A 61,591-nucleotide genomic window follows, 5' to 3' on the forward strand; every position below is an offset into this window, starting at 1 on the left:
GGGCCATGTCGTGTAGATGATGGCCTAACAGGAGGCTTTAAAATTTTCTTTCTAGTGTCCTTCGTTTGGGAGAAAAATGCAAAGGTACAAGACAGCTTTTCCTTGCCAATATCTCTCTTTTGCAAAGAGCTACGCATTGGAAAATTCAGGGCTATGTCGTGTAGATGATGGCCTAACAGGAGGCTTTAAAATTTTCTTTCTAGTGACCTTCGTTTGGGAGAAAAATGCAAAGGTACAAGACAGCTTTTCCTTGCCAATATCTCTCTTTTGCAAAGAGCTGCGCATTGGAAAATTCAGGGCTATGTCGTGTAGATGATGGCCTAACAGGAGGCTTTAACATTTTCTTTCTAGCGTCCTTCGTTTGGGAGAAAAATGCAAAGGTACAGGACAGCTTTTCCTTGCCAATATCTCTCTTTTGCAAAGAGCTACGCATTGGAAAATTCAGGGCTATGTCGTGTAGATGATGGCCTAACAGGAGGCTTTAAAATTTTCTTTCTAGTGTCCTTCGTTTGGGAGAAAAATGCAATGGTACAAGACAGCTTTTCCTTGCCAATATCTCTCTTTTGCAAAGAGCTGCGCATTGGAAAATTCAGGGCTATGTCGTGTAGATGATGGCCTAACAGGAGGCTTTAAAATTTTCTTTCTAGTTTCCTTCGTTTGGGAGAAAAATGCAAAGGTACAAGACAGCTTTTCCTTGCCAATATCTCTCTTTTGCAAAGAGCTGCGCATTGGAAAATTCAGGGCTATGTCGTGTAGATGATGGCCTAACAGGAGGCTTTAAAATTTTCTTTCTAGCGTCCTTCGTTTGGGAGAAAAATGCAAAGGTACAAGACAGCTTTTCCTTGCCAATATCTCTCTTTTGCAAAGAGCTACGCATTGGAAAATTCAGGGCTATGTCGTGTAGATGATGGCCTAACAGGAGGCTTTAAAATTTTCTTTCTAGTGTCCTTCGTTTGGGAGAAAAATGCAATGGTACAAGACAGCTTTTCCTTGCCAATATCTCTCTTTTGCAAAGAGCTGCGCATTGGAAAATTCAGGGATATGTCGTGTAGATGATGGCCTAACAGGAGGCTTTAAAATTTTCTTTCTAGTTTCCTTCGTTTGGGAGAAAAATGCAAAGGTACAAGACAGCTTTTCCTTGCCAATATCTCTCTTTTGCAAAGAGCTGCGCTTTGGAAAATTCAGGGCTATGTCGTGTAGATGATGGCCTAACAGGAGGCTTTAAAATTTTCTTTCTAGTGTCCTTCGTTTGGGAGAAAAATGCAATGGTACAAGACAGCTTTTCCTTGCCAATATCTCTCTATTGCAAAGAGCTGCGCATTGGAAAATTCAGGGCTATGTCGTGTAGATGATGGCCTAACAGGAGGCTTTAAAATGTTCTTTCTAGTGTCCTTCGTTTGGGAGAAAAATGCAATGGTACAAGACAGCTTTTCCTTGCCAATATCTCTCTTTTGCAAAGAGCTGCGCATTGGAAAATTCAGGGCTATGTCGTGTAGATGATGGCCTAACAGGAGGCTTTAAAATGTTCTTTCTAGTGTCCTTCGTTTGGGAGAAAAATGCAATGGTACAAGACAGCTTTTCCTTGCCAATATCTCTCTTTTGCAAAGAGCTGCGCATTGGAAAATTCAGGGCTATGTCGTGTAGATGATGGCCTAACAGGAGGCTTTAAAATTTTCTTTCTAGTGTCCTTCGTTTGGGAGAAAAATGCAATGGTACAAGACAGCTTTTCCTTGCCAATATCTCTCTTTTGCAAAGAGCTGCGCATTGGAAAATTCAGGGCTATGTCGTGTAGATGATGGCCTAACAGGAGGCTTTAAAATTTTCTTTCTAGTTTCCTTCGTTTGGGAGAAAAATGCAAAGGTACAAGACAGCTTTTCCTTGCCAATATCTCTCTTTTGCAAAGAGCTGCGCATTGGAAAATTCAGGGCTATGTCGTGTAGATGATGGCCTAACAGGAGGCTTTAAAATTTTCTTTCTAGTGTCCTTCGTTTGGGAGAAAAATGCAATGGTACAAGACAGCTTTTCCTTGCCAATATCTCTCTATTGCAAAGAGCTGCGCATTGGAAAATTCAGGGCTATGTCGTGTAGATGATGGCCTAACAGGAGGCTTTAAAATGTTCTTTCTAGTGTCCTTCGTTTGGGAGAAAAATGCAATGGTACAAGACAGCTTTTCCTTGCCAATATATCTCTTTTGCAAAGAGCTGCGCATTGGAAAATTCAGGGCTATGTCGTGTAGATGATGGCCTAACAGGAGGCTTTAAAATGTTCTTTCTAGTGTCCTTCGTTTGGGAGAAAAATGCAATGGTACAAGACAGCTTTTCCTTGCCAATATCTCTCTTTTGCAAAGAGCTGCGCATTGGAAAATTCAGGGCTATGTCGTGTAGATGATGGCCTAACAGGAGGCTTTAAAATTTTCTTTCTAGTGTCCTTCGTTTGGGAGAAAAATGCAATGGTACAAGACAGCTTTTCCTTGCCAATATCTCTCTTTTGCAAAAAGCTGCGCATTGGAAAATTCAGGGCTATGTCGTGTAGATGATGGCCTAACAGGAGGCTTTAAAATTTTCTTTCTAGTGACCTTCGTTTGGGAGAAAAATGCAAAGGTACAAGACAGCTTTTCCTTGCCAATATCTCTCTTTTGCAAAGAGCTGCGCATTGGAAAATTCAGGGCTATGTCGTGTAGATGATGGCCTAACAGGAGGCTTTAAAATGTTCTTTCTAGTGTCCTTCGTTTGGGAGAAAAATGCAATGGTACAAGACAGCTTTTCCTTGCCAATATCTCTCTTTTGCAAAGAGCTGCGCATTGGAAAATTCAGGGCTATGTCGTGTAGATGATGGCCTAACAGGAGGCTTTAAAATTTTCTTTCTAGTGTCCTTCGTTTGGGAGAAAAATGCAAAGGTACAAGACAGCTTTTCCTTGCCAATATCTCTCTTTTGCAAAGAGCTACGCATTGGAAAATTCAGGGCTATGTCGTGTAGATGATGGCCTAACAGGAGGCTTTAAAATTTTCTTTCTAGTGACCTTCGTTTGGGAGAAAAATGCAAAGGTACAAGACAGCTTTTCCTTGCCAATATCTCTCTTTTGCAAAGAGCTGCGCATTGGAAAATTCAGGGCTATGTCGTGTAGATGATGGCCTAACAGGTGGCTTTAAAATTTTCTTTCTAGTGTCCTTCGTTTGGGAGAAAAATGCAAAGGTACAAGACAGCTTTTCCTTGCCAATATCTCTCTTTTGCAAAGAGCTACGCATTGGAAAATTCAGGGCTATGTCGTGTAGATGATGGCCTAACAGGAGGCTTTAAAATTTTCTTTCTAGTGTCCTTCGTTTGGGAGAAAAATGCAATGGTACAAGACAGCTTTTCCTTGCCAATATCTCTCTTTTGCAAAGAGCTGCGCATTGGAAAATTCAGGGCTATGTCGTGTAGATGATGGCCTAACAGGAGGCTTTAAAATTTTCTTTCTAGTGTCCTTCGTTTGGGAGAAAAATGCAAAGGTACAAGACAGCTTTTCCTTGCCAATATCTCTCTTTTGCAAAGAGCTACGCATTGGAAAATTCAGGGCTATGTCGTGTAGATGATGGCCTAACAGGAGGCTTTAAAATTTTCTTTCTAGTGACCTTCGTTTGGGAGAAAAATGCAAAGGTACAAGACAGCTTTTCCTTGCCAATATCTCTCTTTTGCAAAGAGCTGCGCATTGGAAAATTCAGGGCTATGTCGTGTAGATGATGGCCTAACAGGAGGCTTTAACATTTTCTTTCTAGTGTCCTTCGTTTGGGAGAAAAATGCAATGGTACAAGACAGCTTTTCCTTGCCAATATCTCTCTTTTGCAAAGAGCTGCGCATTGGAAAATTCAGGGCTATGTCGTGTAGATGATGGCCTAACAGGAGGCTTTAAAATGTTCTTTCTAGTGTCTTTCGTTTGGGAGAAAAATGCAATGGTACAAGACAGCTTTTCCTTGCCAATATCTCTCTTTTGCAAAGAGCTGCGCATTGGAAAATTCAGGGCTATGTCGTGTAGATGATGGCCTAACAGGAGGCTTTAAAATGTTCTTTCTAGTGTCCTTCGTTTGGGAGAAAAATGCAATGGTACAAGACAGCTTTTCCTTGCCAATATCTCTCTTTTGCAAAGAGCTGCGCATTGGAAAATTCAGGGCTATGTCGTGTAGATGATGGCCTAACAGGAGGCTTTAAAATTTTCTTTCTAGTGTCCTTCGTTTGGGAGAAAAATGCAATGGTACAAGACAGCTTTTCCTTGCCAATATCTCTCTTTTGCAAAGAGCTGCGCATTGGAAAATTCAGGGCTATGTCGTGTAGATGATGGCCTAACAGGAGGCTTTAAATTTTCTTTCTAGTGACCTTCGTTTGGGAGAAAAATGCAAAGGTACAAGACAGCTTTTCCTTGCCAATATCTCTCTTTTGCAAAGAGCTGCGCATTGGAAAATTCAGGGCTATGTCGTGTAGATGATGGCCTAACAGGAGGCTTTAAAATGTTCTTTCTAGTGTCCTTCGTTTGGGAGAAAAATGCAATGGTACAAGACAGCTTTTCCTTGCCAATATCTCTCTTTTGCAAAGAGCTGCGCATTGGAAAATTCAGGGCTATGTCGTGTAGATGATGGCCTAACAGGAGGCTTTAAAATTTTCTTTCTAGTGTCCTTCGTTTGGGAGAAAAATGCAAAGGTACAAGACAGCTTTTCCTTGCCAATATCTCTCTTTTGCAAAGAGCTACGCATTGGAAAATTCAGGGCTATGTCGTGTAGATGATGGCCTAACAGGAGGCTTTAAAATTTTCTTTCTAGTGTCCTTCGTTTGGGAGAAAAATGCAATGGTACAAGACAGCTTTTCCTTGCCAATATCTCTCTTTTGCAAAGAGCTGCGCATTGGAAAATTCAGGGCTATGTCGTGTAGATGATGGCCTAACAGGAGGCTTTAAAATTTTCTTTCTAGTGTCCTTCGTTTGGGAGAAAAATGCAAAGGTACAAGACAGCTTTTCCTTGCCAATATCTCTCTTTTGCAAAGAGCTACGCATTGGAAAATTCAGGGCTATGTCGTGTAGATGATGGCCTAACAGGAGGCTTTAAAATTTTCTTTCTAGTGTCCTTCGTTTGGGAGAAAAATGCAAAGGTACAAGACAGCTTTTCCTTGCCAATATCTCTCTTTTGCAAAGAGCTACGCATTGGAAAATTCAGGGCTATGTCGTGTAGATGATGGCCTAACAGGAGGCTTTAAAATTTTCTTTCTAGTGTCCTTCGTTTGGGAGAAAAATGCAATGGTACAAGACAGCTTTTCCTTGCCAATATCTCTCTTTTGCAAAGAGCTGCGCATTGGAAAATTCAGGGCTATGTCGTGTAGATGATGGCCTAACAGGAGGCTTTAAAATTTTCTTTCTAGTGTCCTTCGTTTGGGAGAAAAATGCAAAGGTACAAGACAGCTTTTCCTTGCCAATATCTTTCTTTTGCAAAGAGCTGCGCATTGGAAAATTCAGGGCTATGTCGTGTAGATGATGGCCTAACAGGAGGCTTTAAAATTTTCTTTCTAGTGACCTTCGTTTGGGAGAAAAATGCAAAGGTACAAGACAGCTTTTCCTTGCCAATATCTCTCTTTTGCAAAGAGCTACGCATTGGAAAATAAGGGTGAAGATGTTTCTCACAAAATTGTTGACCCAATGCATCATTGAAATTCAAGCTGGAAAGATGATTTTAATATATCACTTGTACATTTTGTATTGCTCTTCTGGTGACAATGTAGTTTGTTTTTGTCAATTACCATTTTAATAATAGGGTAAAGAAAATTAAGTGGATTTTTGAAAGAAAACAATACTGTCAATATACTATTAAAACAAATTAAAATGGTAAAAGTTATTGTACTTTAAGTAAAAATAAAAGAGCCAAAATATCAATCCCAGTTTTGGATTACTTTAATTAACAAAAAAAAAAAAAAAAGCATACAGCAGAGGATAGTTTCAATCTGCCTACCTCTGGGTTATGGGTCCAGCATGCTTCCATTGCAGTACTCTGCTGCACATGTAAGTGCAAGAGATCCTGAAGCACTCACTCATCATGGGAAAGTACCAATGTGTTTCTTCGTTGGTTGATGGAAGAAACATCTTACAAAAACTCTCCAGATTATTGACTTTTTAAAGTTTTGCTAGGAAACGTTTTAGATGAATGCTTATTAGCCTTTGTCAGTATGGACTTTTGCAAAGTGTCTCTGTGGCGCAATCAGTTAGTATGTACGGCTATTAACCAAAAGGTTGGTGGTTCCATCCCACCCAGGGACCTAATTGACCTTGTTATCAGATTTTGGTGATCTTTAAGTAGACAAGTCAAAATTTCAAACCCACTGTTATGGTGTAGGGTACTTGGCCTTCTCTGATGTAATCAGATTTGATTCAGTGATTTTATAAAAACAGCTAGGAAGCACAATTTAGCAGTGGGTTGCAGAGAAAAAAAATATGCTGGCAGAAAAATCCAATTGAGTGATTAAACAGCTCTTTATTTTCTGGCTTTATTTTTATGCAAACAAATTTGTTCTCTGAAAAGTGTCCACAAAGCCAAGTCTCTGATTAACACCTTTGTAAGGATGGTTTTTCACCTATTACTAAATTAAACTTGCTTCATTGGAAAGGCAGCAAGATGCATCCTCATTTCAATGTCTACTGAAATAATACAGGTTGACACCAGGAAACATTAACGCCACTGCATCCTTGCTGCTTTCTCATGTGGAAGTCTGTTTAATATGAAAACAAGGTGATATCTAATTAGCACACAGGTAAGGAATTAAGAAAATATTTATTTAAGGGTGAAGATGTTTCTCACAAAATCGTTGCCCCAATGCATCATTGAAATTCAAGCTGGAAAGATGATTTTAATATATCACTTGTACATTTTGTATTGCTCTTCTGGTGACAATGCAGTTTGTTTTTGTCAATTACCATTTTAATAATAGGGTAAAGAAAATGAAGTGGATTTTTGAAAGAAAACAATACTGTCAATATACTATTAAAACAAATTAAAATGGTAAAAGTTATTGTACTTTAAGTAAAAATAAAAGAGACAAAATATCAATCCCAGTTTTGGATTACTTTAATTAACAAAAAAAAATGCATATAGCAGAGGATAGTTTCAATCTGCCTACCTCTGGGTTATGGGCCCAGCATGCTTCCATTGCAGTACTCTGCTGCACATGTAAGTGCAAGAGATCCTGAAGCACTCACTCATCATGGGAAAGTACCAATGTGTTTCTTCGTTGGTTGATGGAAGAAACATCTTACAAAAACTCTCCAGATTATTGACTTTTTAAAGTTTTTCTAGGAAACGTTTTAGATGAATGCTTATTAGCCTTTGTCAGTATGAACTTTTGCAAAGTGTCTCTGTGGCGCAATCAGTTAGTATGTACGGCTATTAACCAAAAGGTTGGTGGTTCAATCCCACCCAGGGACCTAATTGACCTTGTTATCAGATTTTGGTGATCTTTAAGTAGACAAGTCAAATTTCATACACCCTGTTATGGTGTAGGGTACCTGGCCTTCTCTGATGTAATCAGAGTTAGATTTGATTCAGTGATTTTATAAAAACATCTAGGAAGCACAATTTAGCAGTGGGTTGCAGAGAAAAAGAAATATGCTGGCAAAAAAATCAAATTGCGTGATTAAACAGCTCTTCATTTTCTGGCTTTATTTTTATGCTAACAAATTTGTTCTCTGAAAAGTGTCCACAAAGCCAAGTCTCTGGTTAACACCTTTGTAGGGATGGTTTTTCACCTATTACTAAATTAAACTTGCTTCATTGGAAAGGCAGCAAGATGCATCCTCATTTCAATGTCTACTGAAATAATACAGGTTGACACCAGGAAACATTAACGCCACTGCATCCTTGCTGCTTTCTCATGTGGAAGTCTGTTTAATGTGAAAACAAGGTGATATCTAATTAGCACACAGGTAAGGAATTAAGAAAATCTTTATTTAAGGGTGAAGATGTTTCTCACAAAATCGTTGCCCCAATGCATCATTGAAATTCAAGCTGGAAAGATGATTTTAATATATCACTTGTACATTTTGTATTGCTCTTCTGGTGACAATGTAGTTTGTTTTTGTCAATTACCATTTTAATAATAGGGTAAAGAAAATTAAGTGGATTTTTGAAAGAAAACAATACTGTCAATATACTATTAAAACAAATTAAAATGGTAAAAGTTATTGTACTTTAAGTAAAAATAAAAGAGCCAAAATATCAATCCCAGTTTTGGATTACTTTAATTAACAAAAAAAAAAAAAAAGCATACAGCAGAGGATAGTTTCAATCTGCCTACCTCTGGGTTATGGGTCCAGCATGCTTCCATTGCAGTACTCTGCTGCACATGTAAGTGCAAGAGATCCTGAAGCACTCACTCATCATGGGAAAGTACCAATGTGTTTCTTCGTTGGTTGATGGAAGAAACATCTTACAAAAACTCTCCAGATTATTGACTTTTTAAAGTTTTGCTAGGAAACGTTTTAGATGAATGCTTATTAGCCTTTGTCAGTATGGACTTTTGCAAAGTGTCTCTGTGGCGCAATCAGTTAGTATGTATGGCTATTAACCAAAAGGTTGGTGGTTCAATCCCACCCAGGGACCTAATTGACCTTGTTATCAGATTTTGGTGATCTTTAAGTAGACAAGTCAAAATTTCAAACCCACTGTTATGGTGTAGGGTACTTGGCCTTCTCTGATGTAATCAGATTTAGATTTGATTCAGTGATTTTATAAAAACAGCTAGGAAGCACAATTTAGCAGTGGGTTGCAGAGAAAAAAAATATGCTGGCAGAAAAATCCAATTGAGTGATTAAACAGCTCTTTATTTTCTGGCTTTATTTTTATGCTAACAAATTTGTTCTCTGAAAAGTGTCCACAAAGCCAAGTCTCTGATTAACACCTTTGTAAGGATGGTTTTTCACCTATTACTAAATTAAACTTGCTTCATTGGAAAGGCAGCAAGATGCATCCTCATTTCAATGTCTACTGAAATAATACAGGTTGACACCAGGAAACATTAACGCCACTGCATCCTTGCTGCTTTCTCATGTGGAAGTCTGTTTAATGTGAAAACAAGGTGATATCTAATTAGCACACAGGTAAGGAATTAAGAAAATCTTTATTTAAGGGTGAAGATGTTTCTCACAAAATCGTTGCCCCAATGCATCATTGAAATTCAAGCTGGAAAGATGATTTTAATATATCACTTGTACATTTTGTATTGCTCTTCTGGTGACAATGTAGTTTGTTTTTGTCAATTACCATTTTAATAATAGGGTAAAGAAAATGAAGTGGATTTTTGAAAGAAAACAATACTGTCAATATACTATTAAAACAAATTAAAATGGTAAAAGTTATTGTACTTTAAGTAAAAATAAAAGAGACAAAATATCAATCCCAGTTTTAGATTACTTTAATTAACAAAAAAAAATGCATATAGCAGAGGATAGTTTCAATCTGCCTACCTCTGGGTTATGGGCCCAGCATGCTTCCATTGCAGTACTCTGCTGCACATGTAAGTGCAAGAGATCCTGAAGCACTCACTCATCATGGGAAAGTACCAATGTGTTTCTTCGTTGGTTGATGGAAGAAACATCTTACAAAAACTCTCCAGATTATTGACTTTTTAAAGTTTTTCTAGGAAACGTTTTAGATGAATGCTTATTAGCCTTTGTCAGTATGAACTTTTGCAAAGTGTCTCTGTGGCGCAATCAGTTAGTATGTACGGCTATTAACCAAAAGGTTGGTGGTTCAATCCCACCCAGGGACCTAATTGACCTTGTTATCAGATTTTGGTGATCTTTAAGTAGACAAGTCAAATTTCATACCCCCTGTTATGGTGTAGGGTACCTGGCCTTCTCTGATGTAATCAGAGTTAGATTTGATTCAGTGATTTTATAAAAACATCTAGGAAGCACAATTTAGCAGTGGGTTGCAGAGAAAAAGAAATATGCTGGCAAAAAAATCAAATTGCGTGATTAAACAGCTCTTCATTTTCTGGCTTTATTTTTATGCTAACAAATTTGTTCTCTGAAAAGTGTCCACAAAGCCAAGTCTCTGATTAACACCTTTGTAGGGATGGTTTTTCACCTATTACTAAATTAAACTTGCTTCATTGGAAAGGCAGCAAGATGCATCCTCATTTCAATGTCTACTGAAATAATACAGGTTGACACCAGGAAACATTAACGCCACTGCATCCTTGCTGCTTTCTCATGTGGAAGTCTGTTTAATGTGAAAACAAGGTGATATCTAATTAGCACACAGGTAAGGAATTAAGAAAATCTTTATTTAAGGGTGAAGATGTTTCTCACAAAATCGCTGCCCCAATGCATCATTGAAATTCAAGCTGGAAAGATGATTTTAATATATCACTTGTACATTTTGTATTGCTCTTCTGGTGACAATGTAGTTTGTTTTTGTCAATTACCATTTTAATAATAGGGTAAAGAAAATGAAGTGGATTTTTGAAAGAAAACAATACTGTCAATATACTATTAAAACAAATTAAAATGGTAAAAGTTATTGTACTTTAAGTAAAAATAAAAGAGACAAAATATCAATCCCAGTTTTAGATTACTTTAATTAACAAAAAAAAATGCATATAGCAGAGGATAGTTTCAATCTGCCTACCTCTGGGTTATGGGCCCAGCATGCTTCCATTGCAGTACTCTGCTGCACATGTAAGTGCAAGAGATCCTGAAGCACTCACTCATCATGGGAAAGTACCAATGTGTTTCTTCGTTGGTTGATGGAAGAAACATCTTACAAAAACTCTCCAGATTATTGACTTTTTAAAGTTTTTCTAGGAAACGTTTTAGATGAATGCTTATTAGCCTTTGTCAGTATGAACTTTTGCAAAGTGTCTCTGTGGCGCAATCAGTTAGTATGTACGGCTATTAACCAAAAGGTTGGTGGTTCAATCCCACCCAGGGACCTAATTGACCTTGTTATCAGATTTTGGTGATCTTTAAGTAGACAAGTCAAATTTCATACCCCCTGTTATGGTGTAGGGTACCTGGCCTTCTCTGATGTAATCAGAGTTAGATTTGATTCAGTGATTTTATAAAAACATCTAGGAAGCACAATTTAGCAGTGGGTTGCAGAGAAAAAGAAATATGCTGGCAAAAAAATCAAATTGCGTGATTAAACAGCTCTTCATTTTCTGGCTTTATTTTTATGCTAACAAATTTGTTCTCTGAAAAGTGTCCACAAAGCCAAGTCTCTGATTAACACCTTTGTAGGGATGGTTTTTCACCTATTACTAAATTAAACTTGCTTCATTGGAAAGGCAGCAAGATGCATCCTCATTTCAATGTCTACTGAAATAATACAGGTTGACACCAGGAAACATTAACGCCACTGCATCCTTGCTGCTTTCTCATGTGGAAGTCTGTTTAATGTGAAAACAAGGTGATATCTAATTAGCACACAGGTAAGGAATTAAGAAAATCTTTATTTAAGGGTGAAGATGTTTCTCACAAAATCGCTGCCCCAATGCATCATTGAAATTCAAGCTGGAAAGATGATTTTAATATATCACTTGTACATTTTGTATTGCTCTTCTGGTGACAATGTAGTTTGTTTTTGTCAATTACCATTTTAATAATAGGGTAAAGAAAATTAAGTGGATTTTTGAAAGAAAACAATACTGTCAATATACTATTAAAACAAATTAAAATGGTAAAAGTTATTGTACTTTAAGTAAAAATAAAAGAGCCAAAATATCAATCCCAGTTTTGGATTACTTTAATTAACAAAAAAAAAAAAAAGCATACAGCAGAGGATAGTTTCAATCTGCCTACCTCTGGGTTATGGGTCCAGCATGCTTCCATTGCAGTACTCTGCTGCACATGTAAGTGCAAGAGATCCTGAAGCACTCACTCATCATGGGAAAGTACCAATGTGTTTCTTCGTTGGTTGATGGAAGAAACATCTTACAAAAACTCTCCAGATTATTGACTTTTTAAAGTTTTGCTAGGAAACGTTTTAGATGAATGCTTATTAGCCTTTGTCAGTATGGACTTTTGCAAAGTGTCTCTGTGGCGCAATCAGTTAGTATGTACGGCTATTAACCAAAAGGTTGGTGGTTCAATCCCACCCAGGGACCTAATTGACCTTGTTATCAGATTTTGGTGATCTTTAAGTAGACAAGTCAAAATTTCAAACCCACTGTTATGGTGTAGGGTACTTGGCCTTCTCTGATGTAATCAGATTTAGATTTGATTCAGTGATTTTATAAAAACAGCTAGGAAGCACAATTTAGCAGTGGGTTGCAGAGAAAAAAAATATGCTGGCAGAAAAATCCAATTGAGTGATTAAACAGCTCTTTATTTTCTGGCTTTATTTTTATGCTAACAAATTTGTTCTCTGAAAAGTGTCCACAAAGCCAAGTCTCTGATTAACACCTTTGTAAGGATGGTTTTTCACCTATTACTAAATTAAACTTGCTTCATTGGAAAGGCAGCAAGATGCATCCTCATTTCAATGTCTACTGAAATAATACAGGTTGACACCAGGAAACATTAACGCCACTGCATCCTTGCTGCTTTCTCATGTGGAAGTCTGTTTAATATGAAAACAAGGTGATATCTAATTAGCACACAGGTAAGGAATTAAGAAAATCTTTATTTAAGGGTGAAGATGTTTCTCACAAAATCGTTGCCCCAATGCATCATTGAAATTCAAGCTGGAAAGATGATTTTAATATATCACTTGTACATTTTGTATTGCTCTTCTGGTGACAATGTAGTTTGTTTTTGTCAATTACCATTTTAATAATAGGGTAAAGAAAATGAAGTGGATTTTTGAAAGAAAACAATACTGTCAATATACTATTAAAACAAATTAAAATGGTAAAAGTCATTGTACTTTAAGTAAAAATAAAAGAGACAAAATATCAATCCCAGTTTTGGATTACTTTAATTAACAAAAAAAAATGCATATAGCAGAGGATAGTTTCAATCTGCCTACCTCTGGGTTATGGGCCCAGCATGCTTCCATTGCAGTACTCTGCTGCACATGTAAGTGCAAGAGATCCTGAAGACATACATAAATATGTACATACGTGTATTTGTGTATACATGTATATACATGAGTGTGTGTGCATATATATATATATATATACAGCCAGTTCCCAGGAACAAAAGTCCTCCCCCGCTTCTGCTAAGTCCACAGCATGACGCTGGGGCTCCACTGGTGGAGCCAGGTGCGGTGGGGGCCCATCTCAAGTGCTTCAGCAATCAGTGGGCTTGCTCACAGGTGGATCCCTGGATTCTACAAGTAGTGTCTCAGGGATTCAAGCTGGAATTCGAGACGTCTCCCCCTCACCGTTTCCTAAAATCTGCCTTGCCAACATCTCCCTTGGACAGGGAGGCTGTGATAGAGGCAAATTCACAAGCTGTATTTGCAGCAGGTGATAGTCAAGGTACCCCTCCTTCAACAAGGAAGGGGTTACTATTCCACAATGTTTGTGGTACCGAAACCGGACGGTTCGGTGAGACCCATTTTAAATTTTAAATCTTTGAACACGTATATAAAACGGTTCAAGTTCAAGATGGAATCGCTCAGGGCGGTTATCTCAAGCCTGGAGGAAGGGGATTACATGGTATCACTGGACATCAAGGATGCTTACCTGCATGTCCCCATTTACTCTCCTCACCAGGAGTACCTCAGATTTGTGGTACAGGACTGTCATTACCAATTCCAGACGCTGCCGTTTGGTCTGTCCACGGCACCGAGGGTGTTTACCAAGGTAATGGCCGAGATGATGATACTCCTGCGAAAAAAGGGAGTTATAATTATCCCGTACTTGGACGATCTCCTGATAAAGGCGAGGTCCAAGGAACAGTTGTTGATCGGAGTAGCACTTGCTCGGCAGGTGCTACAACAGCACGGCTGGATCCTGAATATTCCAAAGTCGCAGCTGGTTCCTGCAACACGTCTATTGTTCCTGGGGATGGTTCTGGACACAGAACAGAAAAGGGTGTTTCTCCCGGAGGAGAAGGACAAGGAGTTGTCATCGCTAGTCAGAGACCTCCTAAGACCAAAACAGGTGTCGGTGCACCACTGCACGCGAGTCCTGGGAAAGATGGTAGCTTCTTACGAAGCAATTCCGTTCGGAAGGTTCCATGCACGGATCTTTCAGTGGGATCTGTTGGACAAGTGGTCCGGATCGCATCTTCAGATGCATCAGAGGATAAACCTGTCTGCAAGGACCAGGGTGTCTGTACTGTGGTGGCTGCAGAGTGCTCATCTTCTGGAGGGCCGCAGATTCGGCATACAGGACTGGGTCCTGGTAACCACGGACGCCAGCCTTCGAGGCTGGGGAGCAGTCACACAGGGAAGAAATTTCCAGGGACTATGGTCAAGCCAGGAAATGTCCCTACACATAAATATTCTGGAACTAAGAGCTATTTACAATGCCCTAAGTCAGGCAAGACCCCTGCTTCAAAGTCAGCCAGTACTGATTCAGTCAGACAACATCACGGCGGTCGCCCATGTAAACCGACAAGGCGGCACGAGAAGCAGGATGGCGATGGCAGAAGCCACGAAGATTCTCCGATGGGCGGAAAATCACGTGTTAGCACTGTCGGCAGTGTTTATTCCGGGAGTGGACAACTGGGAAGCAGACTTCCTCAGTAGATACGACCTCCACCCGGGAGAGTGGGGACTTCATCCAGAAGTCTTCCGGCTGATTACAAACCGATGGGAATGGCCACAGGTGGACATGATGGCGTCCCGCCTCAACAAAAAGCTAGAAAACTATTGCGCCAGGTCAAGGGACCCTCAGGCGATAGCGTTGGACGCTCTAGTGACACCGTGGGTGTACCGGTCGGTTTATGTGTTTCCTCCTCTTCCTCTCATACCAAGGGTGCTGAGGATAATAAGAAGGAGAAGAGTAAGAACTATACTCATTATTCCGGATTGGCCAAGAAGAGCTTGGTACCCAGAACTTCAAGAAATGATCTCGGAGGACCCATGGCCTCTACCGCTCAGACAAGACCTGCTGCAGCAGGGGCCTTGTCTGTTCCAAGACTTACCGTGGCTGCATTTGACGGCATGGCTGTTGAACACCGGATCCTGAAGGAAAAGGGCATTCCGGAGGAAGTCATTCCTACGCTGATCAAAGCCAGGAAGGACGTGACCGCAAAACATTATCACCACATATGGCGAAAATATGTTGCTTGGTGTGAGGACAGGAAGGCCCCAACGGAGGAATTTCAACTGGGTCGATTCCTGCACTTCCTACAGTCAGGGGTGAATATGGGCCTCAAATTGGGGTCCATTAAGGTCCAGATTTCGGCTCTGTCGATTTTCTTCCAAAAAGAACTGGCTTCCCTGCCGGAAGTTCAGACTTTTGTTAAAGGAGTGCTGCATATTCAGCCTCCTTTTGTGCCTCCAGTGGCACCTTGGGATCTCAACGTGGTGTTGGATTTCCTTAAATCACATTGGTTTGAGCCACTTAAAACCGTGGAGTTAAAATATCTCACGTCGAAAGTGGTCATGCTATTGGCCCTGGCTTCGGCCAGGCGTGTGTCAGAGTTGGCGGCTTTGTCATGTAAAAGCCCTTATGTGATTTTCCATATGGATAGGGCGGAATTAAGGACTCATCCCCAATTTCTGCCTAAGGTGGTTTCAGCGTTTCATTTGAACCAACCTATTGTGGTGCCTGCGGCTACTCGGAACTTGGAGGATTCCAAGTTGCTGGATGTAGTCAGGGCCCTGAAAATTTATGTTTCCAGAATGGCTGGAGTCAGGAAAACTGACTCGCTGTTTATCCTCTACGCACCAAACAAGATGGGTGCTCCTGCTTCAAAGCAGACTATTGCTCGCTGGATATGTAGCACAATTCAGCTTGCACATTCTGCGGCGGGACTGCCGCATTCTAGATCAGTAAAAGCCCATTCCACAAGGAAGGTGGGCTCTTCTTGGGCGGCTGCCCGAGGGCTCTCTGCTTTACAACTTTGCCGAGCTGCTACTTGGTCGGGGTCAAACACATTTGCAAGATTTTACAAGTTTGACACCCTGGCTGAGGAGGACCTGGAGTTCGCTCATTCGGTGCTGCAGAGTCATCCGCACTCTCCCTTTGATATAATCCCCATGGTCCTTACGGAGTCCCAGCATCCACTTAGGACGTCAGAGAAAATAAGATTTTACTCACCGGTAAATCTATTTCTCGTAGTCCGTAGTGGATGCTGGGCACCCATCCCAAGTACTTGTACATAGTTATTGTTAACAAAAGGGTTATTGTTGAGAGCCATCTGTGCAGAGGCTCCGTTGTTGTCATACTGTTAACTGGGTATAATATCACGAGTTGTACGGTGTGATTGGTGTGGCTGGTATGAGTCTTACCCGGGATTCAAAATCCTTCCTTAGTGTCAGCTCTTCCGGGCACAGTATCCTAACTGAGGTCTGGAGGAGGGTCATAGGGGGAGGAGCCAGTGCACACCAGGTAGTCCTAAAGCTCTCTTTAGTTGTGCCAAGTCTCCTGCGGAGCCGCTATTCCCCATGGTCCTTACGGAGTCCCAGCATCCACTACGGACTACGAGAAATAGATTTACCGGTGAGTAAAATCTTATTATATATATATATATATATATATATATATATGACTTGGGGTTTGTTTTATTAGATAGAGCATGTCCCTGTGAAGTGCCTTTTGGGGTTGTGGTTTTTCAGAAAGTTACAGGTTTTTTTTAATTAAGAGAAATATGCCCCATTATAGAGATCGGGCATTTCAATTTGTTGCGCCTGCGCAGTGGCCGCCAGCAGGGGGTGTACTAGAGTGCCTTCTCTTGAGAGCCGCAATATGGCCGCCTTCTCCCCGGTTATTCTGTAAATAGGAAAATAACCTCACAGGTTCACATAGGGCAGAGTTGCCACTACTAGTGCAGGGCTGTAACTTACAGTACTAAGGAAAAGCCATATACTAAAGCGGCACGGTGACCTCACCCCTCTCAGAGACACCAGGGCGCAGCACAATGGTACACACACCTGTTAGCTCAGGGCAGCACTATAGGACCCTCCTGTAATGCTGTGCTGGCGGCGTGTAGTGATCAGGGCACTGGGAGACTGGCTGGCTGGTCTCCGTCTCTGCTGCCTATAGAACTTCCACCTCTGTTATATATCAGGGCTGCTCTCCTGTTGTTATGATTCCAATACTCTGGTCTGGGGATATCTTATAGCAAGGACCTGAGTACTGGAACGTAATGCTTGGAAAGGGAGTGGGAACGGGAATAGCCCCTGGCGCCCTATCTCCGTTGTCTCGCCCGTACTGTCAGAAATCTCTTGCGAGACTATGGTTGCTTGGGCCCATGGCAGCCGCGTTTGAAGGGCGGATTACGTCTGCCCAACTCCGATGCCCCCTCAGGTCTTAATGGGAGACAAAGAGAAATCCGAGACAGGGTGATAACAAGGGGCCCTCTACTAAACAACAAAGCCAGGGGCTCAAAACTAACTTTAAACTAGAGTATGTGCGGAAAACCGCCAGGGAAAAGGACAACCAAAATACCCACTTGTCCACTCTTCTACCCGGCACCGGCGAGTTCCGGAGAGGAGTGTGGGAGCGTAAACCTCCGCAAATGCACCAACACAGAATACAAAATAAAGCGGCCTAGGCCGCAGCACGCGGCAGAGCCGCCACTCACGAAAACCACACGAGATCCTCTAGCGACTGTTGCGGGTAAATGAGGACCGGAAGACTCCTTGGGAAGAGATGACAACACTAAGATTCAGGAACTCTGAGGACAGGAATGACCGGACACAGCAGAACTGGAACAGACGTCAGCAAACCAAAGCAGCATGCAGGAAGCTATTACCGGCGTCTGTGTGAAGCACTGAGAAGGTATTTAGCAGGGAGTCCTTCAATCAGAAGTTCAGAGCCTGATTAGCACAATGCCGTGCAGCTGCCTTGCTGCACGACCAGAAGACAAGTGTGTGTGTGTAGTTCACTTGATTGACCCTGCAAGGGGAGCGCAGTCCGTCCGTGGCGTCCCCGTTGCTAGGGTCCAGGCGGCTCAGCGCGCCCGGCGTCCTAGCGTTGCTAGGGAGCCGGTGGCTAGCACGCTCGGCGTCCCTAGTTGCTAGGCGCCGGGCCGCGAGGACATCGCGGACCACGGCGCCTAACACCTGTGTGTTCTCTTCCTCTCCTACCTCACACTGGAACTGGCCGCCCAGAGAACGAGAGGGCAGCGGCTGACATCAGAGAGGGTGCAGCAATCTGTGTGGGCAGAGCCCCTCACAGCAAGGTGTCCTTATGCTGTGCCCCGTGTAATCACTGTGATCCATACAGACTCTCACCCTGGTATGCTCTCTATTATTTATTTTTTTACACTGCGGCATGCTCGAGGGAAGGGAGCAGGCACCACCCCACCGCCACTACTCCTCCGCCAGCATCACTGCCGAGCCGGTCAGTGTTCCGGCGGCAATGAGCAGTAGGCAGCCACCAGCAACAACAGTCAGGAAGCTGTTACTCCCGGCAGCAGTAGCGTCAAGCTGCAATTCAGCCAGCGGCACGATGATCCGGGAGACAGTGGCAGCACAGGGAAGCAGTACCCCCTCCAATCGCAGCACCAACTAGGAGACTGAGGCAGCAACCTGCCCCCAGCAGCAGCACCACCCTGATGATAGGTAAGATGCATTTTGGTGTCACAAGAAGGTGGCCGGAGTAGTGGCTGGCTGTGGTCACACCCCGGGGAAAAGTGATAGTGATTTCAGTGTTCCCTTGCGCGGGGATTGGATGTGTAGATGTATGGAGGCTATGTATGTATAGATGTGAGCGGCAGTGTGCGGATGTATGAGAGCGGCAGTGTGCGGATGTATGAGAGCGGCAATGTACGGCTGTATAACTGCGTCGGTGTGCGGCTGTATGAGTGCGATGGTGTGCGGCTGTATGCGTGCGGCGGTGTGCTGCTGTAAGAGTGCGGCAGTGTGCGGCTGTAAGAGTACGGCTGTAAGAGTACGGCTGTAAGAGTGCGGCTGTAAGAGTGCGGCTGTAAGAGTGCGGCTGTAAGAGTGCGGGGTTGTACGGATGTATGAGAGCAGGGTTGTACGGATGTATGAGAGCGGCAGTGTATGGATGTATGAGAGCAACAGTGTACAGTTGTGTGAGAGCGGCAGTGTGCGGATGTATGAGAGTGGCGGTGTACGGATGTATGAGAGCGGCAGTGTATGGATGGCAGCGTCATAGGGAGGGATGTCGGAATGCTGTTATAGGGTTCCTAATACAAAATGCCACGTTGGGCTTGATGGGCAGGTAGTGCGGCAAGCACACCCAAATTGGCATCTGACGTCGCCTGCAGTCCACACTGTTGTGAGGAGTCAGAGTTAATTTTGACTGTGTAGTGTACTCACAGAGGACCTACCGCCCGTCCCCTCCTCGCATCTGAGCAGCAGGTCAGGCTCTTATTTTCTTTTTATTTAGGAGAGGCCGAGTGAACTGTGAGCAGGGGGCAGAGCTACATGGGACCCAGAGGGGCTGCTGTGCTGTCAGAGAGGGAGAGGAAGAGAGAGATGAAGCTACTGCAGATCCCCAGCTGATTGTGAGGTGCCGGGTTGAAGGGTGATGTGATCACCCTTCTCCCTCGCTGCCGCTGGGGACCGCATCTAGGCTTCCTCCATCGAGGGCATGCGGCGCAGCAGTGGGCAGCGTGTAATGAGTTTGTCTGACTCATTATACTGCTGCCTGTTGTGGACACCTCCGTCCGTACGGACTGGTGTACATGCCCAGCACAGAGGTGACAGTGTTGGTGGAAGTGCTGCCCAGTTCTGACCCTGCAGGCCTCCCTGATCTGACTGCGGCCGCTGCTACTGCTGCGGCCCGAAACCCCTGCCGGTCCCCTCCATAGACTTCTGCCTGTCCAGCGCTGAGGTACTAGGGGTATCCCAGCTGCGGGAAGGGTATGTCTCTGGCTTTCTCTCCGGCAGGGGAAGGTGACAGCGGCGGAGGAAGTGTTGCCCACCTCAGACACTGCAGGCCTCCCCGATCCAGCTGCGGCCACAGCTGATGCTGCCAGAACCCCCTGCTGGTCTCCTTTGTTGACTGCCGCATGGCCAGTGCTGAAGTACTGGGGGTAGGCCAGCTATGGGAAGAGTGTCTCTGCCTCGGGCTCTCTCTCTCTGTCAGGGGAAGGAAGGGCTGATTCTCTGGCACAACAGGGAGGGCTAGGCTGCAGGAACACAGCACTGGAAGAAACAGGAGGCCGAACTCATGACCAAAAAGTGAGCAGTGCAGTGATCAGCCCCCTAGTCTTTCCCTCTCTCTGGGTGCAGAGCTGTATTCTACAGAGAGAGCTGGGATGGGAAGAAGGGGAACAGCACCTGACACACACATACACGCGCGGCACCTGACACACACATACACGCGCAACACCTGACACACACACATACACGTGCGGCACCTGACACACACACACGTAGCATCAGACACAATAAAATAAACATGCAGCACCTGACCCACACATACACGCGCAACACCTGACACACACACACATACACGTGCGGCACCTGACACACACACACGTAGCATCAGACACAATAAAATAAACATGCAGCACCTGACCCACACATACACGCGCAACACCTGACACACACACACATATACACGTGCGGCACCTGACACACACACGTACCATCAGACACAATAAAATAAACATGCAGCACCTGACACATGCATATACACGCAGCACCTGACACATGCATATACACGCAGCACCTGACACATGCATATACACGCAGCACCTGACACATGCATATACACGCAGCACCTGACACATGCATATACACGCAGCACCTGACACATGCATATACACGCAGCACCTGACACATACATATACACGCACACCATCAGACACACACATACACACGCAGTGCTTTACTCACACACACATAGACACGTGCAGCACCTGAGGCACACACATGTACACGCGCAGCACCTGACGCACACACATGTACACGCGCAGCACCTGACGCACACTCATGTACACACGCAGCACCTGACGCACACTCATGTACACGCGCAGCACCTAATGCACACTCATGTACACGCGCAGCACCTGACGCACACTCATGTACACGCGCATCACCTGACACAGACATAAGTATTCATGCACAGCACCAGACATACACTTGTACACACGCGGAGCACCTGATACTCACACACATATACACCCGCAACACCTGACACACACACACACACACGTGCGGCAGCTGACGCATACACACGCACCATCAGACACACTCATATATACACGCAGCACCTGACACACACATACACACAGGAGCTGACACACACATACACAGGCAGCACCTGACACACACACACATATACACGCGCAGCACCTGACACCACGCACTCACACGTACAAGCAATGCATTTCACGCCTACCTCCAGCCTCAGTTACAGGCTGCTGCCGCCTACCCCCCTCCCTGCATCAGCTGCAAAGGCAGCAAAATATTTTGACCAAAGTCTAAAGGCCCGTACACATTAAACGATGTCGCTCTGTGAGCTACATCGTCTAATGTTTCCCCTCCCGGGCCGGCCGGCGGCCGACTGTACACACTGAGCGATATGACCGCTCATATCGCTCAGTGACGTCACGCCCCCGCCAGCCCTGCATGAAGGTCGTGGACGACAGTCCACATCCTTCCTGCATGCCCTACCGACAGCGAAGATTGTTGCCGACCCGCGGGGCCGCGCATCGTTTGTCGCTGGCTGCATACACACTTAACGATAAAATGAGCGACGTCGCTCATTAAATCGTTAAGTGTGTACGGACCTTAAACAATTTGGTTTGGTTAATAAAATAATTTTGCACAGAACAGTGATGTTATACGAACATTTTCATTAAACATTTAAAAAATCAAATGTTTATTCTTACAGTGAAATTTTACATTTCTGAATAAAAAAAATAAATTTAAAAAAAGCGATGAAATTCCATAGACAAAAAACCTTACGGTTTCACATGTCCCATTAAGGCTTCTTAGACATGATCGAAATTTCAGAAACCTGTTGTAACTCTTCCACTCAAACTCCAAAAAGCAATGAAATTCCGATCATTAAGGCTGACGCCTTAATGGACGTGTTCCTTGCGCAATACAGATATGGTATGCCATCACAGCCTGTGGGTAAGTGCAGATTCAGCACTCTCACAGAGTGAGATTGCTGTCACTCACACAATGGTGGAGCTGCTAATTCACAGATGTGTGTGCTCATTGGAATACACACATGCAGTCTATGCAACTGAAGGTCTGAGCGGAAGACAAAGCTGCTCAGATGAGGTAAGAGTGTTGTTGATTGGAGGGAGGAGAGCGGTGTGGATGGGGGAACAGAAGTGTGTGGATAGAGCGAACACTAAGCAGCACTAATGGGGGGGACAGAGAAACACAGGGGGTAATTCAGACCGCAGCAGCAGCAGCGATTGCAGTCTGAATTAGTTTGTGAGGTGCGCACGTGCAATGGCCGCACTGCGCGTGCGTACCCCAGGAGCCCAGTGAAATGCTATCACCCTGCCTGATTGATAGGCAGAGGTGGTTGCGGGGAAGGAGGGGGGCGTGCAAACAGCGTTAGAATGCCATTGGCAGGGCATGGTCTGCACAACGGAGGCGTTTCCGGACCACTGGGGGGTGGGCTGTGGCGGTTATCCCCCTGCCAAGAGCGCAGGATCCACTAAATTTACCTTCAGGATGTCAGCTACATGAATAGGGTAAGAGTGGTGTGGATAGGGGGTAGATTAAGCAGCAAGTATGGGAAGGGAGACAGAGCGGTGCAGATGGGGGAAATGGTGCAGATGGGTTGAAAACACTGGCATGGATGGGTAGAAAACTGGTGCAGATGGGAGAGAAGACAGTGTGCCATGTACTGGAGGAGGCAGAGTGACGTTGAAGAAGGAAACACTGAGCAGCACAGAGAGAAGGAAACGGTGGTACAGACAATACACAGGTGGGGAAAGACAGATGGTACAGATAAGTTAGTACAGACTAGCACAGATGGGAGAACACAGCAGTAGGGATTGGGGAAGACCGGGCAGCATGGGGGTGTATAGGGGAAGTAAGTGTAGATGCATAGACTGTAGATGGGGTATTATAGTTTAGCAATTAACCAAGATGTTTGAGGGAGCTAAATGTGTATACTAAGTGAGATGGATGTATGGAGTTAGAAGGATGTTGTAAGAAGGTGGCTTTGTTGTGTTGACTGAATGGGATGGTTGTGGGCACTGTGTGGGATGGGAGCACCACAAAACTGCTCAGACCTTCAGTTGCATAGACTGCATGTGTGTATTCCAATGAGCACACAAATCTGTGAATTAGCAGCTCCACCATTGTGTGAGTGACAGCAATCTCACTCTGTGAGAGTGCTGAATCTGCACTTACCCACAGGCTGTGATGGCATACCATATCTGTATTGCGCAAGGAACACGTCCATTAAGGCGTCAGCCTTAATGATCGGAATTTCATTGCTTTTTGGAGTTTGAGTGGAAGAGTTACAACAGGTTTCTGAAATTTCGATCATGTCTAAGAAGCCTTAATGGGACATGTGAAACCGTAAGGTTTTTTGTCTATGGAATATATATATATATCACAAACATATATGATTCATACATATATCACACACACATACATGATACATACATGAGAAAGACCTGGGATGGTGATGAGGCCAGGGCCCCCTGCTGATGTTGCGTTGAGGAAGGCAGTGTTCCAGGGTGGATGCCAGTCGGGGAGAGCGCCGCGCAGCCCGGGAAAAATACTGCTGAGGAGCTACATCTGGAAGAGCCCCTGGGAGGGAGAGTGCCACATGCCCCATCCTGCGCGGCAGACTCTGCAGGCCTGCACATGGGAAGGGAGGTCTCTGGCCACACATACTCACCCTTCTGCTGAAGCCCCGCTGCTGTCCCCATCAGCGATCTCCAGCGGGGAGCGGGGCCAGGATGAACCTCAACCTGTGAGAACTATCTTCCTGATCAAGAGATCTCATATGCAAGATAAGTATGTGTTGGGATAGGGCTGGGGAGGGCGGCTGCTCGGGCACACCCCCGTCAAGTTAAGGAGATTTAACTGAGGAAGCACAAGGGAACTCTCGTCTGGGGACAACAACTGCAGGGAGACCACATCTTTTCAGATGAACATGGGAGGGCGGAAGGCTGCCTAATACTGAAGCACCCTCAGACATTAAACCATATGCAACAACTATTGCAAGCATTCCTGGGGGAAGGTCTGCAGCAGACGGATTTGCATACGGTGATGTCATCCAAGCAGTGGGCCAAAGTTGGCTGGAACCGTCATCTGTATATGAAAAGAGAAAAGGGGCATGTAGGGCATGGCGGCCTTTTGCGGCGCTTGGATAACCCCAAGTTTGCATTAAACACCCCCACCCTCCTTCGGTGTGGGGCTCATGTTGGCCATGCCCAAGCCCCTGAAGCATTCAAGCTGATTTCTTGCAGCAGCTGGGCACTGTAACAGCTTCAGAGCTGCTCTACAAGACAAGTAAAAGGGTGTGGGCCCTGCAGCACCACCTGTAGTTTGCATACACACATATATAGGACAGCATCTCTTATATGCCCCAGGGTCAATAAAATAGTATCCTTGTCTAGGCTATCCATCCCCTCAGATAAGGTATTTGTCCATGCCGCTACAGCACTACACACCCAGGCCGACGCAATTGCCGGTCTGAGTAAGGTACCTGAATGTGTATAAATGGACTTCAGGGTAATCTCCTGTTTGCGGTCAGCACACTCTTTGAGGGTAGCCGTATCCTGGGACGGGAGGGCTACCTTCTTGGATAAGCGTGTTAATGCTTTGTACACCCTAGGGGAGGATTCCCATCGTAACCTATCCGTTGATGGGAAAGGATACGCCATAAGAATCCTTTTGGAAATCTGCAGTCTTTTATCTGGAGATTCCCAAGCTTTTTCACATAACTCGTTCAGCTCGTGTGAGGGGGGAAAGGTTACCTCAGGCTTCTTACCCTTGTACATATGTACCCTCTTGTCAGCGACAGGGGGTTCCTCTGTGATGTGCAAAACATCTTTTATTGCCATAATCATAAATCGAATGGATTTTGCCAATTTTGGCTGTAACTTTGCATCATCGTAATCGACACTGGAGTCAGAATCCGTGTCGGTATCTGTGTCAACAATCTGGGATAGTGGGCGCTTATGAGACCCTGACAGTCCCTGCAACATAGGATCAGGCATGGGTTTAAACCCTGACTGTCCCAAAGCTTCTGCCTTGTCTAATCTTTTGTGCAATGAGTTTACACTAGCATTTAAAACATTCCACATATCCATCCAATCAGCTGTCGGCGGAGACACCACATTCATTTGCTCCCGCTCCTCTCTAATATAGCCTTCTTCCTCAGACATGTCGACACACGTGTACCGACACACTACACACACAGGGAATGCTTTTTCTGAAGACAGTTTCCCCACAAGGCCCTTTGGAGAGACAGAGAGAGAGTATGCCAGCACACCCCCCAGCGCTATATAACCCAGGAATAAAACAGTAACTTAATGTTTGCCCAGTAGTGCTGCTGTATGTAATTTGCGAATTATGTGCCCCCCCCCTCTTTTCAACCCTCTTGTCTAACGTGGTATAAGCAGGGGAGAGTCCGGGGAGCTTCCTCTCAGCGGTGCTGTGGAGAAAAAATGGCGCTGGTGAGTGCTGAGGGAGAAGCCCCGCCCCCTCGGAGGCGGGCTTCTGTCCCGCTTAAACTAAAATTGGTGGGGGCTTATACATATATAAAGTGCCCAGCTGTATATATGTTATATTTTTGCGAAAGAGGTTTATATTGCTGCCCAGGGCGCCCCCCCTGCGCCCTGCACCCTTACAGTGACCGGAGTATGTGAGGTGTATGGGAGCAAAGGCGCACAGCTGCAGTGCTGTGCGTTACCTCAGTGAAGATCATGAAGTCTTCTGCCGCCTCTGAAGTCTTCTTTTCTTCTCATACTCACCCGGCTTCTATCTTCCGGCTCTGCGAGGGGGACGGCGGCGCGGCTCTGGGACGGACGGCGAGGGTGAGATACTGCGTACCAATCACACTGGAGCTAATGGTGTCCAGTAGCCTAAGAAGCAGGACCTTGCAACTCAGAGAGTAGGGCTGCTTCTCTCCCCTCAGTCCCTCGATGAGGGTGTCTGTTGCCAGCAGTGCTCCCTGAAAATTAAAAACCTAACAAAATACTTTCTGTCAGAAAGCTCAGGAGAGCTCCTGAAAAGCACCCAGTCTCCACTGGGTACAGTATCAAACTGAGGTCTGGAGGAGGGGCATAGAGGGAGGAGCCAGTGCACACCCAGAACTAAAGTCTTTCTTAAAGTGCCCATGTCTCCTGCGGAGCCCGTCTATCCCCATGGTCCTTACGGAGTCCCCAGCATCCTCTAGGACGTTAGAGAAAATAGGATTTTAATACCTACCGGTAAATCCTTTTCTCTTAGTCCGTAGAGGATGCTGGGCACCCGTCCCAGTGCGTACTGTGTCTGCAGTTATTAAATGGCCCTTAACTCCAGAACATTTATGTGGAGATGAAAACATCCAAGGAAGACTTGACCATCTTCCTTGGATGTTTTCCCCCTGTGTGACTGCTCTCCAGCCTCGGAGGGTTGCATCCGTGGTCCCTAGGATCCCGTCCTGGATCCCGAACCATCGCCCCTCTAGGTGGTGAGAACTGTGCAGCCACCAATGGAGTGAGATTCTGGTCTTGGAAGACAGGATTATCCTCCGGTGCATGTGTAGGTGGGATCCGGACCACTTGTCCAACTGGAACACTCTGGCATGGAACCTGCCAAACTGAATGGCCTCGTAGGCCGCGACCATCTTCCCCAGCAACTGAATGCATTGATGGATTAACACTCTTGCTGGTTTCAGAATTTGTTTGACCAGACTCTGGATCTCCAGAGCCTTTCCACTAGAAGAAAACCTCTTCTGTGTCCAGTATCACTCCCAAAAACAACAACCGCGTCATTGGGACCAACTGCGATTTTGGCAAGTTTAGGAGCCAACCATGTTGTTGAAGAACTGTCAGGGAGAGTAGATGTTTTGCACCAACTGGTCCCTGGATCTCGCCTTTATCAGGAGATCATCCAAGTACGGGATAATTGTGACTCCTTGCTTGCGAAGGAGGACCATCATTTCCGCCATCACCCTGGTGAAAATCCTCGGAGCCGTGGACAGACCAAACGGCAACGTCTGAAATTGGTAATGACAATCCTGAATTGCAAACCTCAGGTAGCTTGATGCAGTGGCTAAATGGGAACATATTAGTAGGCATCCTTTATGTCTACCAAAACCATGAAATCTCCTTTATCCCCCGGACTGGAGATCACTACCCTGAGAGATTCCATCTTGAAATTGAATTTCTTTAGGTAGAAATTAAGGGATTTCAGATTTAAGATTGGTCTGACTGAGCCGTCCGGCTTCGGGACCACGAAGAGGCTTGAATAAAAACCTTCTCCCTGCTGACTAAGGCTGATTTGAACAATCGGTGAGGGGGAATGTCTTGAAACCCCAGTTTGTACCCTTGGGACACTATTTGTAAAACCCACGAGTCCAGGTCCGAATGAATCTAGAACTGACTGAAGAGTTTTAGACGTGCCCCCCACTGGTGCGGGCTCCTGCAAGAGAGCCCCAGCGTCATGCAGTGGATTTGGCAGAAGCAGAGGACGATCTCTGCTCCTGCGATCTTGAAGAGGCTACAGACCTCTTCCCTCTTTTCCTTCCTCTACCTGCAAAGAAAGGGGAATCTTAACTTCTTGCATATCTATTGGGCCGAAATGACTGCGTCAGATAATGATGCGTCTTCATCCGTTGAGAGGGAACATAGGGCAAGAAGGATGACTTACCTGCGGGAGCTGCCGAGATCAAATTAACTAGGCCGTCGCCAAACAAGGCTTCACCTTCATAGGGAAGAGACTCCCTTTCTTCTTGGAGTCAGCATCAGCATTCCCTTGGTGAATCCACAATGCCCTCCTATCCGAGACTGCCATGAAATTGGCCCGTGAGCACTTGTGCCCGGTGTAGGATTTTTAAATATGTGTAGTTTACTGTATGCAAGGGTTTAAAACCTTTTAGGAACTGAGATCTAAGGTGTATTACATGTAGTTTAAAAAAAACAAAAAAGGTTTATTTTATGGCAGTAGTTTCCAAACTGGGGTTCTTGCACTGGTAGCATAGTTTGGTGGTCCAGGACCAATTAAAATTATTTATACTTTATTAAATTGGCAAAACCATTCCCTCACAACATAACTGAACCTGAGGATGACATGCTATAAACACAATTTACTTAATTTTATATTTTTTTCTGAATTTCTCAATAAAAAAAACTTTGGCCTAGGGGTGCCATGAAACAAATTTTGATACTCTAGGGCAGGGGTGTCAAACCCATGGGCCGCATGCCGCCCCCAATGCATCCTTTTGTGGCCCACAGGCCGAGGTCCGACAGGGGTCCTTTTGTGGCCCGATCACCTTGCTTAGAGCGAGGGCAGGAGAGTGCAGCCAGAGTCTTTGCTTTCTATGTGCGGCACCATCTTCCCGAAGAGATCACCGGGAAGATAGTGCCCCTTCCACTGGCTACAGCACAGGTATACTGGGGTGGGGTAGCAAACTGGGGGCCCCAATGGGCCCCTCCAGCAGTCCCTCTACCAAAACACGTCTTTTGGTGGTTTTGCGGTGTTGTTATAACTACATGGTGACGATACTGTAGCACAGAGATTTTCAACCATTTACAACTCACGTCACACAGAACAAGATTTAAATATTGACAAGGCACACTGAAATATAATGGTGATGCATGGTGCAGTATCGTGTCCTAGGATGTCATGTCGCAGCTTCTCCATAGGTAACGCCTGAACAGGCCCAGTGACAGGGGGGACAAAGGGGACACTTGTTCAGGGCTCCAAGTATTAAGAACAGAAATAATGGGGCCACAGTGCCAATATTGCTTTTTAAAGTGTATCCACCAACTGCTCAATTTAAGCAGGAAAACAATTAACAGGCCAACTAAACCCTCCCCCCTCCTTTTACCCCATCACTTTGTCCAGTCCCTGTGGTCCATACTGTATTGCCATTATTATGCATTTTGCTGTGCTGGCCCTTTTCTGAATGTCCCTGCCACCGCCACCGAAGAGCTGGATAGCCCAGTATGAAAACCACCTGCCGGCCTCACTGACGGTCCGAGTCAAAGGCTCCATTTTTTTTTAAAGATCCCTCTGCCAAGTTAAGGGGGAGTTGAGGTGGCCCCAGAGATATCAGTGTACTGGGCCCCGAGATTTCTGTTGCTGGCCCTGACCCTCAGGGGCGTATCTACCCCTTGGCCAGGATGGCACTTGCCAGGGGCACCATCCAGCTGTGCCAACCGTGGCTAAGGGATAGAGTTCTGCAGTCTCGAAAGGGCGCTATGGCAATCAGCGTGGGACTGACCAATTAGACGGTGAGGGAAGGATACTGAAATTGTCCCAACCCTGTTACAGTTTGAAACGCCCCTCAACTGCTGTCCACTGCTTCACTCCTAGCTCTGCCCCTTTGAAATTATTAATCCCTACCCCCCGGTAGGCGGAGTTCTCCAGGCCCATACTCAGGAGTCACCACTGCTGTACATTATGTGCCGGTTGTAGAGGCAGAGCGGGGAACATCAGAGAACGCCACAAATTACACAGTAGGCAAGGAGATGGCTGGAGACAGCTGCACAGCCATGCCTTGCAAGTTCGAGAGAGCTGTTGAATTTCAGCACTTCAAGTCAGAGCCTGCCCCCTGCTGCCCAAGCAGTCCGTGACAGTTAGTGTCGAGGAGGGGGGGATTTGTGCATGTGTGCTATCAGTGTGTGTGTGGGGGGGGTGGGGGGGTGGAGGATGTGTGTGACTGTGAGGGAGCTGTCAGTGTCAGTGGGGAGAGGAGCAGGAGGGAGTTGTCAGTGTGTGGAAGTGATGAGAGTTGTCAGTACTGGGGAAATGTGTGTGTGTGTGTGTGTGTGTGTGTGTGTGTGTGTGTGTGTGTGTGTACTAGATTTAGGAGTGTGTGTTTGTGAGAGGTTTCAGTTGGGGAATTAGAGTTCATACAGTAATTAAATGTTTTCATATTGAGAACTACATCTCCCAGCATATACAGTGTGCTGGGGATGCTAACAAGCTTTATTTAAAAGTTTAAAAAACATTGCTTTTATGACTGCAATGGTTAAAAAGGGAGAGCTATAAATCAATTTATCAGTGAATGATCGCAGTTTGAGCTGTTACATTTTACTGAACCACCTATCCCTCCACACTCACTACCTGTCCTCAGGATACATTTACCATCCCGGCAGACGGTATACCGGCGGTCATTTGACCGATGTTGGAATCCTGACACCACTTGGGAGACTGGTGCCGGCACACAGACAGCCAACATCCCGAAGGCGAGTATTGGAGGGAGGGTTAGGACCGGGGGAGCGGGTGTTAGGGAAGGCACTAGGAGGGGGGGGGGGGTTAGTCCTAGCTGCCACCCCCTGAGGGTTAGCCCTATCCGCCACCCCCCCAGAGGATTAGGATTAGGTATCATGTGACTGCTGGAATCCCGAGCGCCGGATGCCATACCCAACCCCCTTTACTTTTTCAGGCATTTCTATCTCTCCTCTGTCTATGGTGTTCCGATTGCCCACTTTCCCTTGTGCTTTTCTCTCTCTCTCTCTCTCTCCTTTGTTTAGAGCATCAGTTTCTGTAGTCCACTTTATCCTTATTTTTTCCAGTGTTTCACTATCTCTCTGATGTAATGAGGATGTATGGTCTAGAGGGATCAGTAATGCATTGTACTGTATAGAGGCGTCAGGGATGTAGCGTAGGGTATAGAGGCGTCAGGGATGTAGCGTAGGTTATAGAGGCATCAGGAATGTAGCGTAGGGAATAGAGGCATCAGGGATGTAGCGTAGGGTATAGAGGCGTCAGGGATGTAGCATAGGGAATAGAGGCGTCAGGGATGTAGCGTAGGGAATAGAGGCGTCAGGGATGTAGCTTAGGGAATATAGGCATCAGGGATGTACTAGCAGGTATATAGAGGTCAGTGTACTGTATAGAGGGGTCAGTAATGCAGTGATGGTTATAGAAAGGTCAGTGATGTAGTGTAGGGTATAGAGGGGTCAGTTATGTAGTGTGGGGTAAAGAGGGGTCAGTAAAGATACTAAGCTGAAGTACTTAGAACACTTCTTGAATTAAGACACAACCTGCAAGAAAAAGTATGCAATATGGGTGAAAAGGCAAATGTCAGAGGCCTGATACAAGTGACCAGCTCCACACCTTGCACCACATAGCGTTATGTTAAACTGGGATATGTTCTTTTTTGGTGTGTGTGTGTGTGTGTGTGTGTGTGTATGTGTGTGGGGGGGGGGTGCCAAACGAAATTTTTGCCATTGGCTCCTTTGGTCTAGAACCAGCCCTGATCACAAAATATTTTTGTCTGAGCAGACTGGACACTGATCAGCGTTGGCTCATTCTCAGCCCCCCGCCCAGCCTCTGCTGCCAACAGACTGCTATTAGCTAGTTAACCTTCTGCCTTCCCTATCTATGACACAGACTGCTGCTAATGCTACCAGACTGTTCCCAGTGGCTTCACACCAACAGTGAATCCCAGCCGATGATGTAGGGCAGCGTGTGGGGGAGGGGGTCAGTTGCTGTGGCTCCAACATGGTAACCGCCAATGGACTGCAATGCTTTATCGAAAGGGGGGCGCCAGTCCCTTACTTTGCCAGGGGCGCTTGGACCCCTAGCTACACCTCTGTTGACCCTAACCGATACCCCTAAACTAACCATAATTCCTGCAGTAAAAATCCATGTTTCTATGTATATAGGGGGTCATTCCGAGTTGATCGCATGCTGCCGTTGTTCGCTGCGTAGCAATCAGTTGAAAAAAAATGGCTAATCTGTGCATGCGCATGCTCCGTAATGTGCATGCGCATCGTACGGGTACAAAGTCCATTGTGGTTTTGCACTAGTTCTAGCGATTATTCCAATCACAGAACAGGCCACAAGGAGATTGACAGAAAGAGGGCGTTTCTGGGTGTCAACTGACCGTTTTCAGGGAGTGCTTGGAAAAATGCAGGCGTGGCAGAAGAAATGCAGACGTGGCTGGGCATTCGCTGGATGGGTGTGTGACATCAAAAGCCGTCCCTCGGTTGTTAGAATCAACGCACACGAAGTGTAACTACAGTGCTGGTCTTATTTTGAAACGATTTTGCAGGCGCTCTGCTGCTCAAGTGTTCGCACTTCTCCAAAGTGAATATACACTCTCCAGTGGGCAGCGACAATGCGTTTGCATGGCTGCTAAAAACTGCTAGCGAGCAATCAACTCAGAATGACCCCCATAGTGTATTGCAAGAAAATATCTGTAAATCCAATGGTACCGTAAGTGCGGTATATACTCGCACTTCTTTGCGGGGTGAGAACATCTCCCCTAAGTGAAGTCAGCCCTATGAATAGAGTTTGTGTGATCCCTGTGCAGCAGTCACAGAAAGGGTTCATCTCTGCAGTTTGTCACTCAAATTACATTGCTGCATTTTTTCTAGAAGTGGATCTGAGAGCTGTTACCCGCAGACCAGCTACAATAATTATCCTGGGTACTCACTAGACCAGTGGTTCTCAAACTGCACCCTGGGGTGCCTCAGGACACTTGCAGGGGTGCCTTGGATTGGTGGTCCAGGACCAATTCAAAATATTTATAGTTAGTGTTAAAGGCAAAACCAGTGCTGTTGGCTGGCAATCATAACATATGTGCACAAGCAGAAGCAAATCCTGTCCCCTACCAAAGGGCCAGTGCTAGGGTGTTTGGCGCCTCCCTGCAAACTATTAATTTGGGCCCTCTCTCCAATACTTAATAAAGGGACAGTGCGCTCCTTAAAAAAAGAAGGTGTGGTATCACAAGGAAGGGGCATGGCCACACAATAGCACCCCAAATCAAAATACGCCACACAGTAGCACTATCTTATTGTCATTACACCGCATGTAATAATAATAATAATAATAATACCCACAGTCGCAGTGCCCTTTATACACATAACCACCATATCAGTGCAGCTTACACACATAATGCCAACAGAAGCAGTGCCCCTTCTACACATGCCCACGGTGGCAATCCTTTACATGGCAAATATCAACCTGGTTTTGCCATGTAAAGGATTGCCACTTTAAAAACAAACAATCAAACAAAAACAAAAAAAACAACAGGAAAAAACACAAAATCTCTCACTTTCTGATTCTCACACCCTATTACATTCCTCCCTATATATTTAAATGTTTCTATTACTGTATGTTCCCTCTTCCCTTCTCCAAACTATACACATCAACATTTTTTAGTATTTCCAGGTAAGTTTTGTGATGTAGGCCATGCACAATTTTAGTTGCCCTAATGTATTTACAGCCTTCTGGAGATATGGCTTCTGGAACTGAACACAGGATTCTAAATGTGGCTGTACCAAGGACCTATACAGTGGCATTACAGGTTGAGTATCCCTTATCCAAAATGCTTGGGACCAGAGGAATTTTGGATATCGGATTTTTCTGTATTTTGGAATAATTGCATACCATAACGAGATATTATGGTGATGGGACCTAAATCTAAGCACAGAAGGCATTTATGTTTCATATACACCTTATACACACAGCCTGAAGGTCATTTTAGCCAATATTTTTTATAACTTTGTGCATTAAACAAAGTGTGTGTACATTCACAGAATTCATTTATGTTTCATATACACCTTATACACACAGTCTGAAGTTCATTTAATACAATATTTTTAATAACTTTGAGTATTAAACAAAGTTTGTGTACACTGAGCCATCAAAACACAAAGGTTTCACTATCTCAGTCTCACTCAAAAAAGTCCGTATTTCGGAATATTCCGTATTTCGGAATATTTGGATATGGGATACTCAACCTGTATTACTTTTTTCTGCTACTGGTTCTTTAACCTATGCAAACAAGCATCTGACTTGCCTTTCCTATTGCTTTGTTACATTGCTTACCTGAAATAGTAATACTTAGATAGCTTTCCTCTTGCCATTATAATGCCCTTAATATTATAGTTAGCCTTTGCATTTTTGAGACGTGTATGATTTTGCATTTTTTGGCATTAAATGTTGCCATGTTCTTGACCATTCCTCTAGTCCAGGGGCGGAACTGCCAGAGACAACGGAGTCAGTTGCCGCCGGGCTCCAGCCCTAAAGGGGCTTCCTCCATTGCCCCCCGGCTGAAGCACTCACTCATCATGGGAAAGTACCAATGTGTTTCTTCGTTGGTTGATGGAAGAAACATCTTACAAAAACTCTCCAGATTATTGACTTTTTAAAGTTTTTCTAGGAAACGTTTTAGATGAATGCTTATTAGCCTTTGTCAGTATGAACTTTCGTAAAGTGTCTCTGTGGCGCAATCAGTTAGTATGTACGGCTATTAACCAAAAGGTTGGTGGTTCAATCCCACCCAGGGACCTAATTGACCTTGTTATCAGATTTTGGTGATCTTTAAGTAGACAAGTCAAATTTCATACCCCCTGTTATGGTGTAGGGTACCTGGCCTTCTCTGATGTAATCAGAGTTAGATTTGATTCAGTGATTTTATAAAAACATCTAGGAAGCACAATTTAGCAGTGGGTTGCAGAGAAAAAGAAATATGCTGGCAAAAAAATCAAATTGCGTGATTAAACAGCTCTTCATTTTCTGGCTTTATTTTTATGCTAACAAATTTGTTCTCTGAAAAGTGTCCACAAAGCCAAGTCTCTGATTAACACCTTTGTAGGGATGGTTTTTCACCTATTACTAAATTAAACTTGCTTCATTGGAAAGGCAGCAAGATGCATCCTCATTTCAATGTCTACTGAAATAATACAGGTTGACACAAGGAAACATTAACGCCACTGCATCCTTGCTGCTTTCTCATGTGGAAGTCTGTTTAATGTGAAAACAAGGTGATATCTAATTAGCACACAGGTAAGGAATTAAGAAAATCTTTATTTAAGGGTGAAGATGTTTCTCACAAAATCGTTGCCCCAATGCATCATTGAAATTCAAGCTGGAAAGATGATTTTAATATATCACTTGTACATTTTGTATTGCTCTTCTGGTGACAATGTAGTTTGATTTTGTCAATTACCATTTTAATAATAGGGTAAAGAAAATGAAGTGGATTTTTGAAAGAAAACAATACTGTCAATATACTATTAAAACAAATTAAAATGGTAAAAGTTATTGTACTTTAAGTAAAAATAAAAGAGCCAAAATATCAATCCCAGTTTTGGATTACTTTAGTTAACAAAAAAAAGGGTGTGGGCCCTGCAGCACTACCTGTAGTTTGCATTGTGTGTTGGAAGGCACAAAGTAAGCAGACGGGAGAAGTCAGGATAGTGCGCAAGGGCATAGAAGGGTGCGGCTCAAGAAAAGAGAAGTGGAAACAGACAGCAAACTAGGCTGGAGAGAGACCTGAGACAAAGAGATCTGAATTATACGAGAGACGACCAGGGTAAACACAAATTATGCAGTCAAGTTTCCCACATTTGGGGAAATCACAGGGGCAGCACACCCAGAGTGCAATGGGTGAGCCTTGCCCTGGGAGAAGCACCTACATGATCATAGTATCTCACCTGGCAGGTAAGTAGGAGTTGGGCTAGAGCTGGGGAGGGTCGCTGCTCGGGTACCCCCCTGTCAAGTGAAGGAGATCCAACTGAGGCAGCACAAGGGAACTCTCGAAAGAGGAACAAGGCTAGAGGAAGATCTGAGACAAAGAAATCTGATTTTTACCAGAGTTGACCAGAAGAAAGCACAAACACAGTCCCCCACTACCACAAATAATGCTGTCGAGTTTCCCACATTTGGGGAAATCACAGGGGTCAGCATACCCAGAATGCAATGAATGAACCTCACCCTGGGAGAACAATCTTCATGACCATGGTATCTCCTATGCAAAATAAGTATGATTTGGGATAGGGCTGGGGAGGGCCGCTGCTCAGGCACATCTCTGTCAAGTAAAGAAGATTCAACTGAGGCAGCACAAGGGAACTCTCATCTGGGGACAACAACTGCAGGGAGAACACATATTTTCAGATGAACATGGGAGGGCAGAAGGCTGCCTAATACTGAAGCACCCCCAAACAACAAACCAAATGCAACAACTAGTGCAAGCATTCCTGGGGGAAGGCCTGCAGCAGATGGATTTGCATATGGTGATGTCATCCAAGCAGTGGGTCAAAGTTGGCTTCAACCCTCGTCTGCATATGAAAAGAAAAAAGGGATGTGCAGGGCATGGTGTCCTTTTGTGGCGCTTGGATGACCCCTCCTTCGGTGTGGGGCTCATGTTGGCTATGCCCCAGCCCCTGAAGCATTCAAGATGATTTCTTGCAGCAGCTGGGCACTGTAACAGCTCCAGAGTTGCTCTGTAAAGCATGTAAAAGGGTGTGGGCCCTGCAGCACTACCTGTAGTATGCATTGTGCGTTGGAGGGCACAAAGTAAGCAGACGGGAGAGGTCAGGAAAGTGCGCAACTGCATAGAAGGGAGCGGCTCAAGAAAAGAGAAGTGGAAACAGACAGCAAACTAGGCTGGAGAAAGACCTGAGACAAAGAGATCTGAATTATATGAGAGCCGACCAGAGGAAACACAAATTATGCAGTCAAGTGTCCCACATTTGGGGAAATCGCAGGAGCAGCACACCCAGAGTGCAATGGGTGAGCCTTGCCCTGGGAGAAGCACCTTCCTGATCATAGTATCTCACCTGGCAGGTAAATAGGAGTTGGGCTAGAGCTGGGGAGGGTCGCTGCTCGTGCACCCCCCTGTCAAGTGAAGGAGATCCAACTGAGGCAGCACAAGGGAACTCTCGAAAGAAGAACAAGGCTAGAGGAAGATCTGAGACAAAGAAATCTGACTTTTACCAGAGCTGACCAGAGGAAAGCACAAACACAGTCCCCCACTACCACAAATAATGCAGTCGAGTTTCCCACATTTGGGGAAATCACAGGGGTCAGCATACCCAGAATGCAATGAATGAACCTCACCCTGGGAGAACAATCTTCATGACCATGGTATCTCCTATGCAAAATAAGTATGATTTGGGATAGGGCTGGGGAGGGCCGCTGCTCAGGCACATCTCTGTCAAGTAAAGGAGATTCAACTGAGGCAGCACAAGGGAACTCTCATCTGGGGACAACAACTGCAGGGAGAACACATATTTTCAGATGAACATGGGAGGGCAGAAGGCTGCCTAATACTGAAGCACCCCCAAACAACAAACCAAATGCAACAACTAGTGCAAGCATTCCTGGGGGAAGGCCTGCAGCAGATTGATTTGCATATGGTAATGCCATCCAAGCAGTGGGTCAAAGTTGGCTTCAACCCTCGTCTGCATATGAAAAGAGAAAAGGGGTGTGCAGGGCATGGCGGCCTTTTGCGGCGCTTGGATGACCCTTAGTTCGCATTAAACACCTCCACCCTCCTTCGGTGTGGGGCTCATGTTGGCTATGCCCCAGCCCCTGAAGCATTCAAGCTGATTTCTTGATGCAGCTGGGCACTGTAACAGCTCCAGAGCTGCTCTGTAAGGCAAGTAAAAGGGTGTGGGCCCTGCAGCACTACCTGTAGTTTGCATTGTGCATTGTAAGGCACAAAGTAAGCAGACGGGAGAAGTCAGGATAGTGCGCAAGGGCATAGAAGGGAGCGGCTCAAGAAAAGAGAAGTGGAAACAGACAGCAAACTAGGCTGGAGAGAGACCTGAGACAAAGAGATCTGAATTATACGAGAGCCGACAAGGGGAAACACAAATTATGCAGTCAAGTGTCCCACATTTGGGGAAATTGTAGGAGCAGCACACCCAGAGTGCAATGGGTGAGCCTTGCCCTGGGAGAAGCACCTTCATGATCATAGTATCTCACCTGGCAGGTAAGTAGGAGTTGGGCTAGAGCTGGGGAGGGTCGCTGCTCGGGCACCCCCCTGTCAAGTGAAGGAGATCCAACTGAGGCAGCACAAGGGAACTCTCGAAAGAGGAACAAGGCTAGAGGAAGATCTGAGACAAAGAAATCTGACTTTTACCAGAGCTGACCAGAGGAAAGCACAAACACAGTCCCCCTCTACCACAAATAATGCAGTCGAGTTTCCCACATTTGGGGAAATCACAGGGGTCAGCATACCCAGAATGCAATGAATGAACCTCACCCTGGGAGAACAATCTTCATGACCATGGTATCTCCTATGCAAAATAGGTATGATTTGGGATAGGGCTGGGGAGGGCCGCTGCTCAGGCACATCTCTGTCAAGTAAAGGAGATTCAACTGAGGCAGCACAAGGGAACTCTCATCTGGGGACAACAACTGCAGGGAGAACACATATTTTCAGATGAACATGGGAGGGCAGAAGGCTGCCTAATACTGAAGCACCCCCAAACAACAAACCAAATGCAACTACTAGTACAAGCATTCCTGGGGGAAGGCCTGCAGCAGATGGATTTGCATATGGTGATGTCATCCAAGCAGTGGGTCAAAGTTGGCTTCAACCCTCATCTGCATATGAAAAGAGAAAAGGGGCGTGCAGGGCATGGCGGCCTTTTGCGGCGCTTGGATGACCCCTAGTTCGCATTAAACACCTCCACCCTCCTTCGGTGTGGGGCTCATGTTGGCTATGCCCCAGCCCCTGAAGCATTCAAGCTGATTTCTTGCAGCAGCTGGGCACTGTAACAGCTCCAGAGCTGCTCTGTAAGGCAAGTAAAAGGGTGTGGGCCCTGCAGCACTACCTGTAGTTCGCATTGTGCGTTGGAAGGCACAAAGTAAGCAGATGGGAGAAGTCAGTATAGTGCGCAAGGGCATAGAAGGGAGCGGCTCAAGAAAAGAGAAGTGGAAACAGACAGCAAACTAGGCTGAAGAGAGACCTGAGACAAAGAGATCTGAATTATATGAGAGCCGACCATGGGAAACACAAATTATGCAGTTAAGTTTCCCACATTTGGGGAAATCAAAGAAGCAGCACACCCAGAGTGCAATGGGTGAGCCTTGCCCTGGGAGAAGCACCTACATGATCATAGTATCTCACCTGGCAGGTAAGTAGGAGTTGGGCTAGAGCTGGGGAGGGTCGCTGCTCAGGCACCCCCCTGTCAAGTGAAGGAGATCCAACTGAGGCAGCACAAGGGAACTCTCGAAAGAAGAACAAGGCTAGAGGAAGATCTGAGACAAAGAAATCTGACTTTTACCAGAGCTGACCAGAGGAAAGCACAAACACAGTCCCCCACTACCACAAATAATGCAGTCGAGTTTCCCACATTTGGGGAAATCACAGGGGTCATCATACCCAGAATGCAATGAATGAACCTCACCCTGGGAGAACAATCTTCATGACCATGATATCTCCTATGCAAAATAAGTATGATTTGGGATAGGGCTGGGGAGGGCCGCTGCTCAGGCACATCTCTGTCAAGTAAAGGCGATTCAACTGAGGCAGCACAAGGGAACTCTCATCTGGGGACAACAACTGCAGGGAGAACACATATTTTCAGATGAACATGGGAGGGCAGAAGGCTGCCTAATACTGAAGCACCCCCAAACAACAAACCAAATGCAACAACTAGTGCAAGCATTCCTGGGGGAAGGCCTGCAGCAGATGGATTTGCATATGGTGATGTCATCCAAGCAGTGGGTCAAAGTTGGCTTCAACCCTCGTCTGCATATGAAAAGAAAAAAGGGATGTGCAGGGCATGGCGGCCTTTTGCGGCGCTTGGATGACTTCTAATTCGCATTAAACACCTCCACCCTCCTTCGGTGTGGGGCTCATGTTGGCTATGCCCCAGCACCTGAAGCATTCAAGCTGATTTCTTGCAGCAGCTGGGCACTGTAACAGCTCCAGAGCTGCTCTGTAAGGCAAGTAAAAGGGTGTGGGCCCTGCAGCACTACCTGTAGTTCGCATTGTGCGTTGGAAGGCACAAAGTAAGCAGACGGGAGAAGTCAGGATAGTGCGCAAGGGCATAGAAGGGAGCGGCTCAAGAAAAGAGAAGTGGAAACAGACAGCAAACTAGGCTGGAGAGAGACATGAGACAAAGAGATCTGAATTATACGAGAGCCGACCAGAGAAAACACAAATTATGCAGTCAAGTGTCCCACATTTGGGGAAATCGCAGGAGCAGCACACCCAGAGTGCAATGGGTGAGCCTTGCCCTGGGAGAAGCACCTTCCTGATCATAGTATCTCACCTGGCAGGTAAGTAGGAGTTGGGCTAGAGCTGGGGAGGGTCGCTGCTCGGGCACCCCCCTGTCAAGTGAAGGAGATCCAACTGAGGCAGCACAAGGGAACTCTCGAAAGAAGAACAAGGCTAGAGGAAGATCTGAGACAAAGAAATCTGACTTTTACCAGAGCTGACCGGAGGAAAGCACAAACACAGTCCCCCACTACCACAAATAATGCAGTCGAGTTTCCCACATTTGGGGAAATCACAGGGGTCAGCATACCCAGAATGCAATGAATGAACCTCACCCTGGGAGAACAATCTTCATGACCATGGTATCTCCTATGCAAAATAAGTATGATTTGGGATAGGGCTGGGGAGGGCCGCTGCTCAGGCATATATCTGTCAAGTAAAGGAGATTCAACTGAGGCAGCACAAGGGAACTCTCATCTGGGGACAACAACTGCAGGGAGAACACATATTTTCAAATGAACATGGGAGGGCAGAAGGCTGCCTAATACTGAAGCACCCCCAAACAACAAACCAAATGCAACAACTAGTACAAGCATTCCTGGGGGAAGGTCTGCAGAAGACGGATTTGCATACAGTGATGTCATCCAAGCAGTGGGCCAAAGTTGGCTGGAACCCTCATCTGCATATGAAAAGAGAAAAGGGGTATGCAGGGCATGGCGGCCTTTTGCGGCGCTTGGATGACCCTTAGTTCGCATTAAACACCCCCACCCTCCTTCGGTGTGGGGCTCATGTTGGCAATGCCCCAGCCCCTGAAGCATTCCTGCTGATTTCTTGCAGCAGCTGGGCACTGTAACAGCTCCAGAGCTGCTCTGTAAGGCAACTAAAAGGGTGTGGGCCCTGCAGCACTACCTGTAGTTCGCATTGTGCGTTGGAAGGCACAAAGTAAGCAGACGGGAGAAGTCAGGATAGTGCGCAAGGGCATAGAAGGGAGCAGCTCAAGAAAAGAGAAGTGGAAACAGACAGCAAACTAGGCTGGAGAGAGACCTGAGACAAAGAGATCTGAATTATACGAGAGCCGACCAGAGGAAACACAAATTATGCAATCAAGTGTTCCACATTTGGGGAAATCGCAGGAGCAGCACACCCAGAGTGCAATGGGTGAGCCTTGCCCTGGGAGAAGCACCTTCCTGATCATAGTATCTCACCTGGCAGGTAAGTAGGAGTTGGGCTAGAGCTGGGGAGGGTTGCTGCTCGGGCACCCCCCTGTCAAGTGAAGGAGATCCAACTGAGGCAGCACAAGGGAACTCTCGAAAGAAGAACAAGGCTAGAGGAAGATCTGAGACAAAGAAATCTGACTTTTACCAGAGCTGACCAGAGGAAAGCACAAACACAGTCACCCACTACCACAAATAATGCAGTCGAGTTTCCCACATTTGGGGAAATCACAGGGGTCAGCATACCCAGAATGCAATGAATGAACCTCTCCCTGGGAGAACAATCTTCATGACCATGGTATCTCCTATGCAAAATAAGTATGATTTGGGATAGGGCTGGGGAGGGCCGCTGCTCAGGCATATCTCTGTCAAGTAAAGGAGATTCAACTGAGGCAGCACAAGGGAACTCTCATCTGGGGACAACAACTGCAGGGAGAACACATATTTTCAAATGAACATGGGAGGGCAGAAGGCTGCCTAATACTGAAGCACCCCCAAACAACAAACCAAATGCAACAACTAGTGCAAGCATTCCTGGGGGAAGGCCTGCAGCAGATGGATTTGCATATGGTGATGTCATCCAAGCAGTGGGTCAAAGTTGGCTTCAACCCTCGTCTGCATATGAAAAGAAAAAAGGGATGTGCAGGGCATGGCGGCCATTTGCGGCGCTTGGATGACTTCTAATTCGCATTAAACACCTCCACCCTCCTTCGGTGTGGGGCTCATGTTGGCTATGCCCCAGCACCTGAAGCATTCAAGCTGATTTCTTGCAGCAGCTGGGCACTGTAACAGCTCCAGAGCTGCTCTGTAAGGCAAGTAAAAGGGTGTGGGCCCTGCAGCACTACCTGTAGTTCGCATTGTGCGTTGGAAGGCACAAAGTAAGCAGACGGGAGAAGTCAGGATAGTGCGCAAGGGCATAGAAGGGAGCGGCTCAAGAAAAGAGAAGTGGAAACAGACAGCAAACTAGGCTGGAGAGAGACATGAGACAAAGAGATCTGAATTATACGAGAGCCGACCAGAGAAAACACAAATTATGCAGTCAAGTGTCCCACATTTGGGGAAATCGCAGGAGCAGCACACCCAGAGTGCAATGGGTGAGCCTTGCCCTGGGAGAAGCACCTTCCTGATCATAGTATCTCACCTGGCAGGTAAGTAGGAGTTGGGCTAGAGCTGGGGAGGGTCGCTGCTCGGGCACCCCCCTGTCAAGTGAAGGAGATCCAACTGAGGCAGCACAAGGGAACTCTCGAAAGAAGAACAAGGCTAGAGGAAGATCTGAGACAAAGAAATCTGACTTTTACCAGAGCTGACCGGAGGAAAGCACAAACACAGTCCCCCACTACCACAAATAATGCAGTCGAGTTTCCCACATTTGGGGAAATCACAGGGGTCAGCATACCCAGAATGCAATGAATGAACCTCACCCTGGGAGAACAATCTTCATGACCATGGTATCTCCTATGCAAAATAAGTATGATTTGGGATAGGGCTGGGGAGGGCCGCTGCTCAGGCATATATCTGTCAAGTAAAGGAGATTCAACTGAGGCAGCACAAGGGAACTCTCATCTGGGGACAACAACTGCAGGGAGAACACATATTTTCAAATGAACATGGGAGGGCAGAAGGCTGCCTAATACTGAAGCACCCCCAAACAACAAACCAAATGCAACAACTAGTACAAGCATTCCTGGGGGAAGGTCTGCAGAAGACGGATTTGCATACAGTGATGTCATCCAAGCAGTGGGCCAAAGTTGGCTGGAACCCTCATCTGCATATGAAAAGAGAAAAGGGGTATGCAGGGCATGGCGGCCTTTTGCGGCGCTTGGATGACCCTTAGTTCGCATTAAACACCCCCACCCTCCTTCGGTGTGGGGCTCATGTTGGCAATGCCCCAGCCCCTGAAGCATTCCTGCTGATTTCTTGCAGCAGCTGGGCACTGTAACAGCTCCAGAGCTGCTCTGTAAGGCAACTAAAAGGGTGTGGGCCCTGCAGCACTACCTGTAGTTCGCATTGTGCGTTGGAAGGCACAAAGTAAGCAGACGGGAGAAGTCAGGATAGTGCGCAAGGGCATAGAAGGGAGCAGCTCAAGAAAAGAGAAGTGGAAACAGACAGCAAACTAGGCTGGAGAGAGACCTGAGACAAAGAGATCTGAATTATACGAGAGCCGACCAGAGGAAACACAAATTATGCAATCAAGTGTCCCACATTTGGGGAAATCGCAGGAGCAGCACACCCAGAGTGCAATGGGTGAGCCTTGCCCTGGGAGAAGCACCTTCCTGATCATAGTATCTCACCTGGCAGGTAAGTAGGAGTTGGGCTAGAGCTGGGGAGGGTCGCTGCTCGGGCACCCCCCTGTCAAGTGAAGGAGATCCAACTGAGGCAGCACAAGGGAACTCTCGAAAGAAGAACAAGGCTAGAGGAAGATCTGATACAAAGAAATCTGACTTTTACCAGAGCTGACCAGAGGAAAGCACAAACACAGTCCCCCACTACCACAAATAATGCAGTCGAGTTTCCCACATTTGGGGAAATCACAGGGGTCAGCATACCCAGAATGCAATGAATGAACCTCTCCCTGGGAGAACAATCTTCATGACCATGGTATCTCCTATGCAAAATAAGTATGATTTGGGATAGGGCTGGGGAGGGCCGCTGCTCAGGCATATCTCTGTCAAGTAAAGGAGATTCAACTGAGGCAGCACAAGGGAACTCTCATCTGGGGACAACAACTGCAGGGAGAACACATATTTTCAAATGAACATGGGAGGGCAGAAGGCTGCCTAATACTGAAGCACCCCCAAACAACAAACCAAATGCAACAACTAGTACAAGCATTCCTGGGGGAAGGTCTGCAGAAGACGGATTTGCATACAGTGATGTCATCCAAGCAGTGGGCCAAAGTTGGCTGGAACCCTCATCTGCATATGAAAAGAGAAAAGGGGTATGCAGGGCATGGCGGCCTTTTGCGGCGCTTGGATGACCCTTAGTTCGCATTAAACACCCCCACCCTCCTTCGGTGTGGGGCTCATATTGGCAATGCCCCAGCCTTCAAGCTGATTTCTTGCAGCAGCTTGGCACTGTAACAGCTCCAGAGCTGCTCTGTAAGGCAAGTAAAAGGTTGTGGGCCCTGCAGCACTACCTGTAGTTTGCATTGTGCATTGGAAGGCACAAAGTAAGCAGACAGGAGTAGAAGTCAGGATAGTGCACAAGGGTATAGAAGGGAGGGGCTCAAAAAAAAAGAAGTGGAAACAGACAGCAAACTAGGCTGGAGAGAGACCTTAGACAAAGAGATCTGAATTATATGAAAGCCGACCAGTGGAAACACAAATTATGCCGTCAAGTTTCCCACATTTGGGGAAATCACAGGGGCAGCACACCCAGAGTGCAATGGATGAGCCTTGCCCTGGGGGAAGCACCTTCATGATCATAGTATCTCACCTGGCAGATAAGTAGGAGTTGGGCTAGAACTGGGGAGGGTCGCTGCTCGGGCACCCCCCTGTCAAGTGAAGGAGATCCAACTGAGGCAGCACAAGGGAACTCTCGAAAGAAGAACAAGGCTAGAGGAAGATCTGAGACAAAGAAATCTGACTTTTACCAGAGCTGACCAGAGGAAAGCACAAACACAGTCCCCCACTACCACAAATAATGCAGTCGAGTTTCCCACATTTGGGGAAATCACAGGGGTCAGCATACCCAGAATGCAATGAATGAACCTCACCCTGGGAGAACAATCTTCATGACCATGGTATCTCCTATGCAAAATAAGTATGATTTGGGATAGGGCTGGGGAGGGCCGCTGCTCAGGCACATCTCTGTCAAGTAAAGGAGATTCAACTGAGGCAGCACAAGGGAACTCTCATCTGGGGACAACAACTGCAGGGAGAACACATATTTTCAGATGAACATGGGAGGGCAGAAGGCTGCCTAATACTGAAGCACCCCCAAACAACAAACCAAATGCAACAACTAGTGCAAGCATTCCTGGGGGAAGGCCTGCAGCAGATGGATTTGCATATGGTGATGTCATCCAAGCAGTGGGTCAAAGTTGGCTTCAACCCTCGTCTGCATATGAAAAGAGAAAAGGGGCGTGCAGGGCATGGCGGCCTTTTGCGGCGCTTGGATGACCCCTAGTTCGCATTAAACACCTCCACCCTCCTTCGGTGTGGGGCTCATGTTGGCTATGCCCCAGCCCCTGAAGCATTCAAGCTGATTTCTTGCAGCAGCTGGGCACTGTAACAGCTCCAGAGCTGCTCTGTAAGGCAAGTAAAAGAGTGTGGGCCCTGCAGCACTACCTGTAGTTCGCATTGTGCGTTGGAAGGCACAAAGTAAGCAGACGGGAGAAGTCAGGATAGTGCGCAAGGGCATAGAAGGGAGCGGCTCAAGAAAAGAGAAGTGGAAACAGACAGCAAACTAGGCTGGAGAGAGACCTGAGACAAAGAGATCTGAATTATACGAGAGCCGACCAGAGGAAACACAAATTATGCAGTCAAGTGTCCCACATTTGGGGAAATCGCAGGAGCAGCACACCCAGAGTGCAATGGGTGAGCCTTGCCCTGGGAGAAGCACCTTCCTGATCATAGTATCTCACCTGGCAGGTAAGTAGGAGTTGGGCTAGAGCTGGGGAGGGTCGCTGCTCGGGCACCCCCCTGTCAAGTGAAGGAGATCCAACTGAGGCAGCGCAAGGGAACTCTAGAAAAAAGAACAAGGCTAGAGGAAGATCTGAGACAAAGAAATCTGACTTTTACCAGAGCTGACCAGAGGAAAGCACAAACACAGTCCCCCACTACCACAAATAATGCAGTCGAGTTTCCCACATTTGGGGAAATCATAGGGGTCAGCATACCCAGAATGCAATGAATGAACCTCACCCTGGGAGAACAATCTTCATGACCATGGTATCTCCTATGCAAAATAAGTATGATTTGGGATAGAGCTGGGGAGGGCCACTGCTCAGGCACATCTCTGTCAAGTAAAGGAGATTCAACTGAGGCAGCACAAGGGAACTCTCATCTGGGGACAACAACTGCAGGGAGAACACATATTTTCAGATGAACATGGGAGGGCAGAAGGCTGCCTAATACTGAAGCACCCCCAAACAACAAACCAAATGCAACAACTAGTGCAAGCATTCTTGGGGGAAGGCCTGCAGCAGATGGATTTGCATATGGTGATGTCATCCAAGCAGTGGGTCAAAGTTGGCTTCAACCCTCGTCTGCATATGAAAAGAGAAAAGGGGCGTGCAGGGCATGGCGGCCTTTTGCGGCGCTTGGATGACCCCTAGTTCGCATTAAACACCTCCACCCTCCTTCGGTGTGGGGCTCATGTTGGCTATGCCCCAGCCCCTTAAGCATTCAAGCTGATTTCTTGCAGCAGCTGGGCACTGTAACAGCTCCAGAGCTGCTCTGTAAGGCAAGTAAAAGGGTCTCTGTGGTGCAATCAGTTAGTATGTACGGCTATTAACCAAAAGGTTGGTGGTTCAATCCCACCCAGGGACCTAATTGACCTTGTTATCAGATTTTGGTGATCTTAAAGTAGACAAGTCAAAATTTCAAACCCCCTGTTATGGTGTAGGGTACCTGGCCTTCTCTGATGTAATCAGAGTTAGATTTGATTCAGTAATTTTATAAAAACATCTAGGTAGCACAATTTAGCAGTGGGTTGCAGAGAAAAAGAAATATGCTGGCAAAAAAATCAAATTGCGTGATTAAACAGCTCTTCATTTTCTGGCTTTATTTTTATGCTAACAAATTTGTTCTCTGAAAAGTGTCCACAAGGCCAAGTCTCTGATTAACACCTTTGTAGGGATGGTTTTTCACCTATTACTAAATTAAACTTGCTTCATTGGAAAGGCAGCAAGATGCATCCTCATTTCAATGTCTACTGAAATAATACAGGTTGACACCAGGAAACATTAACGCCACTGCATCCTTGCTGCTTTCTCATGTGGAAGTCTGTTTAATGTGAAAACAAGGTGATATCTAATTAGCACACAGGTAAGAAATTACGAAAATCTTTATTTAAGGGTGAAGATGTTTCTCACAAAATTGTTGCCCCAATGCATCATTGAAATTCAAGTTGGAAAGATGATTTTAATATATCACTTGTACATTTTGTATTGCTCTTCTGGTGACAATGTAGTTTTTTTTGTCAATTACCATTTTAATAATAGGGTAAAGAAAATTAAGTGGATTTTTGAAAGAAAACTATACTGTCAATATACTATTAAAACAAATTAAAATGGTAAAAGTTATTGTACTTTAAGTAAAAATAAAAGAGCAAAAATATCAATCCCAGTTTTGATTACTTAAATTAACAAAAAAAAATGCATATAGCAAAGGATAGTTTCAATCTGCCTACCTCTGGGTTATGGGTCCAGCATTCTTCCATTGCAGTACTCTGCTGCACATGTAAGTGCAAGAGATCCTGAAGCACTCACTCATCATGGGAAAGTACCAATGTGTTTATTCATTGGTTGATGGAAGAAACATCTTACAAAAACTCTCCAGATTATTGATTTTTTAATGTTTTTCTAGGAAACATTCTAGATGTATGCTTATTAGCCTTTGTCAGTGGGTACTGTTTGCAAAGTGTCTCTGTGGCGCAATTGGTTAGTGTGTTCGGCTATTAACCAAAAGGTTGGTGGTTCAATCCCACCCAGGGATGTAATTGACCTTGTGATCAGATTTTGGAGATATTTAATTAGACAAGTCAAAATTTCAAACCTCCTCTTATGGTGTAGGGTACCTGGCCTTCTCTGATGTAATCAGAGTTAGATTTGATTCAGTAATTTTATAAAAACATCTAGGTAGCACAATTTAGCAGTGGGTTGCAGAGAAAAAAAAATATGCTGGCAGAAAAATCCAATTGAGTGATTAAACAGCTCTTCATTTTCTGGCTTTATTTTTATGCTAACAAATTTGTTCTCTGAAAAGTGTCCACAAATCCAAGTCTCTGATTAACACCTTTGTAAGGATGGTTTTTCACCTATTACTAAATTAAACTTGCTTCATTGGAAAGGCAGCAAGATGCATCCTCATTTCAATGTCTACTGAAATAATACAGGTTGACACCAGGAAACATTAACGCCACTGCATCCTTGCTGCTTTCTCATGTGGAAGTCTGTTTAATGTGAAAACAAGGTGATATCTAATTAGCACACAGGTAAGGAATTAAGAAAATCTTTATTTAAGGGTGAAGATGTTTCTCACAAAATTGTTGACCCAATGCATCATTGAAATTCAAGCTGGAAAGATGAATTTAATATATCACTTGTACATTTTGTATTGCTCTTCTGGTGACAATGTAGTTTGTTTTTGTCAATTACCATTTTAATAATAGGGTAAAGAAAATGAAGTGGATTTTTGAAAGAAAACAATACTGTCAATATACTATTAAAACAAATTAAAATGGTAAAAGTTATTGTACTTTAAGTAAAAATAAAAGAGCAAAAATATCAATCCCAGTTTTGATTACTTAAATTAACAAAAAAAATGCATATAGCAAAGGATAGTTTCAATCTGCCTACCTCTGGGTTATGGGCCCAGCATGCTTCCATTGCAGTACTCTGCTGCACATGTAAGTGCAAGAGATCCTGAAGCACTCACTCATCATGGGAAAGTACCAATGTGTTTCTTCGTTGGTTGATGGAAGAAACATCTTACAAAAACTCTCCAGATTATTGACTTTTTAAAGTTTTTCTAGGAAACGTTTTAGATGAATGCTTATTAGCCTTTGTCAGTATGTACTTTTTGCAAAGTGTCTCTGTGGCGCAATCGGTTAGTGTGTTTGACTATTAACCAAAAGGTTGGTGGTTCAATCCCACTCCAGGGACGTAATTAACCTTGTGATCAGTATTTTGGTGATATTTATGTAGACAAGTCAAAATTTCAAACCTCCTCTTATGGTGTAGGGTACATGGCCTTCTCTGATATAATCAGAGTTAGATTTGATTCAGTGATTTTATAAAAAACAGCTAGGAAGCACAATTTAGCAGTGGGTTGCAGAGAAAAAAAATATGCTGGCAGAAAAATCCAATCGAGTGATTAAACAGCTCTTCATTTTCTGGCTTTATTTTTATGCTAACAAATTTGTTCTCTGAAAAGTGTCCACAAAGCCTAGTCTCTGATTAACACCTTTGTAATGATGGTTTTTCACCTATTACTAAATTAAACTTGCTTCATTGGAAAGGCAGCAAGATGCATCCTCATTTCAATGTCTACTGAAATAATACAAGTTGACACCAGGAAACATTAACGCCACTGCATCCTTGCTGCTTTCTCATGTGGAAGTCTGTTTAATGTGAAAACAAGGTGATATCTAATTAGCACACAGGTAAGGAATTAAGAAAATCTTTATTTAAGGGTGAAGATGTTTCTCACAAAATTGTTGACCCAATGCATCATTGAAATTCAAGCTGGAAAGATGATTTTAATATATCACTTGTACATTTTGTATTGCTCTTCTGGTGACATTGCAGTTTGTTTTTGTCAATTACCATTTTAATAATAGGGTAAAGAAAAATGAAGTGGATTTTTGAAAGAAAACAATACTGTCAATATACTATTAAAACAAATTAAAATGGTACAAGTTATTGTACTTTAAGTAAAAATAAAAGAGACTAAAATTTCAATCCCAGTTTTGGATTACTTTAATTAACAAAAAAAAATGCATATAGCAGAGGATAGTTTCAATCTGCCTACCTCTGGGTTATGGGCCCAGCATGCTTCCATTGCAGTACTCTGCTGCACATGTAAGTTCAAGAGATCCTGAAGCACTCACTCATCATGGGAAAGTACCAATGTGTTTCTTCGTTGGTTGATGGAAGAAACATCTTACAAAAACTCTCCAGATTATTGACTTTTTAAAGTTTTTCTAGGAAACGTTTTAGATGAATGCTTATTAGCCTTTGTCAGTATGGACTTTTGCAAAGTGTCTCTGTGGCGCAATCAGTTAGTATGTACGGCTATTAACCAAAAGGTTGGTGGTTCAATCCCACCCAGGGACCTAATTGACCTTGTTATCAGATTTTGGTGATCTTTAAGTAGACAAGTCAAAATTTCAAACCCCCTGTTATGGTGTAGGGTACCTGGCCTTCTCTGATGTAATCAGAGTTAGATTTGATTCAGTGATTTTATAAAAACAGCTAGGAAGCACAATTTAGCAGTGGGTTGCAGATAAAAAAAATATGCTGGCAGAAAAATCCAATTGAGTGATTAAACAGCTCTTTATTTTCTGGCTTTATTTTTATGCTAACAAATTTGTTCTCTGAAAAGTGTCCACAAAGCCAAGTCTCTGATTAACACCTTTGTAAGGATGGTTTTTCACCTATTACTAAATTAAACTTGCTTCATTGGAAAGGCAGCAAGATGCATCCTCATTTCAATGTCTACTGAAATAATACAGGTTGACACCAGGAAACATTAACACCACTGCATCCTTGCTGCTTTCTCATGTGGAAGTCTGTTTAATGTTAAAACAAGGTGATATCTAATTAGCACACAGGTAAGGAATTAAGAAAATCTTTATTTAAGGGTGAAGATGTTTCTCACAAAATCGTTGCCCCAATGCATCATTGAAATTCAAGCTGGAAAGATGATTTTAATATATCACTTGTACATTTTGTATTGCTCTTCTGGTGACAATGTAGTTTGTTTTTGTCAATTACCATTTTAATAATAGGGTAAAGAAAATTAAGTGGATTTTTGAAATAAAACAATACTGTCAATATACTATTAAAACAAATTAAAATGGTAAAAGTTATTGTACTTTAAGTAAAAATAAAAGAGCCAAAATATCAATCCCAGTTTTGGATTACTTTAATTAACAAAAAAAAAAAAAAGCATACAGCAGAGGATAGTTTCAATCTGCCTACCTCTGGGTTATGGGTCCAGCATGCTTCCATTGCAGTACTCTGCTGCACATGTAAGTGCAAGAGATCCTGAAGCACTCACTCATCATGGGAAAGTACCAATGTGTTTCTTCGTTGGTTGATGGAAGAAACATCTTACAAAAACTCTCCAGATTATTGACTTTTTAAAGTTTTGCTAGGAAACGTTTTAGATGAATGCTTATTAGCCTTTGTCAGTATGGACTTTTGCAAAGTGTCTCTGTGGCGCAATCAGTTAGTATGTACGGCTATTAACCAAAAGGTTGGTGGTTCAATCCCACCCAGGGACCTAATTGACCTTGTTATCAGATTTTGGTGATCTTTAAGTAGACAAGTCAAAATTTCAAACCCACTGTTATGGTGTAGGGTACTTGGCCTTCTCTGATGTAATCAGATTTAGATGTGATTCAGTGATTTTATAAAAACAGCTAGGAAGCACAATTTAGCAGTGGGTTGCAGAGAAAAAAAATATGCTGGCAGAAAAATCCAATTGAGTGATTAAACAGCTCTTTATTTTCTGGCTTTATTTTTATGCTAACAAATTTGTTCTCTGAAAAGTGTCCACAAAGCCAAGTCTCTGATTAACACCTTTGTAAGGATGGTTTTTCACCTATTACTAAATTAAACTTGCTTCATTGGAAAGGCAGCAAGATGCATCCTCATTTCAATGTCTACTGAAATAATACAGGTTGACACCAGGAAACATTAACGCCACTGCATCCTTGCTGCTTTCTCATGTGGAAGTCTGTTTAATATGAAAACAAGGTGATATCTAATTAGCACACAGGTAAGGAATTAAGAAAATCTTTATTTAAGGGTGAAGATGTTTCTCACAAAATCGTTGCCCCAATGCATCATTGAAATTCAAGCTGGAAAGATGATTTTAATATATCACTTGTACATTTTGTATTGCTCTTCTGGTGACAATGTAGTTTGTTTTTGTCAATTACCATTTTAATAATAGGGTAAAGAAAATGAAGTGGATTTTTGAAAGAAAACAATACTGTCAATATACTATTAAAACAAATTAAAATGGTAAAAGTTATTGTACTTTAAGTAAAAATAAAAGAGACAAAATATCAATCCCAGTTTTGGATTACTTTAATTAACAAAAAAAAATGCATATAGCAGAGGATAGTTTCAATCTGCCTACCTCTGGGTTATGGGCCCAGCATGCTTCCATTGCAGTACTCTGCTGCACATGTAAGTGCAAGAGATCCTGAAGCACTCACTCATCATGGGAAAGTACCAATGTGTTTCTTCGTTGGTTGATGGAAGAAACATCTTACAAAAACTCTCCAGATTATTGACTTTTTAAAGTTTTTCTAGGAAACGTTTTAGATGAATGCTTATTAGCCTTTGTCAGTATGGACTTTTGCAAAGTGTCTCTGTGGCGCAATCAGTTAGTATGTACGGCTATTAACCAAAAGGTTGGTGGTTCAATCCCACCCAGGGACCTAATTGACCTTGTTATCAGATTTTGGTGATCTTTAAGTAGACAAGTCAAAATTTCAAACCCCCTGTTATGGTGTAGGGTACCTGGCCTTCTCTGATGTAATCAGAGTTAGATTTGATTCAGTGATTTTATAAAAACAGCTAGGAAGCACAATTTAGCAGTGGGTTGCAGAGAAAAAAAATATGCTGGCAGAAAAATCCAATTGAGTGATTAAACAGCTCTTCATTTTCTGGCTTTATTTTTATGCTAACAAATTTGTTCTCTGAAAAGTGTCCACAAAGCCAAGTCTCTGATTAACACCTTTGTAGGGATGGTTTTTCACCTATTACTAAATTAAACTTGCTTCATTGGAAAGGCAGCAAGATGCATCCTCATTTCAATGTCTACTGAAATAATACAGGTTGACACCAGGAAACATTAACGCCACTGCATCCTTGCTGCTTTCTCATGTGGAAGTCTGTTTAATGTGAAAACAAGGTGATATCTAATTAGCACACAGGTAAGGAATTAAGAAAATCTTTATTTAAGGGTGAAGATGTTTCTCACAAAATCGTTGCCCCAATGCATCATTGAAATTCAAGCTGGAAAGATGATTTTAATATATCACTTGTACATTTTGTATTGCTCTTCTGGTGACAATGTAGTTTGTTTTTGTCAATTACCATTTTAATAATAGGGTAAAGAAAATGAAGTGGATTTTTGAAAGAAAACAATACTGTCAATATACTATTAAAACAAATTAAAATGGTAAAAGTTATTGTACTTTAAGTAAAAATAAAAGAGCCAAAATATTAATCCCAGTTTTGGATTACTTTAATTAACAAAAAAAAAAAAAAAAGCATACAGCAGAGGATAGTTTCAATCTGCCTACCTCTGGGTTATGGGTCCAGCATGCTTCCATTGCAGTACTCTGCTGCACATGTAAGTGCAAGAGATCCTGAAGCACTCACTCATCATGGGAAAGTACCAATGTGTTTCTTCGTTGGTTGATGGAAGAAACATCTTACAAAAACTCTCCAGATTATTGACTTTTTAAAGTTTTGCTAGGAAACGTTTTAGATGAATGCTTATTAGCCTTTGTCAGTATGGACTTTTGCAAAGTGTCTCTGTGGCGCAATCAGTTAGTATGTACGGCTATTAACCAAAAGGTTGGTGGTTCAATCCCACCCAGGGACCTAATTGACCTTGTTATCAGATTTTGGTGATCTTTAAGTAGACAAGTCAAAATTTCAAACCCACTGTTATGGTGTAGGGTACTTGGCCTTCTCTGATGTAATCAGATTTAGATTTGATTCAGTGATTTTATAAAAACAGCTAGGAAGCACAATTTAGCAGTGGGTTGCAGAGAAAAAAAATATGCTGGCAGAAAAATCCAATTGAGTGATTAAACAGCTCTTTATTTTCTGGCTTTATTTTTATGCTAACAAATTTGTTCTCTGAAAAGTGTCCACAAAGCCAAGTCTCTGATTAACACCTTTGTAAGGATGGTTTTTCACCTATTACTAAATTAAACTTGCTTCATTGGAAAGGCAGCAAGATGCATCCTCATTTCAATGTCTACTGAAATAATACAGGTTGACACCAGGAAACATTAACGCCACTGCATCCTTGCTGCTTTCTCATGTGGAAGTCTGTTTAATATGAAAACAAGGTGATATCTAATTAGCACACAGGTAAGGAATTAAGAAAATCTTTATTTAAGGGTGAAGATGTTTCTCACAAAATCGTTGCCCCAATGCATCATTGAAATTCAAGCTGGAAAGATGATTTTAATATATCACTTGTACATTTTGTATTGCTCTTCTGGTGACAATGTAGTTTGTTTTTGTCAATTACCATTTTAATAATAGGGTAAAGAAAATGAAGTGGATTTTTGAAAGAAAACAATACTGTCAATATACTATTAAAACAAATTAAAATGGTAAAAGTTATTGTACTTTAAGTAAAAATAAAAGAGACAAAATATCAATCCCAGTTTTGGATTACTTTAATTAACAAAAAAAAATGCATATAGCAGAGGATAGTTTCAATCTGCCTACCTCTGGGTTATGGGCCCAGCATGCTTCCATTGCAGTACTCTGCTGCACATGTAAGTGCAAGAGATCCTGAAGACATACATAAATATGTACATACGTGTATTTGTGTATACATGTATATACATGAGTGTGTGTGCATATATATATATATATATATATACAGCCTGTTCCCAGGAACAAAAGTCCTCCCCCGCTTCTGCTAAGTCCACAGCATGACGCTGGGGCTCCACTGGTGGAGCCAGGTGCGGTGGGGGCCCATCTCAAGTGCTTCAGCAATCAGTGGGCTTGCTCACAGGAGGATCCCTGGATTCTACAAGTAGTGTCTCAGGGATTCAAGCTGGAATTCGAGACGTCTCCCCCTCGCCGTTTCCTAAAATCTGCCTTGCCAACATCTCCCTTGGACAGGGAGGCTGTGATAGAGGCAAATTCACAAGCTGTATTTGCAGCAGGTGATAGTCAAGGTACCCCTCCTTCAACAAGGAAGGGGTTACTATTCCACAATGTTTGTGGTACCGAAACCGGACGGTTCGGTGAGACCCATTTTAAATTTTAAATCTTTGAACACGTATATAAAACGGTTCAAGTTCAAGATGGAATCGCTCAGGGCGGTTATCTCAAGCCTGGAGGAAGGGGATTACATGGTATCACTGGACATCAAGGATGCTTACCTGCATGTCCCCATTTACTCTCCTCACCAGGAGTACCTCAGATTTGTGGTACAGGACTGTCATTACCAATTCCAGACGCTGCCGTTTGGTCTGTCCACGGCACCGAGGGTGTTTACCAAGGTAATGGCCGAGATGATGATACTCCTGCGAAAAAAGGGAGTTATAATTATCCCGTACTTGGACGATCTCCTGATAAAGGCGAGGTCCAAGGAACAGTTGTTGATCGGAGTAGCACTTGCTCGGCAGGTGCTACAACAGCACGGCTGGATCCTGAATATTCCAAAGTCGCAGCTGGTTCCTGCAACACGTCTATTGTTCCTGGGGATGGTTCTGGACACAGAACAGAAAAGGGTGTTTCTCCCGGAGGAGAAGGACAAGGAGTTGTCATCGCTAGTCAGAGACCTCCTAAGACCAAAACAGGTGTCGGTGCACCACTGCACGCGAGTCCTGGGAAAGATGGTAGCTTCTTACGAAGCAATTCCGTTCGGAAGGTTCCATGCACGGATCTTTCAGTGGGATCTGTTGGACAAGTGGTCCGGATCGCATCTTCAGATGCATCAGAGGATAACCCTGTCTGCAAGGACCAGGGTGTCTGTACTGTGGTGGCTGCAGAGTGCTCATCTTCTGGAGGGCCGCAGATTCGGCATACAGGACTGGGTCCTGGTAACCACGGACGCCAGCCTTCGAGGCTGGGGAGCAGTCACACAGGGAAGAAATTTCCAGGGACTATGGTCAAGCCAGGAAATGTCCCTACACATAAATATTCTGGAACTAAGAGCTATTTACAATGCCCTAAGTCAGGCAAGACCCCTGCTTCAAAGTCAGCCAGTACTGATTCAGTCAGACAACATCACGGCGGTCGCCCATGTAAACCGACAAGGCGGCACGAGAAGCAGGATGGCGATGGCAGAAGCCACGAAGATTCTCCGATGGGCGGAAAATCACGTGTTAGCACTGTCGGCAGTGTTTATTCCGGGAGTGGACAACTGGGAAGCAGACTTCCTCAGTAGATACGACCTCCACCCGGGAGAGTGGGGACTTCATCCAGAAGTCTTCCGGCTGATTACAAACCGATGGGAATGGCCACAGGTGGACATGATGGCGTCCCGCCTCAACAAAAAGCTAGAAAACTATTGCGCCAGGTCAAGGGACCCTCAGGCGATAGCGTTGGACGCTCTAGTGACACCGTGGGTGTACCGGTCGGTTTATGTGTTTCCTCCTCTTCCTCTCATACCAAGGGTGCTGAGGATAATAAGAAGGAGAAGAGTAAGAACTATACTCATTATTCCGGATTGGCCAAGAAGAGCTTGGTACCCAGAACTTCAAGAAATGATCTCGGAGGACCCATGGCCTCTACCGCTCAGACAAGACCTGCTGCAGCAGGGGCCTTGTCTGTTCCAAGACTTACCGTGGCTGCATTTGACGGCATGGCTGTTGAACACCGGATCCTGAAGGAAAAGGGCATTCCGGAGGAAGTCATTCCTACGCTGATCAAAGCCAGGAAGGACGTGACCGCAAAACATTATCACCACATATGGCGAAAATATGTTGCTTGGTGTGAGGACAGGAAGGCCCCAACGGAGGAATTTCAACTGGGTCGATTCCTGCACTTCCTACAGTCAGGGGTGAATATGGGCCTCAAATTGGGGTCCATTAAGGTCCAGATTTCGGCTCTGTCGATTTTCTTCCAAAAAGAACTGGCTTCCCTGCCGGAAGTTCAGACTTTTGTTAAAGGAGTGCTGCATATTCAGCCTCCTTTTGTGCCTCCAGTGGCACCTTGGGATCTCAACGTGGTGTTGGATTTCCTTAAATCACATTGGTTTGAGCCACTTAAAACCGTGGAGTTAAAATATCTCACGTCGAAAGTGGTCATGCTATTGGCCCTGGCTTCGGCCAGGCGTGTGTCAGAGTTGGCGGCTTTGTCATGTAAAAGCCCTTATGTGATTTTCCATATGGATAGGGCGGAATTAAGGACTCATCCCCAATTTCTGCCTAAGGTGGTTTCAGCGTTTCATTTGAACCAACCTATTGTGGTGCCTGCGGCTACTCGGAACTTGGAGGATTCCAAGTTGCTGGATGTAGTCAGGGCCCTGAAAATTTATGTTTCCAGAATGGCTGGAGTCAGGAAAACTGACTCGCTGTTTATCCTCTACGCACCAAACAAGATGGGTGCTCCTGCTTCAAAGCAGACTATTGCTCGCTGGATATGTAGCACAATTCAGCTTGCACATTCTGCGGCGGGACTGCCGCATTCTAGATCAGTAAAAGCCCATTCCACGAGGAAGGTGGGCTCTTCTTGGGCGGCTGCCCGAGGGGTCTCTGCTTTACAACTTTGCCGAGCTGCTACTTGGTCGGGGTCAAACACATTTGCAAGATTTTACAAGTTTGACACCCTGGCTGAGGAGGACCTGGAGTTCGCTCATTCGGTGCTGCAGAGTCATCCGCACTCTCCCTTTGATATAATCCCCATGGTCCTTACGGAGTCCCAGCATCCACTTAGGACGTCAGAGAAAATAAGATTTTACTCACCAGTAAATCTATTTCTCGTAGTCCGTAGTGGATGCTGGGCACCCATCCCAAGTACTTGTACATAGTTATTGTTAACAAAAGGGTTATTGTTGAGAGCCATCTGTGCAGAGGCTCCGTTGTTGTCATACTGTTAACTGGGTATAATATCACGAGTTGTACGGTGTGATTAGTGTGGCTGGTATGAGTCTTACCCGGGATTCAAAATCCTTCCTTAGTGTCAGCTCTTCCGGGCACAGTATCCTAACTGAGGTCTGGAGGAGGGTCATAGGGGGAGGAGCCAGTGCACACCAGGTAGTCCTAAAGCTCTCTTTAGTTGTGCCAAGTCTCCTGCGGAGCCGCTATTCCCCATGGTCCTTACGGAGTCCCAGCATCCACTACGGACTACGAGAAATAGATTTACCGGTGAGTAAAATCTTATTATATATATATATATATATATATCTATATATATATATATGACTTGGGGTTTGTTTTATTAGATAGAGCATGTCCCTGTGAAGTGCCTTTTGGGGTTGTGGTTTTTCAGAAAGTTACAGGTTTTTTTTAATTAAGAGAAATATGCCCCATTATAGAGATCGGGCATTTCAATTTGTTGCGCCTGCGCAGTGGCCGCCAGCAGGGGGTGTACTAGAGTGCCTTCTCTTGAGAGCCGCAATATGGCCGCCTTCTCCCCGGTTATTCTGTAAATAGGAAAATAACCTCACAGGTTCACATAGGGCAGAGTTGCCACTACTAGTGCAGGGCTGTAACTTACAGTACTAAGGAAAAGCCATATACTAAAGCGGCACGGTGACCTCACCCCTCTCAGAGACACCAGGGCGCAGCACAATGGTACACACACCTGTTAGCTCAGGGCAGCACTATAGGACCCTCCTGTAATGCTGTGCTGGCGGCGTGTAGTGATCAGGGCACTGGGAGACTGGCTGGCTGGTCTCCGTCTCTGCTGCCTATAGAACTTCCACCTCTGTTATATATCAGGGCTGCTCTCCTGTTGTTATGATTCCAATACTCTGGTCTGGGGATATCTTATAGCAAGGACCTGAGTACTGGAACGTAATGCTTGGAAAGGGAGTGGGAACGGGAATAGCCCCTGGCGCCCTATCTCCGTTGTCTCGCCCGTACTGTCAGAAATCTCTTGCGAGACTATGGTTGCTTGGGCCCATGGCAGCCGCGTTTGAAGGGCGGATTACGTCTGCCCAACTCCGATGCCCCCTCAGGTCTTAATGGGAGACAAAGAGAAATCCGAGACAGGGTGATAACAAGGGGCCCTCTACTAAACAACAAAGCCAGGGGCTCAAAACTAACTTTAAACTAGAGTATGTGCGGAAAACCGCCAGGGAAAAGGACAACCAAAATACCCACTTGTCCACTCTTCTACCCGGCACCGGCGAGTTCCGGAGAGGAGTGTGGGAGCGTAAACCTCCGCAAATGCACCAACACAGAATACAAAATAAAGCGGCCTAGGCCGCAGCACGCGGCAGAGCCGCCACTCACGAAAACCACACGAGATCCTCTAGCGACTGTTGCGGGTAAATGAGGACCGGAAGACTCCTTGGGAAGAGATGACAACACTAAGATTCAGGAACTCTGAGGACAGGAATGACCGGACACAGCAGAACTGGAACAGACGTCAGCAAACCAAAGCAGCATGCAGGAAGCTATTACCGGCGTCTGTGTGAAGCACTGAGAAGGTATTTAGCAGGGAGTCCTTCAATCAGAAGTTCAGAGCCTGATTAGCACAATGCCGTGCAGCTGCCTTGCTGCACGACCAGAAGACAAGTGTGTGTGTGTAGTTCACTTGATTGACCCTGCAAGGGGAGCGCAGTCCGTCCGTGGCGTCCCCGTTGCTAGGGTCCAGGCGGCTCAGCGCGCCCGGCGTCCTAGCGTTGCTAGGGAGCCGGCGGCTAGCACGCTCGGCGTCCCTAGTTGCTAGGCGCCGGGCCGCGAGGACATCGCGGACCACGGCGCCTAACACCTGTGTGTTCTCTTCCTCTCCTACCTCACACTGGAACTGGCCGCCCAGAGAACGAGAGGGCAGCGGCTGACATCAGAGAGGGTGCAGCAATCTGTGTGGGCAGAGCCCCTCACAGCAAGGTGTCCTTATGCTGTGCCCCGTGTAATCACTGTGATCCATACAGACTCTCACCCTGGTATGCTCTCTATTATTTATTTTTTTACACTGCGGCATGCTCGAGGGAAGGGAGCAGGCACCACCCCACCGCCACTACTCCTCCGCCAGCATCACTGCCGAGCCGGTCAGTGTTCCGGCGGCAATGAGCAGTAGGCAGCCACCAGCAACAACAGTCAGGAAGCTGTTACTCCCGGCAGCAGTAGCGTCAAGCTGCAATTCAGCCAGCGGCACGATGATCCGGGAGACAGTGGCAGCACAGGGAAGCAGTACCCCCTCCAATCGCAGCACCAACTAGGAGACTGAGGCAGCAACCTGCCCCCAGCAGCAGCACCACCCTGATGATAGGTAAGATGCATTTTGGTGTCACAAGAAGGTGGCCGGAGTAGTGGCTGGCTGTGGTCACACCCCGGGGAAAAGTGATAGTGATTTCAGTGTTCCCTTGCGCGGGGATTGGATGTGTAGATGTATGGAGGCTATGTATGTATAGATGTGAGCGGCAGTGTGCGGATGTATGAGAGCGGCAGTGTGCGGATGTATGAGAGCGGCAATGTACGGCTGTATAACTGCGTCGGTGTGCGGCTGTATGAGTGCGATGGTGTGCGGCTGTATGCGTGCGGCGGTGTGCTGCTGTAAGAGTGCGGCAGTGTGCGGCTGTAAGAGTACGGCTGTAAGAGTACGGCTGTAAGAGTGCGGCTGTAAGAGTGCGGCTGTAAGAGTGCGGCTGTAAGAGTGCGGGGTTGTACGGATGTATGAGAGCGGGGTTGTACGGATGTATGAGAGCGGCAGTGTATGGATGTATGAGAGCAACAGTGTACAGTTGTGTGAGAGCGGCAGTGTGCGGATGTATGAGAGTGGCGGTGTACGGATGTATGAGAGCGGCAGTGTATGGATGGCAGCGTCATAGGGAGGGATGTCGGAATGCTGTTATAGGGTTCCTAATACAAAATGCCACGTTGGGCTTGATGGGCAGGTAGTGCGGCAAGCACACCCAAATTGGCATCTGACGTCGCCTGCAGTCCACACTGTTGTGAGGAGTCAGAGTTAATTTTGACTGTGTAGTGTACTCACAGAGGACCTACCGCCCGTCCCCTCCTCGCATCTGAGCAGCAGGTCAGGCTCTTATTTTCTTTTTATTTAGGAGAGGCCGAGTGAACTGTGAGCAGGGGGGCAGAGCTACATGGGACCCAGAGGGGCTGCTGTGCTGTCAGAGAGGGAGAGGAAGAGAGAGATGAAGCTACTGCAGATCCCCAGCTGATTGTGAGGTGCCGGGTTGAAGGGTGATGTGATCACCCTTCTCCCTCGCTGCCGCTGGGGACCGCATCTAGGCTTCCTCCATCGAGGGCATGCGGCGCAGCAGTGGGCAGCATGTAATGAGTTTGTCTGACTCATTATACTGCTGCCTGTTGTGGACACCTCCGTCCGTACGGACTGGTGTACATGCCCAGCACAGAGGTGACAGTGTTGGTGGAAGTGCTGCCCTGTTCTGACCCTGCAGGCCTCCCTGATCTGACTGCGGCCGCTGCTACTGCTGCGGCCCGAAACCCCTGCCGGTCCCCTCCATAGACTTCTG

General features: G+C 45.2%; 18 non-coding genes and 2 pseudogenes across 18 annotated transcripts; all 20 read right to left on the reverse strand.

Annotated features, from left to right (window-relative positions):
- Window positions 1-35,436: 35,436 nt before the first annotated feature.
- Window positions 35,437-35,599, reverse strand: LOC135006840 (U1 spliceosomal RNA). The gene has a single exon (XR_010206926.1). It is a non-coding gene; the product is annotated as a U1 spliceosomal RNA (small nuclear RNA).
- A 152-nt stretch (window positions 35,600-35,751) lies between these two features.
- Window positions 35,752-35,915, reverse strand: LOC135006830 (U1 spliceosomal RNA). Its single transcript, XR_010206918.1, has one exon. It is a non-coding gene; the product is annotated as a U1 spliceosomal RNA (small nuclear RNA).
- Window positions 35,916-36,561: 646 nt separating this feature from the next.
- On the reverse strand, window positions 36,562-36,724 carry LOC135006839 (U1 spliceosomal RNA). The gene has a single exon (XR_010206925.1). It is a non-coding gene; the product is annotated as a U1 spliceosomal RNA (small nuclear RNA).
- A 152-nt stretch (window positions 36,725-36,876) lies between these two features.
- On the reverse strand, window positions 36,877-37,040 carry LOC135006843 (U1 spliceosomal RNA). The gene has a single exon (XR_010206928.1). It is a non-coding gene; the product is annotated as a U1 spliceosomal RNA (small nuclear RNA).
- A 698-nt stretch (window positions 37,041-37,738) lies between these two features.
- Window positions 37,739-37,874, reverse strand: LOC135006838 (U1 spliceosomal RNA; annotated as a pseudogene).
- A 152-nt stretch (window positions 37,875-38,026) lies between these two features.
- Window positions 38,027-38,190, reverse strand: LOC135006827 (U1 spliceosomal RNA). Its single transcript, XR_010206915.1, has one exon. It is a non-coding gene; the product is annotated as a U1 spliceosomal RNA (small nuclear RNA).
- Window positions 38,191-38,870: 680 nt separating this feature from the next.
- On the reverse strand, window positions 38,871-39,024 carry LOC135006841 (U1 spliceosomal RNA; annotated as a pseudogene).
- A 152-nt stretch (window positions 39,025-39,176) lies between these two features.
- LOC135006828 (U1 spliceosomal RNA) lies at window positions 39,177-39,340 on the reverse strand. Its single transcript, XR_010206916.1, has one exon. It is a non-coding gene; the product is annotated as a U1 spliceosomal RNA (small nuclear RNA).
- Window positions 39,341-40,011: 671 nt separating this feature from the next.
- Window positions 40,012-40,174, reverse strand: LOC135006831 (U1 spliceosomal RNA). Its single transcript, XR_010206919.1, has one exon. It is a non-coding gene; the product is annotated as a U1 spliceosomal RNA (small nuclear RNA).
- A 152-nt stretch (window positions 40,175-40,326) lies between these two features.
- LOC135006825 (U1 spliceosomal RNA) lies at window positions 40,327-40,490 on the reverse strand. Its single transcript, XR_010206913.1, has one exon. It is a non-coding gene; the product is annotated as a U1 spliceosomal RNA (small nuclear RNA).
- A 671-nt stretch (window positions 40,491-41,161) lies between these two features.
- Window positions 41,162-41,324, reverse strand: LOC135006835 (U1 spliceosomal RNA). Its single transcript, XR_010206922.1, has one exon. It is a non-coding gene; the product is annotated as a U1 spliceosomal RNA (small nuclear RNA).
- Window positions 41,325-41,476: 152 nt separating this feature from the next.
- LOC135006829 (U1 spliceosomal RNA) lies at window positions 41,477-41,640 on the reverse strand. The gene has a single exon (XR_010206917.1). It is a non-coding gene; the product is annotated as a U1 spliceosomal RNA (small nuclear RNA).
- A 671-nt stretch (window positions 41,641-42,311) lies between these two features.
- LOC135006832 (U1 spliceosomal RNA) lies at window positions 42,312-42,474 on the reverse strand. Its single transcript, XR_010206920.1, has one exon. It is a non-coding gene; the product is annotated as a U1 spliceosomal RNA (small nuclear RNA).
- A 152-nt stretch (window positions 42,475-42,626) lies between these two features.
- Window positions 42,627-42,790, reverse strand: LOC135006837 (U1 spliceosomal RNA). The gene has a single exon (XR_010206924.1). It is a non-coding gene; the product is annotated as a U1 spliceosomal RNA (small nuclear RNA).
- A 671-nt stretch (window positions 42,791-43,461) lies between these two features.
- On the reverse strand, window positions 43,462-43,624 carry LOC135006836 (U1 spliceosomal RNA). The gene has a single exon (XR_010206923.1). It is a non-coding gene; the product is annotated as a U1 spliceosomal RNA (small nuclear RNA).
- Window positions 43,625-43,776: 152 nt separating this feature from the next.
- On the reverse strand, window positions 43,777-43,940 carry LOC135006845 (U1 spliceosomal RNA). Its single transcript, XR_010206930.1, has one exon. It is a non-coding gene; the product is annotated as a U1 spliceosomal RNA (small nuclear RNA).
- A 665-nt stretch (window positions 43,941-44,605) lies between these two features.
- LOC135006842 (U1 spliceosomal RNA) lies at window positions 44,606-44,768 on the reverse strand. The gene has a single exon (XR_010206927.1). It is a non-coding gene; the product is annotated as a U1 spliceosomal RNA (small nuclear RNA).
- Window positions 44,769-44,920: 152 nt separating this feature from the next.
- On the reverse strand, window positions 44,921-45,084 carry LOC135006844 (U1 spliceosomal RNA). Its single transcript, XR_010206929.1, has one exon. It is a non-coding gene; the product is annotated as a U1 spliceosomal RNA (small nuclear RNA).
- A 671-nt stretch (window positions 45,085-45,755) lies between these two features.
- LOC135006833 (U1 spliceosomal RNA) lies at window positions 45,756-45,918 on the reverse strand. The gene has a single exon (XR_010206921.1). It is a non-coding gene; the product is annotated as a U1 spliceosomal RNA (small nuclear RNA).
- Window positions 45,919-46,070: 152 nt separating this feature from the next.
- LOC135006826 (U1 spliceosomal RNA) lies at window positions 46,071-46,234 on the reverse strand. The gene has a single exon (XR_010206914.1). It is a non-coding gene; the product is annotated as a U1 spliceosomal RNA (small nuclear RNA).
- Between the last annotated feature and the right edge of the window lie 15,357 nt (window positions 46,235-61,591).

Source organism: Pseudophryne corroboree, unplaced genomic scaffold (genome assembly GCF_028390025.1).
Source record: "Pseudophryne corroboree isolate aPseCor3 unplaced genomic scaffold, aPseCor3.hap2 scaffold_2172, whole genome shotgun sequence".
Taxonomy (NCBI): Eukaryota; Metazoa; Chordata; class Amphibia; order Anura; family Myobatrachidae; genus Pseudophryne; species Pseudophryne corroboree.